This window comes from Dipodomys merriami, unplaced genomic scaffold (genome assembly GCF_024711535.1).
Source record: "Dipodomys merriami isolate MVZ:Mamm:240054 unplaced genomic scaffold, mDipMer1.0.p SCAF_27, whole genome shotgun sequence".
NCBI classification, from domain to species: Eukaryota; Metazoa; Chordata; class Mammalia; order Rodentia; family Heteromyidae; genus Dipodomys; species Dipodomys merriami.
The window spans coordinates 15,332,338-15,404,426 of NW_027204159.1; the positions used below are offsets into that span (position 1 = coordinate 15,332,338).

The 72,089-nt window shown below is 37.7% G+C and overlaps 3 protein-coding genes across 3 annotated transcripts in view; 2 read left to right on the forward strand and 1 right to left on the reverse strand.

The window, feature by feature from the left end:
• Positions 1-1,822, reverse strand: part of LOC138837480 (ovomucoid-like) — a 5,371-nt gene extending 3,549 nt beyond the window's left edge. The window contains exons 1-2 of the mRNA XM_070036341.1: positions 1,716-1,822; positions 1,245-1,322 (exon numbers count right to left, since the gene is read on the reverse strand). Coding sequence (XP_069892442.1) covers positions 1,245-1,311 — 67 coding nt within the window. The 5' untranslated portion in view covers positions 1,312-1,322; positions 1,716-1,822. The remainder of the gene's footprint in view (positions 1-1,244; positions 1,323-1,715) is intronic.
• A 22,664-nt stretch (positions 1,823-24,486) lies between these two features.
• On the forward strand, positions 24,487-40,884 carry Spink13 (serine peptidase inhibitor Kazal type 13). The gene is made up of 5 exons (XM_070035984.1): positions 24,487-24,591; positions 24,719-24,977; positions 32,882-32,919; positions 33,891-34,018; positions 40,122-40,884. The coding sequence occupies exons 1-5, from the start codon at positions 24,487-24,489 to the stop codon at positions 40,168-40,170; spliced, it is 579 nt and encodes a 192-aa protein (XP_069892085.1). The 3' UTR covers positions 40,171-40,884.
• A 19,599-nt stretch (positions 40,885-60,483) lies between these two features.
• Positions 60,484-64,330, forward strand: LOC138837320 (serine protease inhibitor Kazal-type 7-like). Its single transcript, XM_070036004.1, has 3 exons — positions 60,484-60,544; positions 62,782-62,932; positions 64,285-64,330. Exons 1-3 carry the CDS (start codon positions 60,484-60,486, stop codon positions 64,328-64,330), a joined length of 258 nt encoding a protein of 85 aa, XP_069892105.1.
• Positions 64,331-72,089: the final 7,759 nt, after the last annotated feature.

Sequence of the window (72,089 nt, forward strand, 5' to 3'; positions counted from 1 at the left end):
AACCAGTTACTTAATTCTTAACTTAGAGAAACATCTTGAACTTTAAGAAAGAGAACTTGTCAGGGGAAGAAGAATCAATGAGTTCTCTCTTTAAGCAAGTTATTGACAGAGGGCACTCAGAGATGGCAATCAGAGTGTAGAGGAATTCTAGAACTAGATGTTGTTACTTCTCATACCTTCCAATAACAATTGATTTGGAACTCTAAAATGCAAAAAAAAACCATTAAATTTCTTTATTCTATGATAAACAAAAATATATGATATACTATGTATTCCTTCTTAGTTTACTTTTTGGAGTTAGGTCTCACTATGGTGGCCACACTGAATTCCCCATCATCTCAAGCAATCCTCCTGCCTCAGCCTTCTGAGTAGTTGGACCTGCAGGTGTGTGTCATCATACAGAGCTTCTTCGACCTATTCTAACTCACCTCTTTGTCTCCAGGTCTCTCCAATAAAAAGTGAGCAAAAGACAATTCACTGTTATAATGTTTAAGGGACATTTAAAACATGTCCTAATTCATTCTACCAAATTAATGTGTAAAACCCAAGTTTAAAAGACATCTACCTCAGCTCAGTTGTCTCATGACTGTAATCCTAGCTACTCAGGAGGTTGAGATCTGAGTATAGTGATTCAAAGTCAGTCCGGTTAGGCAAGTCTGTGAGACTCTTCTATCCAATTTATTATAGAAAAGCTGGAAGTGGTTCTGTGGCTCAAGTGGTAGAATACTAGCCTTGAGCAAAAGGAGTTCCAGGAGGTTGCTCAGGCAGTAAAAGCCCAGGACAGGCAAAGATAGATAGATAGATAGATAGATAGATAGATAGATAGATAGATAGATAGATAGATAGATAGATAGATAGATAGACATTTCAGTGGGTGTTCTGGATGCAGTCTGAAATCCTAGCTACTTGGAGGTGAAAATTAGGTGATTTGAAATCAGCCATGTAGGGCATGGAGTTGAGTCAGGGCAATTCATGAGATATCAGTTTGGCCAATGGCTGGACATGGTGGTCTGCACCTGTGACTAAGGGAAACACAAATAGGAAGATTAACATCCAGGCTGAACTGGGAATTTAAGCAAGACCCTATCTTGAAAATAATAAACCCAAGATGGAGTGGCTCTAGTATGCACATACATAACTGAGTTCAAACCCCCAGTTCCCTTCCCTAAAAAAGCTCACCCATTTTGGATTATGTTAGATGTTTCCTACATTCCTCCTCTCCCAGGCCTGGAAAATTCACTCACCAGAATGAAGAGGAAACATCAAGGCAATGATGCAAACAAATTTCATCCATGACAAGGAGACAGTCATTTTTATCAAGTCTATGGAAGAAAGTTTTAGTAATGCTTAGGCCATTTTTCTCCATGTAAATTGTTACAGGTTGAAGAACTGGCTACCCCATAAAAAAGAGATTTTTAGTTATGCTGACCTCTTACCCCAATTTTCCAAATCAACAAATAAAACAACATATATGTAGAAGTCATCCTGGATATTTGAGAGAAACCCCATAAAAAGTCCTCATTGTACATGTAAGCATACAAGTGGCCTAACCACTAGACAGTATTTGAGAAAACATTCACATTAGAGTCCCAGGTTTTCCTTAATAATTAAAAAAAAAACATGTAGAAATCTCTTCTGGAAAGGAAGAATGTGGAGAAGTCTTTATACCAGTGTTATAGTCTAGAATTCCACTCTAGAGTTCCCATCTCACCTACCTGAATTGGAGAAGAGAGAAGAAAGAACAGCAGCTCTGGATAATAGTGCCTTTTGGCCTCCTCAGCTGCTTCCATTCAGCTGAGGAGCCTCTTTTATTAATCTTGGTAAGGAACTCGATGTGTGTAAGATTGATTGCCCATCAGAGATAAGACAGAGTGGTTTAACGTGTTCCCAGCACAGGATTTCAAGTACCTCAGTACTTATCTCTTCACAGGAGGCTTGGAACAATTTGATCTAACGTATCTAGACGTATGGGGAAAAGGAAAGCAGACAACCTGTACTTAGAGATTCTAAGATAGAGAAGAGATAGGAAAGCTTTCCAAACTACTGAGTTAGAAAGGGCAAAAGAATCATTTTTAAAAAATAAAACAATTTTAGAGAATTGTAATTTAATACAGGCTAGATCCTTAGTCATTAGTATCCTGTAACACCAGAAACAATAAAATTTAGTTGTAGATTTGACTTATTATGCTTTTTATTTTGGAGTAAATGTAGGTTCACATAAAGCTTTTAAGTAAGTACATAAAATTACTAAACATTTTCCCCAAATGAAAACATTTATGAACCAACAGCACCAATTTACTACTAGAAATATACATTAGCTAGAGATCTTTAACTAATGTCCAATTTCACTCACTTTCACAGTGAGTTTTCCCTGGAAAATGGTATTCTTGAAAAGCATCTGGATCAGTCTTAGGGAACACACTAAGACTGGAAGAATCTCATATAGAATGCAGGAGAGAGGATGAAAATGGTAGAAACAAGAGAAGAGGAAAACACAGGAGCGTAACTGCGACCGCATTGGGCAATGCCATTCATTCTATGTTACATAGTGTTATCTGCTCCATGGAGTTTTGCAGGATTTGAAGTAGGGATTTATTCAAGTTACTTAAATTTCTCCACTCTGATGTCTGGAAAGAGCTTTGGTATCTGAAAACCTTAAGTTCAAAATCACATCTACCACTGAATATCCTGATACCACATTTAGACTTCTAACCCACAACTCCCTAACTCTGTGTATAAGAATCAATTCCATATCATAGCTTTTAGTCATCATTACATAGAATGTTAGAAGGGTGTATATTTAAATTTTGTGTTATATTCCTTTAAGTAAAGCTTGATTTGCAGAATTGAAGTAGACTGCATCTATGTGCAGAAAGACAATATAAAGAATCCCACCCAAGTTTGTTTTCAAAAGGAAGGAGGAAGAAGAAGAAGGGAGGGTACAAAACAAATCACAAAGTATATTATAAGTACATTAAAATCAACAGCAGCAAAGATAAAACCTCTTGTGTCCCTATCTTGGGACCCCTATCTTAGGGTTCATTTCACTTAGTATTATCTTATATGGTCATATATACATAGCTTTTGACCTTTTCTGCTTGTCCTAGAATTATACTAGTTATTGCAAATAAGGGAAACCATAATACCTGTGTTTCTTTGTTAAGTGAGTATGTCATTTTTTCCAAGATGTATTTATGGAACCTTTGCCAAACATCCCATGGCTATAGGTATGTGGGTTTATTTCTAAGTCTTCTCTGTTTCACTGCAGTTGGGGCCATTTTTACTCCAGTACCAAGCTGTTTTTGTTTCTATAACTCTGTAGCAAAGTTTCAAGTCTGGAACTGTAATATCTCCAGCAGAAATGTGATATTGCTTTACAAATCCAAGATTACTTTTGTGATTCTAAGCCTTTTGCAATTTTATACCAAGTTTTGGATTGTTTTTCCTATCAGAGCCAAGATCATTGAGATTTTGATGGGCATTGAATTTGTAATATGACCATTTTCACAATATTAATTCTGCTGATTCGGGTACATGAGAGGTCTTTTCACTTCTTGTTCTCCTCTTCACTTTCCTTCTTTAAAATCTTATAGTTTTCATTGTAGAGATCTTTCACTTATTGATTCAGGTGATTCCTAGGTACTATTTTTTGAGAAATGATTTTTCTCTCTATTTTGTCTTTCTTATTTTACTAATACAATGTCCTCCCCCACTATTATCTATGTTGCTACAAATAACAGAATTCCATTATTCTTCTGGCTGAATAATATTCCATTATTTTTTACCATATTTTCTTTATCCTTTCATCTGTCAACTGATATTTTTATTGATTTCATATCTCACCATTGTAAATACTACCACAAGAAATCTGAAAATGTCAATACATCTTGGATATGATTCTAATTTATTTAGATATATTTCTAGTCTGGATTTTTACATTTTATTTTCAGTTTACTCAAATTATATCACATTAACAGCCCTAAGAATGTGTTGATCCAGCAGATTGGTAGCATTTGCCAGAATGAACAGAGCAACAATCTTTTTATCTGTAGAATGAATGAGGGAGAAAGGTAATTAATCATTAAAAGAACATGCTCCACTCTCTGGATAAATCCTGTTTCTAAATGAGGAATACTTGAACTGGGAGCATGATGGAGAGGTTGGGCTCTTTAAGCAACATATCTGAGACTCCTCAGGCCCATATATGTCCAACCTCCCACCTGCTCAGTCATAATGTAGGCTTCAAACCATACTTGAGAAAGAAGAGAATGAGGGAATGTCCTATTCCTGCCCTTCCAAGAGGCAGATGTAACTTTGTAAGCAAACAACAAAGATTACAAAAATACCTGTGTGAGACAATGGAGAATAAATTTCAGAAGGCCAGCAAACGCCTATGAACTCCTTCAGAGGGGAAAGAGGTGATGTCATGTAATCTCACAAAGGTTTGGAAAGGCATCACAGTTTTCAGGAGACAAGGTGGACGCAATAAGTTGTGCTCCTTTCTTTCTTTTAAGACCTCATTACCCATGATGGCTTGTGGAGTTCAACAATCATTTTGGTTCTTTTTTGTGTATGTATGCTGGTACTGGGGCTTGAACTCAGTACTTGAGCACCACCCCTGATATTTTTTTTCTCAAAGCTATACTTTTACCCCTTGAGCCATAGATCCACTTCCAGCTTTTTGGTAGTTCACCAGAGAAAAGAGTGTCACAGACTTTCCTGCCTAGGCTGGACTTGAACTAGAATCCTCAGATCTGAGACTCCTGAGTAGTTAGGATTACAGATGTAAGCCACTGGTGCCTGGCTCATGTTGGTTCTTGCTCAAATATGCTACTTATAGCTAGAAGCCTTCCAAACGGATTCTCGTGGCATCACAGAGGTATACATGTACTATCTGGCACCACAGCTTTGGAATTACACCATATGTACTACTAGTCTTCTCCTAATATTTCATAAGTAACTGACTGAAGTTAAATTACTTGTCTGGTACATTTTCATATTGTACAAAATGATTATCCTGATAGTTCAAATCTGCCTTCATAAATAACAATTCTAAGAGAAGGTAAAAGTATGTTTTCACAAAAGGAAAGAAATGTACAATCACTTGATTTGTAAAAAAAATAGATTTTTTGTTAAAGTTCATAAGCAATGCAGATTAAGATAATGATGACTTTTGTTATTTCCCTTCCCCTCACCAAATTAGAAAAATGTATATACAAGATGCAGGGCACCGACGTCAAATACAGTGAAAACAGGGAAGTACAAAATGCTGATATAGGTTGACCCATTGTAACAATGAGATGTACAAGACACTATGTAGAAAATGAACTTTACAACTTGGGGCAGGGAGGGAAGGAATGGTAGGAGAAAACCAAAAAGCTCCATAGGAAATGTATTCATTACCTTACTCATGTAACTGTAACCCCTCTGTACACTATTTTTACAATAAAAACATAAAAAAGATAATGATGATTATCATTGTGAAGGTTAAAAGGTGTTTGTGACTTTTAAAAATAAATAAGAAAAAAGTGTATCCATCTATTTTACAAGACTTTTAGTTACTTTAAAGGTATGCTTTGCCTAAGTTATTGTAAACGTGTATCTTACCACTGTTTTTATGATTTCTTTGACTTTGGAAGACAATAAATATTTAATATTCTGTTCATACTTCAGTGCAATGCAGAAAATGCATTTATTGAAATAAGGGGGAGGGCCTCTCGCCATTTTATCCAATGATAAAATGTATTCTATCCTTAGCTTTTAAAATCAAATATTATATACTCACAAGCCATCCCATAATAAAGCATGATCAGTATTTATTAACTTGCTCAATGTGCTTTGATAATGTTGTCAGTATCCTACACTCCTATGAACTTCTCTTTCCAGGTTCCTCTCCCCTATTCCTATGGCTCTAGGTCTGATCAATCACCCTCATCTGATTCCCTTTACAATTTCACACATAACCATACACATTCACTGAATTTATATATTTTTGTATGCTTTTAGACATCATAGTAGCTCACCCAATTTTATGTCCTCTAATATGGCTTTTTTAATACATCTCTGTGTCTTCTATACATAGTGACACAAAGTAACAGTTATTTATTGTTAACTTTATATGATATTATTATACATAATTGATCATTAGTTCAGATAATTTTACTCCAAATATCATTTTGTGTATCTTTGAGTTGTACACAACAGCAAATAACTTCCAGTGGTTTTAATTTGCTCATTTTACTTGGCCAATTAAAATTAGGAAAGAATTTAAATTACATTTTCAAATTCTAAATATGCCACTAGAGATTTACCCAATTCTTGAAATATGATGGGTTTGCAAAAGCATTCTGCAGCAACAACAACAACAAAACATTTTAAAAGGTATGCCACACAAAGGTAGCAGAGTTGTTTGCAAGTGACTTATGAAGGAATTGACACTCTTTAGGGAAAACCTTTGCTAATAATAATATAGAAATAAATAATAGAATAATAATAAATAATAGAAATTCTCAACGATATCCAGAGGAATTAGTTTATTTAAAAAATTAATCCAAAATCAAATAAAAGATAGTGTTTATATTATTTTAATTTAAGATAAATTTAATTTAAAGATACAGAATTACTGAAGAGATGCTTCTTGAGAATGGAAAAAATGTTCTGCATTAAGTTCTTTATCTATTAAAATATTTTGCTCTATATCATGGCTTTTCTCAACCTCTGACACTTACTTCAAAACTTCATTTTGGAATTCATGACCTGTCTTAAGCTTTAAGAAAAATGACAACATAGGAAGGGCAAATGCATTCTTTCCTCAGACGAAGCTTTACAGACTGACTGAATAATAAATATCAGCACTCTAGATAAAAGCATTCCTTCATTACACTTTGCATTTAACTTTTACATTTTGCCTATAGAATCAAATCTCTCAAAATTATTAACAACAAAAAGTAGTCAATTCCTATAACTTAGCAGTGGAGACAGTATTAAACGTTACCATTTATTGCAAGCCAACATTTTAGTTTTCTAATACAGTGAATAAAAGACACAGACAAAATATTTAGAAGACATTGATAGCATGTCATGTGTCATTTTACCCATTTAAGTACTGTAGAGTTGATAAAAACAATCACATCACTCCTAAGTGAAAACAGTTACCTGTACTTTAGAGGTATATATGTTATGTTCTATCCAGTACTGGAAAATTTACTCATCAGAGTAAAGGTACAATGTCAAGTTGATGAAACTACCTTTGATTCACAATGACAATGAAGACATTTGATGGAGTGTATAGAAGAAATCTGTCAGAATTTCTTGTTACAATGGTGCAGGGCACATTGCCTATTTCCAGTGAGTAGGCAAATAAATTATAGAATCTAATTTTAGAAATATCTTATGCGTACAGAACTTCTGAAAGGGGCGATCTGTAATAATACTCATTCGAATGGATTGCACTAAAGCTACCTTTTGATTGCCTTTCCCCTCTCCTGCCCTTCCTCCCACGGAGATGCTTGGTTAAAGCCTAACAGCTCGGAAACTCTGGTTACAGCTCGGAAACTCTGGTTATCTTTTGCTTTCCTTTCTCAGCCTTGGTCTTCCAACTGTATCTTTGTTTTAATCTTTGGGTGAAGAACTTGGTGGAATTAACACAATTGGAGCAAGCCTGATAAGAAATATCAGATAGTTTGTACCTTTCTTGTCATGGTAAAATAGGTAACAAGAGATGACTGCCACATACTTCTCATTAGATTTTTCCCTCAGCAGGAGGCACAGGAACAAGCTGATCTCATGTACCCAGAAGTATGAGACGTAGAGGTCACAAGTACGGTTATAGATCTTAAGGTAGATGAGATGTGTGAGCTTATTCCAATCAGATAAGTTGGAAAAGATCATGAGAGTTAAGCAAAAAAGACAAGAAATAGTAGCAACTTTAAAATATAACTATATATTAGAATTTGCTGAAGGAATATTAGAGTATATGAATGTGTCATCCCACTATCAACACTGAACAAGTTGTTAGTAGATGACTCCTGGTCTTTGGTATGTATTTTAAGTTCCTACATAAGATTTGAATTGTTTTGCTTAACATCATCTTATTTGGTCAAATGTACATAGCTTTTGACCATTTCGGCTTGTCCCAGACATATACTAGTTATTGTAAATAAGGGGAAACCCTGGGACCTATGTTTCTTTGGGCCTGGCTTACTTCACTTAATATAATTTTTTTCCAAGTCTTTCCATTTCCTAACAAATGGGGCAATGTCATTCTTTCTGATGGAGGCATAGAATTCCATTGTGTGTGTGTGTGTGTGTGTGTATGTATGTATGTATGTATGTATGTATGTATGTGTGTATGTATATACATACACACACACACACACACACACACATATATATATATATATATATATATATATATATATATATATATATATATATACCACAAGATAGGAATACAAGTGGTTTTTTTTCTTTCTTGCTATTGTTTCTAACGTATTTATAATGTACCATCAGATCTTTTTTGTTTCTTTGTATGTTCCTCCCCCATGGTATAACCCATGATTTCACTGTACTTGATGTCGGTGCCCTGCATCTTGTAGATACAGTTCTCTAATTTGGGGATGGGAAGGGAAAAAACAAAATGTTTAAATAGGGATACAGGTTGACCCATTGTAACAATGAGATGTACAAGACACTATGTTGAAAAACAAACTTTACAATTTAGGCGAGTTGGGGGAGAGAGATGTAGTTGTGGAGATGGGAGGGAAGGTATGGTAGGGGAAAAACAAAGGAGGAGGACAATGCTTGATAGGAAATGTACTCATTGCTCATGTAACTGTGACCCCTCTGTACAATATTTTTACAATAAAAATGTATTAAAATTTAAAAAAGGATTTGAATTGTAATCAGGTGTAAAAACATTAGAAAATAACACAGAATCTGAATTTCTTGAAAAGGAAATAAATGACCCTGGTGATTAAAGTGGAGACCAGGTGAAGGTATTACTTTAAATTATTGAATATAATTATTATGTAATTAGGAACTATATTATATAGAATTATATATGTATAATATTGTTGTATGTAATTAGACTTGTTTCAAAGGCAACTTAGAGAAACTGGAAGATTGTTGAGTAATGGAGAAATTTAAATATTTATTTTCTTTCTAACTAAATCAATTAGCCTCATAGCCCAACTGAATGAAGTGCTTTGAGTATTCAGTTCAAATCTCATCTACCATGCATAATCAAGACTCGATGTTATTTGACAAATCCATGAAAACTTATAAGACAAGCAAGAGATTGCAGCCATGGAATCATTAAGATCCCTCTCTCTTCTTCCCAAAGTACCAAAATGAAGACTCAATTTCAGATAATTTTTTAAAAAGCTATCTCTTTTTGTTAAGTTTCTAGAAGGAGAAGGACTTCAGCATTCTCATTTTTCCCCTAGCTACCTGTGGCTAAGTCTAAACCTTGTACAAGAAATTCTAAAGTAGGAGTCTTCCTTCTCCCACTCAGCTCCTGATGATGGAATAGGAGACATACATTAAATGTATTATACTGAGAATATTAAAATTTATAGAATCAAATGAAAGTGAAAACACTGATTACTAGAACTTCTGGGACACAGCTAAGACAATGCTATGAGAAAAGGTTATCACTATGAATGATGACATTAAAACATCAGTGAGATTTCAAATAAATAATCTCAAATAGATTAGGGCAAAATCAATGAAATATACACTGAAAAACAATACAAAGAGTCCAATGAACCAAATAACCTTGACATGATAAACATAATTGACAAATTTTAGCCAAACTAACCAATAGAAACAGATAGAAGACTTAGAGATGAAAAAGAGGATGTCAAAACATATGTCAATAAAATTCAGAAGTTCATGAAAGAATATTTTTAAATGTACGCTTCAGTAAAAATATCTAAATGAAATGGATAACTTGTTTGACACAGGTGACCTACCAAAATTGAACTAAAACAGATCTATAATGAGCAATGAGACTGAACTATTAAATAAAGTTTCCCAACTAAGAAAAGTCCAGGCACCAACAGATTCACTTCTGAGTTCTTCTAGACTCGAACTTGTTGATTTATAGTTCTGCTGATATTTTGGAGTAACTGGGCTTTGCTTGTTAGCCATTTGGTCTACTGCTTGAGCTATACCTCCAGCTGTCTTCCAGATTATTAAAATAGAACACCAATGCTCCTGAAACTCTTCCATTAAAAATGAGCATTTAACAAATTCATTCTACACAGCCTGTTTTACACAGGATGAATACACCTGCACCAAAAAGGAAACCACAGATCTAATTCCCAGAGAAACACAGAAGCAAAAATCCCCAGTAAAATATTTTCAATCCAGATCAGCATGGAGCATAATTTATAAATCATTTCATCATAGCCAGTTAGTTTCACTCTGGGGATGGAAAAATGGTATAATATACATAAGCCAATCAACATAATGCAACCCATAAAATTAAGAACAAAAATCACCTGATCATCTCAATAGATGAAGAGAAAGCCTTTGTCAAAATTCCAACATCTTTTCATGAAACTATCCCCAAAGAAACTAGGAATAAAAATAACATCCCTCAATGTAATAAAGGCACTATACAACAAATTTATGGCTAACTGTTAAAAATGCAGAAAATTTGAAAGCATTTACTGTAACTTAATTTATGTAGATATTCCAAAGAAGCACTGCTGGAGCATATGGTATTTCTATTTAATTTTCTTCTTCAGTAGCAAAATACATTGATTACACTATTGTATATTCTCATCAGTAGTATTCAAAGTTTCTGATAATCCTTCATTGCTGCCAATACTTATTTTCTAATAGTGGACATCTTAATAAGTGATAAGTTATATTATTTGGGAATACATCTTCCTGTTACCTAATGATGGTGAACATATTATCATATGCCTCTGAGCCATCTGTATGGTTCTCTGCAAATTTTTAATGGTTCATATTTTGTTTTATTTTTCAGTTTTTAAATGGTATGAGTTCCTTTAAATAATTTGGTTATTAATCCTTTATCACATAAATATAACAAAGAGCAAACTAAGTAATGCATGTTTGTTCTCAAACTTGCTACCGGAATAGCAGGCTCTAAAATGCTATCTGGTTTTAAAATCTCTTAAACTGCAATTAGAGTTCTTTTTTTAATACAACACTAGGGTCAGTGTGTGCTCTATAGTCTGTAGTGGAGCAGAACCTCTATGAGGAACTCAACTTCAGTGTCTCAGCTGGGGGGTGAAACCAGATACACAGATAAGAACTACCAGTACTGTGGTGATCTGTACAGTAGATTCAGACCACACTGAGAAACCTGGCTCTAGGTAATGGAGCTTGAATCTCTGCAAGTGGTCAAGAGTTCGATCGATCAATCCTGTGATGCTAGAAGCTACTAGCACCAGTGAAGGAGAGACCAGGGTGCTTTGAGAGTAGACCGAAGAGTTATTTGGAAGTTGTGGAAGTGGTTCCACACTTTGAGGAAGCTGGGTTCCCCCCTCTTATAATTACTCAGAGGAATGATCACATTAAGGTTATTCTGTCAGCAAGAGGTGTCTTCCATGTTACTCACGAATATGAAGCATTAAGAAGTTATACTTTACAAAGGGTATAATTTTGCAAGACATTAAAGATACTGATGAATTTTTCATTTTGCTTTTTAAAAATCAAATTCCCTATCATATCAGACTTCACTCAAAAGTTGGATATCCCAGGTAGAGTGAATAAAACTCACAGCTCGGGCTTCATAAGAGCATTCAGTCTTTCTGCATACATACTTTCTGTTTACCCAAGCTGAGGATGGTCCGGGCCACACTTTGACAGGTTATGATACTTGCTGAAATGGCAGTCATAATCTCACTAACTTAAGTACCATGAAACCAGTTGAGGAAGGCAAGTCTATTTTCCCTGACATATACTTATAAAAGATAAGTTTAGTCTTTAGCCTTATAATTACCATATTAGTAAAAATTACAGCAGGAATTATAGTAATTATGATGAAAGCTCTATAGTTACAGTAATCACTACATCTGTAAATGTTGAAGGCTCTACTATTTGTGGAGGTAGCTTCACAAATCAGAAAAATCACTTAGGGAAAAATAACAATAGTTACATCTTCTATGTGTATGCAATAGGACAGAGTCTGTAAATCTAGCTGAAAGGTTCCTCATTTTCTCACACAAAAAAAAATCTACATAGCACAAAGCCTTGTGAAATCCTGATTCTTAAATTAATGTGTCTCACTGTGTCATTTCAAAATCCTATGCATATCCTAATTTTGGCTGAATTAATTTTCAATACCATGATGATAGTAGAATACAAACTCTAAGTTCCAGCTATAACAACTTATGACTGAACTTATTAATGCTGTAAATGACTAAATGAATGGAACAAATGAGTATTTGTTGCTCAAATTCTCCAACTCTGATAAAGCAAACTTTCTAGAATGCTTTATAAAAGATCTGTGTTATTGAACAGGTATTCATGTTGGTAAGGCCACATCCCACCTACAGATGAACAAGATCTTAACTTTCCTGTCACAACAACTTTAATAATTTATTCAAAACATTCTGAAAGTTATTCTCCTTTTTTAATTATCATAACAGTGCTATGAAAACGTCTAAGCCCTAAGCTTCTCTAGCATATATTATGATTAAGTTGGACTAGGATAGAAAGCTAGAAAATTGTGTCAAATATTAGCTGCTTTCCTTACCTCCCATATATCTGATTTTATCTCTAGAATTACAAGTTCTTTATCTGAAACTTGCTAGGTCTGATTGCTAATATTCTTCTGGAAGCAGTGAGTCAACAGCCTGACAGATGCGTTTGTCTAAAATAGTAAGCTAATTTCACTGTACTCTACTCTCACTAGGAATTCCAGGTTTGCAAAAATGGCCTTTACATTTTAATCAGTGGGAGAGTCATCTGTAGAGAGATGACAGTGATTTAGATAACCCCAGTTTATCCCAGCTTGCCATAAGTCTCTGTCTGTGTTGCTTAGATCCTTACTTATTGCCCCACCCATATTTGAAACATAAACAGCCATAAGGCCATAGAGTTTTGCAATCATCTCTCAATAGCATCGAAATACTTCGGCTCCACTTCTACTTACAATTTATGGCTCTGAGCTACTCACTTGCTTCCTAACAAGCATCATCTGGTCAGGAAAGTAAGTCCATTACATGTTCATCCACTAATGTTGTGCTCTCTGGACAGACACACCATCATGGCTATGAACTTCAAAATTTAAACATCGTAGTATTGCCCAGTGTAGCTAGGCTCTTGCTTTCTCTTGGAGATGGAAAGGGGGACCTGATTTATAAGATTTTCCTGTCTGTATTTCATTTTGGTACATGTATACTCAGTACAAAATTTGCTACCTTACTTTTTCCTATACTGCATGATTTCTCAAGAAAATTTGGAGGCTAATGTTTCATGTGGAGTTGACTCTGCATGAACAGAGGAGATAATAGCAGTTACCAAAGTTGTGATCATGGGTCCTAGACTTGAAAAGTGTGCCTTGTATGTTTTCTGTCTGTTATACAACGGGAAACATTTGAGAAAATAGGAAACTTCTTAAGTTATCTCATAGAAAACTGAGAGCTGCTTTGAGAGGTTTTCTGATGCTTAAGATACCAGTAATCCAAAATGAATCACAAAGGGCAGAACAATGACATTTCAGAACATGATTTTATTGCCAAACCTGATGACACATATTTGATTTCAAAGTTAAACATTCCATTTTGAAAACAATGAAAAAATGTGTTTATTTTAGAAATATGCTTTATAAATCAACTGGAAGTTGTGATTCATTAAGTTTGACTGGACACTGGAGATTGCCTAACAAAATGGTTCCTGGTGCACAGTCCCAATTTGCTTAGTTAGTGTTGTCATGTCATTTAGGAAATTCCCTGAGTTAAAGATAACTTTAAGATCCTTATGAATTTTTTGGATTGCTTCTTCTATTTCATTGAAGAATGAGGTTGGAATATTGATAGGTATCACACTGAATCTGTAGATAGCCTTTGGCAGTATTGCCATTTTCACGATGTTAATCCTCCCAATCCAGGAGCATGGGAGGTTTTTCCACTTGCTTAGTTCTGTTTTAATTTCCTTTTTTCAGGTTTTTAAAGTTTTCGACATACAAGTCCTTCATCTCTTTTGTTAAGTTAACTCCTAGGTATTTTATTTTTGTGGGGCTATTACAAAAGGGGTTGCTTTCCTAATTTCAGTTGTGCTCTTCTCATTATTGGCATACAGGAAAGCCATTGATTTCTGAGGGTTAATTTATACCCTGCTACTTTGCCAAAGTTTCCAATCAGCTCAAGTAACTTGGGAGTGGAGTCCATGGGGTTCTTTAAATACAAGATCATGTCATCTGCAAAGAGAGAAAGTTTTACTTCATCTTTCCCTATTTGGATCCCCTCTATGTCTGCATCTTGTCTTATTGCACTAGCTAGGCATTCTAATACTAGGTTGAAGAGGAGAGGAAAGAGTGGACATCCTTGTCTCATTCCTGAATTTAGAAGAAATCACTTTAACTTTTTGCTGTATGTTTGTCATATACAGTCTTTATTATATTGAGGAATGTTCCATTGATTCCTATTTTTCCAGAACTTTCATCATAGAGGTGTTGGATCTTGTCAAATGCTTTTTCTGCATCTATTGAAATAATCACGTGGTTCTTCTCCTTGTTCTTGCTGATGTGATCAATTATATTAATAGTTTTGCATATTGGACGAGCTTTGTGTCCCTGAAATGAATCCTGTTTGATCGTGGTGTATGACTTTTTTGATGAGTTGTTGAAGTCGATTGGCCAAGCACAACAAGTCAAAGTTGGACAAACGGGATTCCATGAAACTGCAGAGCTTCTGCAAGGCAAAGGACATAGTTAGCAAGATCAATAGAAAGCCCACTGATTGGGAAATGATCTTCACTAGCGATACAACAGACAAGGGTCTCATATCTAAAATATACCTGGAACTCAAAAATTTAAATCCCCCAACAACAAATCCTCAAAGAAACAACTGCTTGATTAATAAATGGGCTAAAGACTTAAAGAGAGACTTCTCTGAAGAGGAAATAAGAATGGCCAATAGAAACATGAAAAAAATGCTCAACTTCTCTAGCCATAAAAGAAATGCAAATCAATATATGTCCCTCACCCACAGTATAACCCCTGCTTTCACTGTATTTGATGTCAGTATAATTTGTGGAGGAGAAGGGGAAAAACAAGTCGTTTAAATAGGGATACAGGTAGACCCATTGCAACAATGAGAAGTACAAGTCGTTATGTCGAAAATGAACTTTACAACTTTGGTGGCGGGGGAGGATTAGGTTGGGGGGCAGGGGAGAGGGAAGGGATGGGAAGGGGAAACAAAGAAGGAGGCTACAATGCTTGATAAGAAATGTAATCGTTATCTTGCCCATGTAAATGTAACCCCTCCTCTGTAGGGTATTTTCACAATAAAATAAATAAATAAATAAAAAGAAATGCAAATCAAAACAACATTGAGATACCACCTCACCCTTAGAATCAAGAATTCTAATAACAACAGATGCTGGAGGGGATGTGGACAGAAGGGAACCCTACTGCATTGTTGGTGGGAGTGTAAACTTGTTCAACCACATTGGAAAGCAGTATGGAGGCTCCCCAGAAGACTCCATATAGAGCTCCCTTATGAAGTAGCAATCCCACTTTTGGGCATTTACCCAAATGATCACAAACAAGGTGATACCAAAGCTACCAGCACAACCATGTTTATTGCATCATTATTTACCATAGCTAAGATATGGAACCAACCCAGATGCCCCTCATGAATGGATCCCTCATAAATGGAATCAAGAAAATGTTATATATATATATATATATATATATATATATATATATATATATATGTTTTATATATATATATATGTTTTGTATATATATATATGTTTTATATATATATATGTTTTGTATATATATATATATATATATATATATATATATGGTGGAATTCTATGCCTCCATCAGAAGAATGACATTGCCCCATTTGTTAGGAAATGGAGAGACTTGGAAAAAATTATATTAAATGAAGTAAGCCAGGACCAAAGAAACATAGGTGCTGTGCTTTCCCTTGTTTGCAATGACTAGTACATGTCTAGGACAAGCAGAGAAGGTCAAAGGCTATGTACATATGATCATCTGAGATAATGGTAAGCAAAATGTACCCCAAGACAGGGACAAAAGTGCTTTTTTTTCTTGCTAGTGTTTTTAATGTACTTATAATGCACTATGTGATTCTTTTGTTTCTTTTGTATGTTCTTCCCCCATGGTACAACCCCTGTTTTCACTGGATTTGATGCCAGTGTTGTGCATCTTGTATATACATTTTTATAATTTGAGTAGGGGAAGGAATATTGCGGAATGCTTAAATGGAGATGCAGGCTGACCCATGGTGACGATGAGTACAGGACACTATGTTGAAAATGAAATTTACAACGTCAGGGTTGGGGAGTGGGAGGAGTTGGGGAGGTGGGAAAGGAAGTAATGATGGGGGGAAACAAAGGAGGAGGTAACACTGCTCGCTATGAAATGTACTCATTACCTTACTCATGTAACTGTAACCCCTCTGTACAACATTTTTACAATAATATATATATTTTTTAAAAAGATCCTTAGATTTTTACTATACCTGATTTTTTAGAATAGCCTATTTTATGCTTCCCCTCATTGCCAGGGGATGGCAAGTCTATGGCACTCTATCCAGCTTCTTTCCACTGAAGTAAAGTTTCATGAAATTTTTTTTAATTTAATTTAATTTTATTTGTGAACATACTGTACAGAGGGGTTACAATTACATGGGCAGGATAATGCGTACATTTCTTACCAAGCATTGCAGCCTCCTCCAGTTTCATGAAATTTTGAGGCCAGGCTGGCTTGGAACTGTGGTATTCCCAATGTCAGCCCTCCACATTGTTTATGATGAAGAGCTTGTGCCATTGCATCCAGCCTCTAGGTTGAGATGGATCTTACTAATTTTTCTGACTAAGATATCCTCAAATGATGATCCTCTGATTCACAGACTCTTTCAGGCATCGGATTACAGGTGTGAGCCAAGGCTACTAGCTGAAAAAGCATACTTTCTGCTTCAGGAACACCTGAGTATATGAAAGCAGATAGAGAAAAATCTTATTTTTCATGTCATTGGGAAGTATGTGAATGTTAGCACATTCCTGTAAATCTCAGTCCTCTGGAACATAGAGCTAATAAATCTAACTTTTAAAATATATTTGAATACCTCCCTTTAAATTTGTGTTTACCTGAACTATGAATTTGAGTTCTAGACTATGCCCTGTGTCTGATTTACTCAAATACTACACATAACTGTGTGCAGTCTGTAAAGGGCTTTCAACATGAGAAAACTTGAAATGATCTGCCAGAAGTCTCCCCAATTTATCTATGGAAAATGTCAGTGGGAAAAGTATGCTATTATTGATCTAAAGGGACCTTTTCAAGTCATCCCCAACTGATATTTTTAGCTCACTTCCATCATGGAGACTATGACCAAAAATATGGTAACGACTAAGATGTAGCATAACAAATCATTTCATAATCTGGGGGAAAGCATACTTTTTTTTTGGTCGGTCATGGAGTTTGGTGGTTAATTAGACATCAGAGTCTCAGACTTTCCTGCTTGGGCTGGCTTTAAACTGTGATCCTCAGATCTCATCCTCCTGAGTAGCTAGGATTACAGATGTGAGCCACTAGCACCCAGCTAGGCAGGAATAGTTTTAAAAAGTTTTTCCTGGGATTTTCATATCTACATAGGTTTTCACAACCACAGAGGTTCTGACTGTATATGTATAGATGTATATGTGTAGATCTCTAATCTCTAGGCAAGAAAGACTGGAAAGATTTCATGCTTAGTCTATGTTAGGATGCATCAGTATACATACCGATCATTTCCTCCCCTCCTGAATCACTTGTGACTTCCTTGCCCCCCATGTTCTGCTGTAGCTATAGGTTTGATAGTGTTTACATGAGGTGATTTCCTAGTCATGGTTGGAATGCATGACCCCTCTCTGATTTATCTCTACTTCTCATTGATTTTCCTTATAAAACATGTTTAGAAACCATTCTTCACCATTGTGAAGGGAGATGAGGAGAGTATATAAAACTCTCTCTCTCTGCATACATTTGTTTTTACATGACTTCTAGAATGTCTCCAGATATGATCCTTTTAATGACTTTTCCAGCCTCTTGAAAAATACACAGAAAAGTCAAAAGATGCATGTATTCTTAAATATGCCACAGAAGACTGTCACCCTAAGCATTTTTACAATATGGAGTAGTTAACATGCCTACTTTTTGTTGATTTTAGGAGTTGAAGAGCAAAAGAATTAGCCTTCCTTAATGAGACGTGAGGAATATAGACACTTCGTAGCTGTTCAGGTTCAGGTTCATGCTCATGCCAAAAATGGCCCTCTCTCTAGTTCTGTCCATTAAGAGCTCAGGACTGCTATGGTTCAATAATATTCATCAGAAGTCAAATTCTCTTTGACAATAAAATCCTTTCTTTTTTTCATCAGGTTGACATTTTATCTTTCTTCTGGTGAGTCTGTTTCTGATTAGAGCATCTGGTATATCCTAAAAATGCAAATAGGATTTAGGGTTAAAATTGTTGTTTTCTTAAATTTAGTGTCCTTGACTTGATAAACTATAACATTCTGCAAATAACCCTTTAAAAATCATACTGCAGGCCTCCCAACCCCTGAGTCTCATACTATGAAATATGAGAAACAGAATGGCTATGTGTGGCCACTGAATTTTTTCCTCTTGTTTAATTGTCTTTAAGTAGGTTTCAATTCAAGATGTCATTTGATGATTGCAATATATCTTGATCATTGTAACCCCACTATCTTTCTATCTGTCCCAAATTCAGCCAGCCAGCCACTGAATTTAAAACAAGGAAATTTATTTTCTTTCCTTTCTCAAGAACTAAAGTACTTTGAGTCCTCTTCATATTTTGGGAAGGTCATACAGGATTAGTTAGAATGATCTCCATTATTCAAAATCTGTGAATCTTCTCATCAATACTAACACTATAGCATTATAAATCCTTATTAATAACTCTGAGAATAGCCTACCTTATAATAGATAATTACATGCATAGTGAACCAATCAATGTAGGTATTGAACATAGAGTAGAAAGCTTGATCTAGGTTATATTATCTAAGCTATGCAAAAATATTCAAGTAAGTTACTTTAGAAACTAAGAAAATAATTGTTAAAATATCTCACAATTAAGAAATATATAGATACCATTAAGAACCTCATAAATGATCTCCTTCACTGCCACCCCTTTTCTCTACAGAAAAAAACATAGTAACATTAAATTTGAGCATGATGGCTACTCTGACCTATGTCCTATGTACTGCACATCATTCTTTCAATCCTCATCTACTGTTGGGCTCTACAGAATATTCATCTCTATACTGCTCTAGGTAAGCTCTAGGTAGGAAGGGACATTCTGCTTTGAAAGCCAGCATAAACAAGAAGAATTAGCGAATCTATACAATTCTAAAGCCTTACAATTTCAAATTTTCAATCATTATATATTTAAGTATGTGTGTATATAATGCAGCAAAAAAGACATTTTTCAAGCATTTAATCTTTCATACATGTTGCTTAGTGTCTTTGTGACAGCACAGCAAGGCCACGTATGTGCATAGTAATGATCCGTGCTAATCATGGCAATCAATGTCTCCACAGTCTTACTGGTCATGACAAGTACACACATTTCAGACTCCCCTTGTTCTTGGGGAGCTATATTTTTAGGAGCAAAAACTGGTGTCTAAAGTTTACGTAAATGGCAAACTTTCAGAAACTTTCAGTACTAAGTTTGGCATCGAAAAAAATGCAGACTCTATGCAAAACTATGCAAGTTTTACTGTGTTTTTTAGGGTACAAAATGGGTCAATGTAACATACAAAAGAGCATACACCATAAGCACTTTGGAATTTTACCTCTTTTCCAGGGCTGGCAGCTTGGTTGAAAGAGTATCTGCAATGTACAACTCAAATCTTCTTCTTTTTAAGAAAATGTGTATTGCTAGGTGGCTCACACCTATAATCCTAGCTACTGAGGAAGCTGAGATATGAGGATCAGGGTTCGAAGCCAGCCCAGGCAGGAAAGTCCATGAGACTCTGATCTTCAGTTAACCACAAAAAAAGTTGGAAGTGGGGGCTGGGAAGGTGGCTCAGTGGTAGAGCGCTTGCCTTGCATATCTGAGGCCCTGGGTTTGATTCCTCAGCACCACATAAGCAAAAAAGAAAAAAGCCGGAAGTGGTTCTGTGGCACAAGTGGTAGAGCGCTAGCCTTGAGCTGAATTGCCGAGGGACAATGCCCAGGCCCAGAGTTCAGGCCCTACAACTGGACCCCCCCCAAAAATAGTTGGAAGTGGAGTTGTGCCTCAATGGTAAACCACTAAACCTTGAGCAAAACACCTTAGGGAGAAGTACTGAGTTCAAGCCCCAGGGCCAGCATAGAGAGAGTGGGGAGGAGAGAAAGATCAAAGAAAAATTATTTAAATGTCAAGAGCTGTCAGAGAAAGTTATTAGCAGAATAGATTAGATCAGGTACTTGTTCACTATTCACTGTTAAGTGGTTGGTTTCAATTTATTTTACTCTTGTAAAATCTGTGTAATATCCACCTCCAATCTGTGTGATCCCCACATAAAAATTCCCTTTCCTTTCAGCCAGGGGAAATGTATGGAGGATAATATATTACTAACCTACTAGTCTACATACAAGATGTGTCAAGGAAATTACAATGCCAAGGAAATTTCCAATGCCAAGGAAATTACAGAGTTCTCTCCACAGACTAATGATGACTGGATTTCATCTCTGAGAGTAATATATAAGAGCTTTCAAAGGTGAAAACACACCAGTCTTTCTTACCCAACCCTGCCTGTAGAGGAACAGTGTTTATCACAAATAGAAACACCAAGCTCAGGCACTGACAAAAACCCCAGATGCTTGATCCATATGATGTCTTCCATTGGGCTGGACCCATTTGGTTTATTCTATTGATCAAGTCACTCTTCACTTCTAGCTGCTGCCATTGCACTATCCAGAAAATTGCTTCCCTGGAGATCCACATAGGAAATTCCTGAAATGATTTTTCCCTCACAAAGCAAATTCTGTGTCCACTGGGGTCAGGCAGAATGATGGCTACACTGGTGATGGTTCTGGGGTATCTGTCCCACCAGGAGAGTCAGCATGGGAGATGCTAGTTCTTCCTTTGCATCAACTCTTGGGAGGGTAGGGGTAAGAAGAGGCAATTCTTCCACAGTCACTGCATAATTAAATCACCTGTGATGCCTTGTAGCTCAACTTACGCTGGTGATCAAGCAGTATTTTCATAACGAAAAAACATATCTTGCAACAGGAATAGTATGTTAAACAAATCTGGGTTCAAATGTATCATGGTCACTAGCACCCTAGTAAATATCTGAGATATATTTATTACCCCAGTGACAGTCTTTATCAGATTTTAATTTGATCAGTTTTACCTATTCATGTAGCAATATGAGCAATCGCATCCAGTGTTAATATAATTTTAGCTCTTCTCCTTACTGTTACCACTGTTACTTCCTTTTCTTGTGCCTAGCATGTGAAGGGAGAAGGGTGAGCTGACAAATGTCTGTGCACTGATGTGAGCACACCCACTGGAGAACCAGGTTCAGTGACCCCTGACACTCTGCTTCCTCGGCATTCATCTGTGAAGCCAAGCAAACTAACGCTAGCAGCAATTCTAAGTTCTGTGTGAAATGTCCAGATGAGTCCAAGAATGCTAAAAGCAGGCATTGCTGAACAGTGTCAGAGTAGATTAGGTAAGCCGGAGATGTTGCTCAATGGTAGAGTTACCTAGCTTGTGCATAGTACCACTGACTTCTTTGTACAATTCTTTGTACAAACACTTTTCTTTCTCTTTTCTCTTTGCCTACCTTTTTGTATTGTTATTTTGTAATCCTTTCTTTCTCCTATTAGATTATTAAAAATATATCTTTTTAAGCCAGGGACTGGTGGTTCATGTCTATAATCCTAGATAGTCCAGGGAATGAGAAGTGAGAATTGTGGTTCAAAGCCAGCCAGGGCAAGCAATTCTGTGAGACTCTTATCTCCAATTGACTACCAGAAAACCAGAAGTGGAACTGTGGCCCAAAGGGGTAGAGTGCTATCCTTGAGCAAAATAGCTCAGGAATAGTGTCCAGGATTGCAGAGGTGAGCCACTGCCTCCTGGGTAGAATATTCATCTTCTAATAGAAGAGAAAATGCAGAAAGAGCAAGTGAACATGGGTCTTTGAGTTAATCCCACTTTTGTCTTTGTTGCATTGCTAGTAGTTTAGAATTACCCCTCCTAAAAGGCCATTTTTTTCTTCTTGTATAGAATTCAGAATGATATACATCTTATAAAATTTGTGGGGTATACATGTAAGTCATAAAAACTACATAGCCAGTATAAGAGCAGATTCCTGTGTAAACTGATTTGAGTGGAGGCTAAAAGTGGGCTAAAATTTCTAGAATTTTAATGTCCCATTCAGGACAGAGTGCAGCTAATGAATTGTTCACTTGGAGTGTGTGCCAGTGGCTCATCCCTGTAATTCTAGTTACTTGGGAAACTGAGACCTGGGGTTCAAAGCCAGCTCAGGGCAGGAAAATCTGTGACCTCATCTCCAGTTAAACATCTAAAAACTGGAAGTGGAAGTATGGCTCAGGTGGTAGCCAGCCTTGAGCAAAATAGCAAAGCAAATACTCAAAGCCCTGAGTTCAGGTCCCAGTGTCAACACAAAATTTAAAAAAAGATTCAAACCCAGAAACACTTTGTTACTAGATGTAAGAGGTGAAATGTCCCACTGGAATAATGTGAATGGGATAGGGTCAGCCAGTTGTACAAAATAGATCAATGGGACTAGTCAGAGGGTGTGGTGGCAAGGTGATGTTAAGCAAGAAGCTTCCTAGGAATTTGAAGGCTTAGATAAATAGGAGTAAGAGAAAGATTGTAGCACTCAATGTGTGGGAGTTTTGTCCTTTACAACTAAGGTCTGGAACAGAAAAATTCTGGAAAAGGAATTTCTCCCAACTTGGAAGACAGAAAAAGAACTGATGGCAGGTTCTCAAAAGAGAAATGGACATATCAAGGAACTAACTATAAATGTCACTCTATGGGGTTGAGGCTGATTCAGAATACAAAGCAACCAAAAAATATAAATAAAAACACCACAATTTCCTCTAGTAAAAATAGAACTGCATAAAGTAGGATATTTCAAAATAATGGTCTGTTTTCTAGTATGCCTAAACTGAGATGTGGTAGAGGGTAACAAATGTTGGTGTTTTCTAGGCCAACAGGAAAAACAAAATCAAAGCCTTGAAATATGAAACAACAACTTCTGCGGACCTGGAAAGATTCGAAACAATCTTCAATCTGGCAGGTAGACTATCATCAATTTACTTTACAAAAGTCAGCTACTGCGCAACAGGGAAGCTCACGAACAGACCCTCCAGGTCTGTTTCTGCCTGTCCAAGCATGAAACTTCAGAGGGGGAGGATCAAAGGAGAGGTCTGACTCAGAAACGGACATTGGAGTAAACTCCTGCCAAGCCAGTGGTGGTCACCAGTGAAGCAATCAGCCTGGCCCCTGCTCCTCACACCTGACCATAGCCTTCCTCTGACTCCTCTCACAGCTGTCTGTGACGTCAAGGTGATTCAACTGGGCCACATTCAGCCTCCTCAGTCAGGTAATTTCTTGCCTCTTCTATCCTTTGTCCAATTCAGCAGTGAGATCATTTCAGCACCCTTATCTCTGATTTCCCCATTCTTGCTGTTGTAGTTGTTGCTGTTGTTTGTACATTTGTTTGGGGCAGTACTGGGGTTTGAACTCAGTGCTTGCTGGTGCCACATTTCTGACCATTTTTGCTCTGGTTATTTTTGACATAGTGTCTTGGATTTTTGCCCAAGTAGGCCTGAACTGCTATGTTCAAGTGTGTACTTTACACCAGAAGCTGGGGTGACAGTTGTGAATCACCACCCCCTAGTTTGGGTGAGTTGAGATGGGGCCCCCAGAACTTTTATACCAGGGCTGGCCTGGGACTTGAGTCCTTCTCATCTGTGCCTCAAAAATAGCTAGATTAAAATGACTTCATTCTCAATATGGTTCTCCCTCATTTTTCTCCACATTTTTATTAGCATTAATTAGTTGTAAATGGAAATCAATTTTGCTATGTCTATATATGCATACATACTATGCACCTTGATGAGTCTCACTTGTGTTACTCGTGGTCACATGCAGCACATTTATGCACTGGGCCATCACAAAGGACCAAGATATGACAACATAATAAACACCATGTAACATGTAGGGAAAAAAAAGCATTAAATGCAGGAGAAATGTCTTTCACTCTATTCTATACCCACACATGTATAGAATACATTGTGCTCAGGCTACAGTTTTGAAAAGAGACGGAACAAAAATAGAGAAAGCCACGTATGTGGAAGTTGAAGAAATAAATAGCCTTGGAAAGGTTTGAGCAGAGCTAATTTTTCTTCTAGAAGAAAAATAGGTTCTTGTTTTGCAAGAAACAAAAGTTACTGTGGGTGTTTGGTGATGGTGGTTTTTTCACTTGCTGCGATTTTATGTTTTTCTTAAAGCAGAAGGGCTCTCTGAGGCCTGAATCACTGAAGCTGAACCAATGTGAGGTCGTCACGGTCAACTCCAGCGCATGGCACCACTTCAGAATATTGGACTCTTTCATGTTAAGGAAGTCAGCTGTGCTAGGAAGAAACTACCCTGAGCTTCCTTTCAGGCCTCACAACAGAAGGATTATGAAGATGAGATCAAGAGGCTGCTTTCTCAACATGAGCATGGTTTTTCTGTTGTTCTCTACGCTGGTACATGCTGCTTTTGCAGGTGAGCGATCTCAGAGGCTTAAGGAAATACACGTACAATGTTCTTAAAGTTGTCAGAAAGAAAAAGAATCATTACTTTGAATGTGGAAAGGTGCTAAAATGTAAATCATAATTATAATAAAATGTAAATCATAATCACTCAAATGCAACAACTCAAAGTGGAAAAATCAGCCTTGTTCTCTATATTATAGATTCATGTCCTTATTTCTATGTTTTTGAACCAAAATAAATGCTCTTAACGCAGACAACATTATAATGTCCTCATTGTAAGAAATACATTGTATCAAGAGGACAGTTTTCTTGTAAAAACATTTGGATTTCAAAAGAAAATTTGAAATGTAATAATGTATAATAAAGAATAAGAAGCAGCCAGGTGCCGGTGATGGCTCACGCCTGTAATCCTAGCTACTTGGGAGGCTGAGGATTGCTGTTGAAAGCGAGGCAGGGCAGAAAAGTCCGTGAGACTCTGACTTCCACTTAACCACCAGAAAACTAGAAATCATGCTGTGACTCACAGTGGTAGACCACTAGACTTGAGCAAAAAAGCCCAGGGACAGCACCCCGGCCCTGAGTTCAAGCCCCATAACAACAACAACAACAAAAACAAAATAAGAACAAAACATAGGTTGCACTGTAGCTCAGTAGTAAAGTACCTACCTAACATGCAAGCAAAGACCTTGGGTTTCACCCAAAGCAATGAAGCAGAACTAAACCAAAAACAACATTAGATTGCATTTGTATGAATGGTGTTGGATTAACAAGTGTGTTTTGATGGCTGCGTCAGCATGCATTGTACTCATAAACTGATATGTTAAGGTAAAAGCCCTCTGTGCAAATACTTAAAGATAATAAAAGGAAATAGATTCTTCCTTCAGAACTTGAGGTGGAATGTAGCGCTGGTGACACCTTGATTATAGGCTTTCTCACCTCAAGAATTGTAAGATGATAAATTTGTGTTGCTTGAATTCACTGAATTTGTGATAATTCTCTATAGCAGCAATATAAAACTGGTTGGCCTGGAATCAGTTGCAAACTGGAAAAGGTCATTCTACTCCCTGTGCCTCAACTTTGAAATTTTCAGAACTAGTGAAAACAAATGACACTTAGTACATGCTCAACAAAGTATTAACAGTGTAGCTCTTGTCATTCAATCCATCAATCTGTTTTTTAGTAGATTGTCTGCAATATACTTTATAGCTAAAAAAGTTTGTTGGATAGAATTAGATGAATCAGAATACCTGACAATAAGCATCAGGGGGTGCAATTAATAAGCCTCATAAAGGCATTATTTCTGCAAATACCTAGACTAGAAATTCAAATTCTTAAATATAGTCTCATATATACACTTTCCATTTCTAGCTTCGTCCAAGGGAAATGATATTCTAAATCTCATGGACTGTTGTTTTATTTTAATAATTTTTCTTCTTTGTATATAGCATGAGAGTGTGTAGCTTTTTATAATCTGTACAAAATAATATAACTTGCAGAATTTTGCTTCTATATGGAAAGAATTGCTTTTCTTTAAAAATTTTATATTTTTATTGTTTGTAAGCAGTTGTACAAAGGATGTACCAGTCAACAAATCCATTTATGAGTGCAATGCATTTTGATCAACTCACCCCTTTCATCAAAGAATTGCATTATTAAGAGGCATACATCCTCCTCAATATTGTATTGCCTAATTCCTACACACTCTATGTGCTGCAATGATGTTTTTTTCTGTTCTTGGTTTGTTTTGTTTATTTGTTGGCAGTATTTGACTTTGAAATCAGGGGGTCACACTTGCCATTTGAGTACTATAAAACTTGAGCCATCCCACCAGCCTTCCTTTTTTGGGGGGAGGTCCGGTTGTGGGGCCTGAACTCTGGGCCTGGGCACTGTCCTTCAGCTCTTCAGCTCAAGGTTAGCACTCTACCACTTGAGCCACAGCACCATTTCTAGCTTTTTCTGCTTATGTAGTGCTGAGGAATCGAACCCAGGGCCTCTTGCATGCGAGGCAAGTGCTCTACCACTGAGCCACCTTCCCAACCCCCCACCAGCCTTTCTACTTTGGCTGTTTTTGAGATGGGATCGCACACACATTTTGCATAGGCTGACCTAGAACCCTGATTCTCCTGATCTCAGCCTTTCATATAACAAGCATATATCATCCCAGAGGTGCCTCAAGTGGTAGAGCACTAGCCTTGAGTAAGAGCCCTAAGGGCATACAGGCTCTGATTTTAAGCCCCAGTACTGCATACAAAAAAAAAAAAAAAAAAAAAACAGGTTCTTACAAATGTGTCCTGTATATACTCAGAGGATCCTGTGAAGTGCATATCTGTGAATAGGTCTTTTGCATCACAAATTATATGTATTTTCAGAATTATGCCAAATGGCCTTTTAAAACTGTTGCAGATGTAAATAATCACATTAGTAAAGTGTACAATGTCCTACTGATCCACACATCTGCTGCAATGTTCGATATTGTTTATCCTTTGTAAACATTTAGCCAAGCTAATTTTACTTTTGTCCTTATTTAAATGGTCCTAATCACTGAAGACACTCAGAATCTTTATATATCTTATGAGTCATATATATTTTTCTTTCACATCAGTTCTCATAAATTTTGACATTTTTACCCTAGATTATCTTATCTTACTGGTACTTAAGAATATACATCTGTGAATATATTTATGCATACAATCTAAAATCATTGAAGGCTTTCATTTTTATTAATAAGTTTTTTAATTATGAAAATTCCATACAGAGGGGTTACAATTATATGAGCAAGGTAATGAGTACATTTCATATCAAGCATTGCTGCCTCCTTCTTTGTTTCCCCTTACCATCCCTGTCCTCCCAGCTTTCCCCCACCGCCAAAGTTGTAAAGTTTTGTTTATTTTTTGACATAGCATGTTGTACATTTCATTGCTGCAATGGGTCCACCTGTATCCTTATTTAAACAATTTGTTTTTTCCCTTCCACTCCCCAAATTATACCAACAGCAAATACAGAGAAACAGGGGTTATACCGTGGGGGAGGGACATACAAAGCAACAAAAAAAATCACCTTATAAATATGTTAGAAACAATAGCAAGAAAAAAAAAACCACTTGAGTCCTTATCTTGGTGTTTCTTTTACAAATACCTTTCCTTAGTTATTAAATTACATTTTAGTGCCCTTAAACAATTCTTTTTGATGAGTGGCAATTCTTTTTTTGGGGGGGGGAGGGGGGGTCCGGTTGTGGGGCCTGAACTCTGGGCCTGGGCACTGTCCCTCAGCTCTTCAGCTCAAGGCTAGCGCTCTACCACTTGAGCCACAACACTACTTCCAGCTTTTTTCTTTTTGCTTATGTGGTGCTGAGGAATCGAACCCAGGGCCTCGAGCATGCAAGGCAAGCGCTCTACCATTGAGCCACCTTCCCAGCCCGACAATTCTTAATATTGAGTCAATTGTATCAAGCTTTTCATTTTTAAGCTATTTAATTGTTTTCAATGAAATCTAAGGTAATAAATCAGTTAATACATATTCCCAAGTATGAAACTTTTCCAAAAATAAAGATATAAGTGACAAGTAAGAAAAAAATATATAATATAAATTTGACATATTTATCCTCCTGTGACTACCACCACCAAGCAAATGAGTATAACATTCGTACAAAGTTCCTTCATTGCTCTGGCTTCTCTTTCTCTGTCCCTTACCCTCACTCCCCACACTCATACAAGCCATAACTTGCTTTTTATCATGAGTGTAGAGTAGCTGGGATTTTTTTTTTACAAAACTAGCAAAGTAGAATCCTTTAATATGTAATGTTTGTAGATCTGGATTCTTTTTTATGTTTTTTATTGTAAAAATAGTGTACAGAGGGGTTACAAGTACGTGAGTAAGGTTATGAATACATTGTTACCTCCTCCTTTGTTTTTCCTCTACCATCCCTTCCCTCCCCATCTCTCCAACTCCTCCCTTCTGTTCCAAGTCATAGTGTGGTATACATCTAATTGTTACAATGGGTCAACCTGTATCCTTATTTCAGCATTTTGTTATTTCCCTTCCTCTCCCCAAATTAGAAAAATGTATATACAAGATGCAAGGCACCGACATCATTTGCAATAATTAGATCTGGATTCTTAAACACATTTTTTTTCAGTCATCAACATTGTTACATGCATTGATAATTCATGTCACTTTTATATCTGAGAAACAATCCACTGTCTAGATGTCTCATATTTGGTAGGTTCATCCACCCATTGATAGATCTGTTTCCAGTATTGAATTATTTATCCATAATATAATTGACTTACTGTATAAGTTATATTTTTATTTCTCTTGGGTAAATAGCTAATAGGTGAATGGCTACATTGTCTGACTTGTGTGTATCTAAGTTTTTTAAAGGAGTTAAGCAGTTGTCTGCAGTGTGAGGCAGACCATTTTTCCTACCCATCACCAATGTGTGAACTCCACTACAGAGAGAGGGTAAGACAAAAGTCAAATGAGGGGGTAAATATAATCAAAGTACACTATATTCATATATGAACATGCCATGTCATACGTGCTTATATATTAATTTAAAACTAAAACATGACAAATCCTTTGTATTTTGCTGATGAAATCCTTTTCTACAATATAAAATATTTAATGCCTATTCTCAAATATAAACTTTTAATAAATAACTCATTTAAATTTTAAGTGACATTTTAGATATACCCCTCCAGTTTGTATCTCATTAGTGAATAAAGATAGTAAGCATTTATCTACATATGCTTATTGGCCATCCATATTTAATCCTTGATGGATATCCTATAGGGCTATTATTTGTTATGAAGTCTTAAAAGTACTTTAATCTAGATAAAAGTCTTTTATCTAGTCAGGCATTGGTGGCTCACACTTGTTATACTAGCTACTCAGGAGGCTGAGACCTGATGATCGCAGTTCAAAGCCAGCCCGGACAGAAAAGTCTCCATGAGACTTTTGTCTCAAATTAACCACTCAGGAACTGGAAGTGGCACTGTGGCTCAAGTGGTAGAGTGCTAGCCATGAACACAAGAGGCTCTCAGGAACAATGTCCAGGCCCTGAATTCAAGCCCCACACTGACAAAAAAAAGTCTTTCATTGAGAGAAGGGGTGACATTGTCCAAAACTGAATGTACTCTTTACCTGACTTACATAACTGTAAACCCTCTTTACATCACCTTTATCATAGCAATAAAAAGTGTCTTTTATCAGATATCTGACTTATAAATAAGAATCCAAGTCTCAGATTATTCTTTTTATTTGCTTAATTTTTATTACTTAAGATCACAAGCATGTTCACTTACGAGTTCCAGAAATTTTTATAGTATAAAATTATGCTTCAGATAAGACGATGTTAAGCGAAATGAACCCCAAGATAGGGACACAGTCGTTTCTTCTTTCTTGCTATTGTTTCTAACGTATTTATAAGGTACCATGTGATTTTTTTTGTTGCTTTGTATGTCCCTCCCCCATGATATAACCCCTGTATTCACTGTATTTGATATTGGTATAATTTGGGGAGGGGAAGGGAAAAAAAACAAATTGTTTAAATAGGGATACAGGTGGGCCCATTGCAACAATGAGATGTACACGATGCTATGTCAAAAAATGAACTTTACAATTTAGGCATGGGCAGGGGTGGGGGGTGGTATGTAGTTAAGGAGTTGGGAGGGAAGGGATGGTAGGGGAAAAACAAAGGAGGAGGCAAGAATGCTTGATAAGAAATGTACTCATTTCCTTGCTCATGTGATTGTAACCCCTCTGTACAGTATTTTCACAATAAAAACTTATAAAAATTATGCTTAGGTTTATGATGCATTAAGATTATTCATCCCTATAATACAACATATAGATTAAGATTCTTTTTTAAAAAATACATAATTATTTCTGCATCACTGAAAAAATAATCTTTTCATTGACCTGACCTCAAACCTTTATCAAAATCTGTTCACAAATAGATGTATGTCTCTGAACCTTTTCAGTCTGTTCTATTGCTCTATTCATGTGTCTTTCTAAAAATATGTTAAAAATTCATTTGTATTATTGTTAAATAGTTTTATAAAGGTGTTGCCATCCAACAAAGCAGTTCATGAATACAACGTGTATTGTACTGATCAGTGTTGCTCCTTTCAACTTCTCTCATCCCCCAACCCACTCCATCCCTCACTTTCTTAGTTTTTTAAGATGTGTATTGAATTGTTTGCCATTTTAAAAAGCAGTTTATATCTAAAGTGCATCTTGATCTGTTTTGTCCCTTCAACATTTTCACTCCCCCACCTTCAGCCCACCCCTTCCTTTATTATCCTTAATTTTGTGGTATATATAATGAATTCTTGGCTACATTCTCCTCCCTTGCCTCCCTCCCCCCACCACTTAATTCATCTACCCCTCTCTCCTTCTTGCAATTACATCTTTCCTACCATTTATTTTGTTGGGCTTTGGTTAGTCTTTGTAAAGAATTTATATTATTTGTGCTTTCCAGAAAATCTACTATGCTTCAGTTAATTTATTTGCAACATTTGTTTGTTTGTGTCAATAGTGGATCTTGAACTTAGGGTTATTCCTTGACTTGGCTTTTTCTTTCAAGATTAGCACTCTACCACTTGAGCCACACCCCTAATTTTTCTACTTATACATCTTTTTCTTTTTCTTTTTTTGGGGGGAGTCCAGTCATGGGGCCTGAACTCTGGGCCTGGGCACTGTCCCTCAGCTCTTCAGCTCAAAGCTAGCGCTCTACCACTTGAGCAACAGCACCACTTCCAGCTTTTTTCTTTTCGCTTATGTGGTGCTGAGGAATCGAACACAGGGCCTCATGCATGCAAGGCAAGCACTATACCACTGACTCACCTTCTCAGCCCCTCTACTTATACATCTTTAACCAAGTAAAATACCATGTAGTTTTGACTTTTGAAAACATGTCTGTCTCATAAGCAAAGGAATTAATAAAAATCCCTCAAATGGAGAAAATGCTATAGAAGTGATTACAAATAGAAGCAGGTGAAAATATATTTTTGAATAAAATTCAAAAGAATAAGTATGGCTATATTATTATAATTTCTTTGGCAGTACTAGGATTTGAACTCAGGACCTCATGATGGCCAAGGCAGGTGCTCTTCCACAGGGCCACACTCCATACACTTCTTTATGTTGCTTATTTTTGAGATAGTGTCTCATCTGGATGGTGACATACCTATTTTAAGCTTTTCATCGTAGCTAGAATGTTCAAACACAACCAACTTCTTCCATTATATTTAACTTTTATAGTGATATTAAAAGTACATGCAACTAGCTAGGGGCCAGTGGTTTATGCCTGTAATCCTAGCTACTCAGGAGGCCCAGTTCTGAGTTCACCATTCAAAGCCAGCCCAGACAGGAAAGTCCAAGAGACTCTTATCTCCAACTAACTGCCAGAGAGCCAGAAGTAGAGCTATGGCTCAAGTAGTAGAGTGATAGCCTTGAGCAAAAAAGCTCAGGGTGAGCCAGAGGCCCTGAGTTTAAGCCCCAGGACTAGCATAAACACACACACACACACACACACACACACACACACACACACACACACACACACACACACACACACACACACCACAATTTTCTTAACTGTAGTAAAAGAAAAGTAAAGCTAATAAAAGTCAAGTAACAAATTTACTGAAAATAAGATTGTAATATACATCGAACTCCTTAGTGACACAACAAATTTACAAATAATGTCAGAACTATGGGACAAGGTATAGAAGTTCAGAAAATGAATTAAAAAGGAATACCACCTACATATTCTGTTATCATTCACTTGTGTATTTTGTAAACTTAGTGATTAAATTATGTTTTTGTATTCAATCAGCTACTTCAGTGGATGAAATCATATCCCATGGAAAATTATTATTTTAACTTACCATGTTTGTACTTCATTTACAGGGTTTTCAAAACCACGAAACTATACTAGCTGGCTTAAAGTAAGTTTAAATTACCTTCTTTCATATTCTACTGCTAATCTAATCCATTTCTTGACAAGGAAGATCCAAAGCTTTCACAGAGGTCAAGTAGAACAGCAGATGTCTATGTGATCTGTGATATTTATCTTAACTTCTCCAGGCTTGAACTCTCCCCCTACAAAGTAGTATAATCAGTAGAATATAATAAAATAAACAGGGTACCTGTGCCTCACACCTGGAATCCTAGCTACTCAGGAGGCTGAGATATGAGGATCACAGTCTGAAGCTAGACTGGGAGGAAGGAAAGTTCTTGAGACTCTTATCTCAATAAACTACTCAGAAAAAGTCAGAAGTGGCACTGTGGCTCAAGTGGTCGAGGGGTAATCTTGAGCACAAAAAGACTCAGGGACAGCACTTAGTCCTTGAGTGCAGGCCCCAGGACTAGCAAAAATAAATGAATATAATAGTACTAATAATAAATAATTCAGTGAAACAAATCAATAAACTATAAAATATTTATAGTCAAACAAAATATATTAAGGAGGAACTACATCTCTGAACTCTAAGTGAAATAAGACTGGTCACTTGTTCACACAAACCTAAAGGCAGGTATATCCAGGATTTATACCATCTCAATACAGAACCTCCATTCATTCCAAGTACACCTGAACTCTGTCCTCTACAAATTCACAGATGAACTTCTCCCAGTGAGGCACTGGGTAACTGGGACACTGAAAGTGAAGAGAAAACTTTATACTTGAATGTCAGCAGGGATTTTATAATGGTCAGGACTTTAAAAGATTATGGGATGGATGAAGATATGACAGTCAGATAGGAAAACTGACCTACCTCCCAGATGGGAGGTCAGAATACAGAGACAAACTTGAGTAGCAAGATTCAATAGCATTTCTATGTCAGATGGAAGTGTCAGGCAGAACACAGATGGCAGACAATACTTACTGTGTTATTCTTTTGCTGTTTTGTATATGCAGCCCCCATGCTACATGTACCACCCAGTGGGCCCTCTTTATGAAATACTCTGTCCGAATATAACTGCATTTGTTTGTGCTACAAATGGCCTCACCTACCAGAATGAGTGTTTCTTTTGTGTTGATCAGTGGTAAGTCCAAAGTTAACTATCATTCCTCTATTTTTCTCCATAATCCACAGCAATTTCAAGAAACCACAACGAAGTAACTGGACTTCACTTTATATGGACTTTTTAAAAATACCTTTTATTTATCTTTTCTGAAAGATGTAGGGCAGACTATGTATTCAATGAAGAGAACAAGCTTCTGAGCTAACATTAGTTAATGTTAGCTAACTGAGCTAATATTCACTGTTGATTTAAAAACAAAAAAGAAGGAAAAGCTTACATGATATTTTGGAAGGATTGCTCAGAAATCATATTCATAAGAAGTTTAGAGATTATATTCAAGCAGTAAATTGAAATTCATTTTTAATAACTCAAATTTCCTTTTAAAATTCATATTAGTGACTGTGAATAGCACTCACCAGTGTTATTTAGTAGCAATAATTAGAGGACACAAACAAAGATGTAGCTATAGAAAGAAGCTTAGACATAAAAATGAAACACATCCAAAAGCAGTTGTGGAGGTCTTGTATGATGTTTTTTAAAGTAGATTTTAAGATATTTTACCTCTCAAATGAATTCAGTAAATAATTTAGATTTAAAGAATTAGGGGAAGCCGGGCGACGGTGGCTCACACCTGTAATCCTAGCTACTCAGGAGGCTGAAAACTGAGGATCATGGTTCAAAACCAGCCAGGGTGGGAAAGTCCATGAAACTCTTATCTCCAGTAAACCATTAGGAAACCTGAAGTGGCACTGTGGTTCAAGTGGTACAGCGCTAGCCTTGAGCTGAAGAGCTGAGGGACAGCGACCAAACCAAAATGAAAGAAAAGAAGGAACGAAAGAAAGAAAGAAAGAAAGGAAGGAAGGAAGGAAGGAAGAAAGGAAGGAAGGAAGGAAGGAAGGAAGGAAGGAAGGAAGGAAGGAAGGAAGGAAGGAAGGAAGGAAGGAAGGATACAGTCTCCAGACTTTCCTGCCTGGGCTGGCTTTGAACCGAGATCCTCAGATCTCAGTCTCCTGAGTAGCTAGGATTACAGGTGTAAACCACCAGCACCCAGCTTGAAACTCTGTTTTACAAATCAGTCTTGTGTTTTGTCAGTAATCGTGAGTGAGTGTGTATGTGGGGGGGTAGTGAGAGGAGTCTTCATGGTCTGTGAGATATTCTGTGCTGAGAAATCTCCAAGACTACCTCAGATGTAATGGTTTACAGGGGCTCAGAGTTGTTGTCTTCCTAGTAGCTATTTACTTTAATGAAAGGATACAAATTAAAATCAATGGAGACAATTTGTAACAGCCCCACAAAAAATAAAATACCTAGGAATTAACTTAACCAAAGAAATGAAGGACCTCTATGATGAAAACTTTAAAAACCTGAAAAAGGAAATCAAAATAGAACTCAGAAAGTGGAAAAACCTCCCATGCTCCTGGATGGAAAGATCAACATCAAGAAAATGGCAATACTTCCCAAGGCTATCTACAAATTCAATGCAATACCTATCAATATTCCAACCTCAACCCAAAAATTCATATGGAACAATAAAAGACCCCAAATAGCAAAAATTATCCCTAAAAGAAAGAACAGTGCTGGAGGAAGATCAATACCAAATTTCAAACTCTACTACAAAGCCATAGTAATCAAAACAGCTTGGTACTGGCACAAGAACAGACCTCAGGACCAATGAAATAGAATTGAAAACCCAGAAATGAACCCACAGACCTATAGCCACCTAATCTTCAATAAGAGAGCTAAAAAACATAGAATGGAAGAAAGATAGCCTTTTCAGTAAATGGTGCTGGCAAAATTGTTTATTCACCTGTAGAAAACTAAAGCTAGATCCTTATATATCACCTGCACCAGAATCAACTCCAAATGGATCAAAGACCTCAGAGTCAAAACAGACACTCTGAAAACACTACTGGAAGGAATAGAAGAAACTCTAGGGCTCCTAGGTACAGGCTGAAATTTTCTTAATAAAGACCCAGAAACAAAACTAATTAAAGAAAGGTTGAATAAATGGGATTGCATGAAATTTCAGAGCTTCTGAATGGCAAAGGACATAGCTAGCAAGATCAATAGAAAGCCCATGGATTGAGAGAATATCTTCACTAGCCATACAACGGACAAGGGTCTCATATCTAAAATATACCTGGAACTCAAAAAATTAAATCCCCCAACAACAAATCCTCAAAGAAACAACTTCCCAATAAATAAGTAGACTAAAGACTTAAAGAGAAACTTCTCTGAAGAGGAAAGAAGGATGGCCAATAGACACATGAAGAAATGCTCAACCTCCCTAGCCATAAAAGAAATGCAAATCAAAACAACATTGAGATACCACCTCACCCCAGTTAGAATGGCAAAAATCAAGAACTCTAATAACAACAGACACTGGAGGGGATGTGGACAGAAGGTAACCTTACTTCATTGTTGGTGGGAATGTAAACTTGTTCAACCACTTTGGAAAGCAGTATGGAGGTTCCTCAAAAGACTTCACATAGCGCTCCCCTATGACCCAGCAATCCCACTTTGGGGCATTTACCCAAAGGATCACAAACAAGACCATACTAAAGCTACCAGCACAACTATGTTTATTGCAGCATTATTTACCATAGCTAAGATCTGGAACCAACCCAGATGCACCTCAGTAGATGAATGGATCAAGAAAATGTGGTATATATACACAATGGAATTCTATGCCTCCATCAGAAAGAATGGCAAATGGAAAGACTTGGACAAAATTTTATTAAGTGAAGTAAGTCAGGCCCAAAGAAACATAGGTCCCATGGTTTCCCTTGTTTGTAATAACTAGTATATATCTCAGACAAGCATAAATGGTCAGATAAGTTGATATTAGGCGAAATAAACCCCAAGTAAGGATTCAAATGTTTTTCTCTTTCTTGCTATTGTTTCTAACATACATACAAGATGATTTCTTTGTTGCTTTGTATGTCCCTCCCTCACAGTATAACCCCTGCTTTCACTGTATTTTATGTTGATATAATTTGGGGAGGGGAAGGGCAAAAATAAATTGTTTAAATAGAGATACAGGTGGACCCATTGCAACAATGAAATGTACAAGACATTATGTCCAAAAACAAACTTTACAACTTTGGTGCGGTGGGGGGGCGGGGGGTGATGGGAAGGGATGAGAAACAAAGGAGGAGGCAAGAATGCTTGATAAGAAATGTACTCGTTACCTTACTCATGTAATTGCAACCCCTCTGTATGATATTTTTACAATAAAAAGAAAAGAAAGAAAAAGAAAAAAAGCAGTGGAGTCAAAATGCTCTGGAGTAAGGAACGAGCAGACACAAGTCCCTAGCTGCCCCATGCTACTGGAATCACATGACCAGTAGATAGTTCTCTTAATGAATTATCACCAAGCTGGGAAACTTGCCCACACACCTTGCTATCAGCACTTTTCATTGAAGGTCAGTGACATAGATACCATCTGCAGAGCTGACTTTAATCATTGTCTCCAGGCCTACCTATTGATAAAAAATGGCTTAGGACCCTAGGCAAGCAAGAGAGATATTCATTATAAATTATATAAGCAATGTCAATATCTGGCAGGCCCTGGTTCTTAGGTATACACCAAACTTCTTATTGATCAGGCTACTGCAATGTCTTATAAGGTTAACTCTCAGGACCTGAGCTGAGAATTGGAGACTGGCTAATCCAAGTCCCTTCTGCAAACGTTTGAGAATGGCTGCCTTGTGCTTCCAGCATTGTGGTCCCAGCCAATGGAGCCCTGAAGGAAGCAGGTATGTCAGCCAGTTCAATAAAAGGATTGAGTTCATCTCTAAGCAAGAATTAATCTACGAGGATGGCTGCAACTATCTTCTAAAGGATACAAATAGTTGAAGAAATGTGTGTTAGCTAAGTTACCACCAATGGCTCCAAAAGCAGACATTATGAATGTTACCAAACTATAAAGGACAATTAAACTAGCCTTCTTTTTTCATACCTGTTCATTTCTTAGGAAGGAGTTAATTACATGAAAGACTTGGAAATATCTTTAGTTTTGATTTTTCCCTCTCTAGTATTTGGGCCAGAATTATTTTGAAAAGGGAGTTTAAGAGGGGTATTTGCCAATGAGAATCATTAGTTTGAGGCCAGGGTGGGCAAAGATGATAGCAAGACCCTGTCCCAAGAAAGAGTAAAAGTGGTGTAACTCAAGTAGAGCCCTTCCTAGCATGCACAAAGCCCAAAGTTCTATCCTAGAATCAAAAAGGGGAAGGATGCCAGGCACCAGTAGCTCATACCTATAATCCTGGCTACTCAGGGGGTTAAGATCTGAGGATCATGCCTCAAAGCCAGGAAAATTTGTGAGACTCTTATATCCAATCAACTATCCCCAAACTGGAAGTGGAACTGTGGCCCAAAGTGGTCGAGCACTAGCCTTGAGCAAAAAAGGCTCTCAGGACAGAGCGCAGCCCTGAGTTCAAACCCTGGGACCGACCAAAAGGAAAAGACAAAGGAAAAGGAAAAAAAAAAAGAAGAGAAGGAGGAGGAGGAAGAGATAAAGGAGGAAAAGAAGATTTCAGCTTCAACTAGGAGTTTTGAGGAAGTGACAATCCACAGAACACTCTAGCAGCTCACAGTGCGTAGTTCAGGTCCCTTCTGATAGAAATGGAAGAAGCAATTTCCTTCATCCATCTCTCCCTGCTTTCCTACTTTCCTTACTTGTTACTCTGACAGATGAAAGGTGGTATCTCTGGCTGTTATTTCTCAAAGAATAAATGAAGGAACCCTAGTTGATTAAAATTCAAAATGTAGCATGGTGACTTTGTAGCCAATATAAGCAAAGTTCCTGTCTCATGTATCTTCTTCTGGAAAAGAAAATTGATGCCAGTATGGAAACAGCCCAGTGACTTAAGTGTTTGTTCTAATTCTTCATGTGACTCGCGTACCTAAACGGAACTTTCCTACCCTTTCTATATCTATATATAAAAGTCTTGATAATATGTGAGTGATAGAAATCAAAGAGGAATTGCCTGCTCTTGGCATTGTATTGAAGAAAAAAAGCCTAGCAAATTTGACCCACTGCTCTGAGGGAATGCCATCACAGTGAATAAAACCCCTTCAAAAACAATTGAAAACTGAAGAGTGCAATCCTTAGCTAAACCTGATCATTATGACCTTTAAAGGGGTGCCTCACACCTACTTGGTGTATTGATACCTGACGTTGATCATCAATACCTGGAATACAGTTGTCTCTCTCAGAGACAGAAAGGAAAATACATACAGAGCAAAGTTGATGACACCTATTATCTTCAGTATTTTTGGAGCCAAATAGCATTGTAATAAGTTTTTGAAATAATTGAAAATTGTTCCAAAATCAATTTTTACCAAAAAATCTGTAATTTGAACTCATATAGGTATATATACATATGTATATATGTATATGTAGAATTTGAACTCATACAATCTAGAATTCAATAAGTCTAGTTGAACTAATGTAAATCAAGAATTTGAACGTGTATGTATATATACCATAAGAAAGAGAAGAGAGTGATGAATGTGATCCAAGTATATTAAATGCATGTGTGGAAAGAGAGCAATGAAACCTCTTTGTTAATATAGTCTTTTCTGGGTTTTTTGTTTGTTTGTTTGTTTGTTTGGCCAGTCCTGGGGCTAGAACTCAGGGCCTGGGCACTGTCCCTGAGCCCCTTTGTGCTCAAGGCTACCACACTACCACTTGAGCCACAGCACCACTTCTGGCTTTTTCTGTTTAGATGATACTGAGGAATTGAACCCAGGGCTTCATTGCATGCTAGGAAAGCACTCTACCACTAAGCCACATTCCCAGACCTATAGTCTTAATTTTTAAGTTTGGAGCAGAAAGTGAATTGTATGTACCATCATTGCTGTGATTTTCTTATCTCTTGATAGAAAAAAATATATGGTACTGCTGTGTTACTACAGAGTATTGAAACAAAAATGGGTTGAGGGTTGAAATCTATGTTGAAGAACTTCCTAGGGCAATCTCCTCCTTCTATCAGTCTGTGATGGTTATAAAGAAACTCTTTCAAAAGAAATCAAACATCATTGACAGTAAGGAAAAACATACTCAATAGCAATGCTCAATTTTCCTATGATATTAACTTTTTTCTTCTCTTCTCTTTAGGGATTTTGGACGCCGTATTAAATTTTCTAAATATGGAAGATGTGATTAATAGGTAACAGGGTACTTTCAATTTATTTATTCTTTTTATATCTCAGTTTTGAAAATTATTTCTTTTGAAATTTGAGAAATACAATTAGCAGATTAAATAAACACTTCACTCTGTATATAAACTCACGGGGGAAAATAAAGAACCAAACCAATTGAGAAACAAATATCACATCTATTATAAATAAACACAATAACAAAAAAGATAATAGATATTCATTTTAGTTGGCTTATTTTTTTTAAAGACAGCTTCCAGGGGAAGGGGAAAGGGAAAGGCACGTCCATACACTGAACTTACCAGAAGCTTCCTGAATCCAACTTAACTACACACTACAAGTGTCTGTACCTGGACCCACCAGTCTCGCTTAACAACAGTAAGCAAGAGAGAAAATGTGCTTCTTGTGAAATGTGCACTCCAGTGAGAGATGACTGAGCTATCCTGCTCTAGAGATACTTTTCAGATTCTCCAAATATATGTTATGTCTTCCATCATTGGAAGTAGGGGAAAACTGCAGCAATGACATCAGCTTATCATCTTTGGTCATGCCTCATTACTTACCCTTTGACTCTCTCTCTCTCTCTCTCTCTCTCTCTCTCTCTCTCTCTCTCTCTCTCTCTCTCTCTCTCTATATATATATATATATATATATATATATATATATATATATATATATATATATATCTTTTCTGTTCTCTTACAAAATTTTTCTCTTGCCTTTTGTTTTTTGAGACAAGCCAAATGATACACAAAACAACAAATGATCCCAATTCCAGGATTTCCAGATAAAACAAAGTGTACATTGAACCAAATCCTGAAAGCCAGTATGGACAGCTTCACCTGCAACCTCACCTGAAGTGCAAAAAGCAGTTTGCTCTTTTCTTGCCCTCAACTGACAGCACAGGGCCTAGAATGTTCTAAAGGTTGTTCAAGTGGTGTGATCACTTCTCCTGGGTGTAAATAAAAGCCTGGTCCTTCCATTCACCAGTGTAACACTTGCGTTTATCCACCTTGGTTGTAAAATCGTACGTGTCACACCTCATCCCAAGTGTATGCTATCTTGGTTCGCTTCATTCTCACAACAAAAGCATGCCATGAGTATATCCCTCTCCAGTTTGCACATTCAAAATACATTCATTCATTTACTTCCCTATTAGTTGGCTTATAGAGTCTGGTCTCTGCTGAAGAACCAGGGAAGAAATTATGGATAGTATTGTTGCCTATGTGGAATAGAAAACCTAAGAGCCAAAATAAGAATCTAAGGAGTAACATTTTCTATTTGGAGTTTTTTTTTGAGTCTACAAATGTGCTCTTATTTGTTTTATTTTTATTATTATCTTTAGTAGTTGTATAAAACAAATGCCATTGAAAAGAGCCATTTATGAATACAATATATCAGCCATAGTCATTCCTTTACGGCAGAATGACTTACAAAACATCTAGGCAAACCACCCTCCAAGTGTGGGCCTAAGGAATGGAGTAGTGACAGGGTTGACCATAATGTCTAGAAGCATAAGTGTGTAAGTATTGCAGCAGAAAAACAAGCCCTTATCTCCACTGCCCAGCCAGCATACACACAGCTGTTTGTGGCCTTCCCAGCAGTATAATCTATGACACATGTGGTTCTGAAGTAGAAGGTATCGATAGAGAGAGTGACAGTCACATGATAACAGAACCTGAGGAGAGCAATTTTTCAATGAGGAGAGGGAAGTGCACTTATTTGACCTTAGTTCCAGGACAACTAATAATGATTCTGTCTCATTCTCCTCATTACATCCATAAATGAACTTTTTAAATTCTGTTTAATCTGATTCATAATCTTGCATTCTTTTTTGTTCCATAAATCATATTTTAATGAAGTGTAAAATGTCAAAGTCTAGAAGAATCAAGAATATGGTGTCCATAGCAAGGGTGAATCATTGATCTGCCTATGACATAACACTTCTAACAGGTTGAAATAGTAAGAAGTACATATCAAGAAATAACCAAAATGGAAAAGGTTTCAATCATTATACAAACTCAGGGAAAAAAAAGTAGGGAGATGTTTTTCTTGTAATTAGGTATATTTTGAGAGTAAGAATAAGTACAAGGACCAAAAGAAGTTAATTGAAAGGTTTCCTGTTTAAAAAACAAAACAAAACACAAAATGAACAAACAAAACAAAGTGAAGTAAAAATTGCTTGGGCAATTGCCCCTCTATATACCTCATTCTTAAATCCAATATATGTAGTGGTTTTGTCACTGATGGTTCTCAAAAGACAGACGTTACAGCTCTGTTTTCAGAAACATAATTCTTAAAGGAAATAAAGTTTTGCTTTCAGAGTTACTTCATCTCATTTTATTTTTATATATTTTTATTGTAAAAATAATATAGAGAGGGGTTACAGTTACATGAGCAGGAGGAGGCAGCAAAGCTTGATTGCCTTGCTCATAATCTTAAATTCTAAACAAACAATCTTGGCCAAGAAACAGGTTGTGAGGACATGTAAATGTTTGAAAAGCTGACTACATTAGGCTCAGTGTACTCTGGGACATTACCTACTATAACCACTAGATGGTAGGCTCACTCCTCTAATTCAATTTCCCAGGAGAGTTCTGAGACCAGCCTGTTTTCTTCTAATTGTCCAGTCTTCTGCTAGCAACCAGAACCTCCGTCCTACCACACCTTCCTTCCTTCTTCTCTCTGTGTACCTTGGTCCATCAGCATCATCCAGTGGCTCTTTGGAATTTAGGAGATAGAGACTTAGGTTCTTCAAGTTCCCCAGAGTAGAGCACCCCTGAGCTCTTCAGTTCAAGGCTAGCGCTCTATCACTTGAGCCACAGCACCACTTCCTGCTTTTTGCTTATGTGGTGCTGAGGAATTGAACCCAAGGCCTCATGCATGCAAGACAAGCACTCTACCACTGAGCCACCTTCCCAGACCCTCAAATATAGTCTTTATCTTACTAATATTTTGACTCACCCTTACTAATGTCTTACTAATATTGTCTACCTCTTATAGCTAAGCAAATCAATCTTCAAGCTCTCCTTTTTTTTCTTAACAAAAATAGGAAAGAAAAGAAACAAAGAAACAAACACAATTGAAGAGAGTCACCCTGTCCTATCACAGAATTAAAAGATGCAATTAAGGAAACTTCTATTGTGTGTACAAAAATATTGAGAGCCACAAATATTCTATTTTGGTAGAACAGACAGGGTACAGTCTAAACATCCTTGATTTACATGTTGTGTAAAAATCCTGTGCTGGTTGGGAAGCAGGCTAGAACACTCCCGAGCCCGGGCGGGGGAAGGGGGGGCACAATGGAAACACTGAGCAGCTGTGATAGAAATGATCACGAGATTCCAAATGGCAACATGGTGCTCCAGGACTTCAGTGTGACACCTGAACAGGGCCCTGGCTGGAGAAGGATTCTCACCACCACCAGTCCAGCTCCATTAGCACGTGCCCACACCAGTGTCAATTCATGGTCTTCACAGTCCTTTGAGCCTGATACCATCAGGATCCACTTCTTCTATATGATGAAACTTAGCTCACAAGTTTGTACAGAAGAATTGAGATCTGAACTCAAATTACGCTGTTCCTGACCACCAACTCTGATACAAATGGGACTAGAAAAAAAAATTTTAAGGAGAGGCAGAGGTCATTCATTCTAAGACATTTTCTACAAGGTACACAGATGCACATCTTTAAAATATCAGTCTCCTTCATGAGAAAACATTCTGTTTAGAAGCACTAGTGAACTAATTAAGTATCAAGATATGAAAAGTTTTCAGAATTACAAAGCAGTCCTCAAATAGAAGCATAGTTTTTGCTTTCTCTTGAGATGCTTAAGAATAAGGTAGCATTCCTTTTATGGCCAGAGATGTTTAGCAGTTCTTCATGTGTTTACTGGCCATTCTTATGTCCTCTTCAGAGAAGTTTCTCTTTTAAGTCTTTAGCCCTCTTATCAATGGGGTAGTTGTTTCTGTGAAGATTTATTTTGGGGGGACTTAAATTTTGAATTCTAGGTATATTTTTTATATGAGGCCCTTTGTATGGCTAGTGAAGATCATCCAATCTATGGGCTTTCTATTGAAATGGTGAGACAAAGGACAATGAAACAGTGATAGTTATAAGACAATATGTTACAAATGATCTGTACAGTGGGGGTGTGGTTGAGGGGGGAGAGTGGGAAAAAATGAGGGAGGGGGTAACAAGTTTGACAAGAACTGTCCTCACTTCCTTACTTATGTAACTGTAGTCCTACGTATGTCACCTTCACAATAAAATTAAAGTTTAAATTTTAAAAAAGAATTAAAAAAGAATAAATTAGCAATACTTGGTTCCAACCTTTTAGATTTGACCTATTTTGCTTTTTAATTGCCAAGTCTATTTATTCCATAAGAAGTAGTAATCAAACATTGGCTAAGGCGGGAATAACATATGTTTGAGGCCAGTCTGAGCCACAGTAAAATGTCAAGTTCAAGGCCTACTTATGTGACGTAACAAGAGCCTATCTCAGGGGAGAAAATAGAAAAAATAAGGACTGGAGTTGTAGCTCTGTGGTAGAACACAAAGAGGCTGCCTTTCTTCCAACCTGTGTTTTGGGCTCCCTTATCAAATATTAGGTGGCTATTGGTTTGTGCATTCATTGCTGGGTCTTCTATTCTATTCCATTGGTCTTCAAACCTATTCTAATGCCAGTACCAATCCATTTTTATTACTATGGCTTTGTAAGAGTTTGAAGTTTGGTATTGATATTCCTCCAACACTGTTCTTCCTGGGAAGGATTGTTTTTACTATTCAGGGCTTTCTGCTATTCCATATGAAATTTTAGATTGCTTCCTCTCGCTCTTTGAAGAATGTTGTTGGGATTTTGATGGGTATTACATTGAATTTGTAAATTGCTTTGGGGAGTATTGCCATTTTCATGATGTTACTCCTTCCCAGCCCTTTCCACAGCTTTTAAATCTCTAATTTAAATCTCTTATTATTCGTTTCCATCTACTGGTTTGGCGTTTGGCTTTGCCTATTTCTTAAGAAGCCTGAGGAGTATCATTGAGGTATTGAGTTGAGATTTCTGCAATGTGTTGATGTAGGCACTCAGAGCTACAAATTTTCCCAGAGTACTTTCTTTGTTATGTCCCGGAGAGGTGGGTATTTTGTGTCTTCATTTTTGTTGAATTCAATAAACACGTGAATTTCCATTCTAATCTTTTCAATGACCAACTGGTCATTCAACAATATGGTTTTTAGTCTCCAAGACTAACACTTGATGATGATGATGATGATGATGATGATGATGATGTGTGTGTGTGTGTGTGTGTGTGTGTGTGTGTGTGTGTGTGTGTGTGTGTGTGTGTGTGTGTGATTTACAGTCACAGTCTGGGTTTTGTCCACTAGCTTTTTCATTCATGGCTGACGCTCTATGACTTCAGCCACAGTTCCACTTCTAGCTTTTTGATGATTAATTGAGATAAGAGTCATAGACTTTCCTGCATGGGTTGGCCTAAATTTGCAATCTTCAGCTATCAGCCACTCACACAGTGTGAAGATTTTAAGAGAAAGAAATTAATATCAGTAAATTGACAGACATGTAAGATTGAATGGCCAATAGATAAAACATCCAGCATTTTAAAGTGAAAACTAACCTTCATGGTAGCTTATCATAACTAATGAATTTCTACAGTCAAGAGAATCTGACATATTATTCTGAAAATAAAAGAATGCGAGAGAAATTGGAAAAAAGACAATTATGAATAAACACAAGCTAAACATAATACACAGGAGACCATCACTGAGATTACCTTAGCATAGAGCAACTGAAGACAGATAACCACCAAAGCTAGATGAACCACAGAAGGGAACCAGTGGTATTTTTGCAATCAACTCTAGGAAGATTAAAAAAAAATTATAAAGAGAATAAGTTGATGTAATGTCAGCAGCAAGCCTAAGTATCTTGAAACACAGGAAGCACTAGAAGGCAAAGCAGAGAAGGCAATGTAGCCAAGAAGATTTTAAATGATAAAAATCCTGCAAAAATGTGGTGACTCAGATCAAGGAAGAAAATTATATGATTACATAGAAGTCCCAATTTTTGTTGAATTTCTCCAGATCAGTTCCAAAGACTGGATATTGGAAATGGGTAAAGAAAATATATTCCATTTGGAGTAAAAAGGAAGTGGTCCGAAGGTCAATTAAGAGTGATATAGGGACTGGGAAGGTGGCTCATTGGTAGAGTGCTTGCTTTGCATGCATGAAGCCCTGGATTTGATTCCTCAGCACCACATAAGCAAAAAAGGCCGGAAGTGGCACTGTGGCTCAAGTGGTAGAGTGCTCACTTTGAGCTGAAGAGCTGAGGGACAGCGCCCAGACCCAGAAGTCAGGCCCACAACTGACAAAAAAAAAAAAAAGAGTGATACAGTAGTACATTCTGGCAAGATAATGAATGAGACCCAGGTAGAAGAGGGGAAGGTATTGAGCATGGGGGGAGTTGTTGAAGATGCGCAGTCCTGGGTGATGATGAAATCTGAGTTATAATCCTGCTACCATGAGATGGAAATGAGGGTTGTTGTAAGGAAAGCAATAGAAAAACTTTGCAGTAGAGTTATTGATCATTTGACAGATGCCCAACTTCCTGAAAAGATAACAGAAATTGATAGTCTTTCACCACAGATCAAAGTGAGCTTTTGTAAGCAAAAGGAGCTTACCAAATCTTATTTAATGAAGAACCAGACAGAGACTGAATTTCAAAAGGCGTTCAGCTGAAGAGACTGGAATGTAGTAGATTAGAGAGCTGCTTGGGGAATGTCCTCATCTTACTGTACATAATCATGTACATCACCAGAACCCTCCAGTATGTCCCTTCCTAATGGAGGAAGGAACCCCAGAGATGCCTGGGAAATCCTGTAGGCAGCCCCACTCCAAGATAGATAACTGATGGTAAGATAACACAAAATGAACAAAGAAGGAAATGAGAAGGAAGTAACATGAGGAAGTCAGCCTCTCTTAAGAGCTATGCTATTTTACTTCTTCAATGAAAATTCTAATCCAGGGGATTAAAAATAACAGACTATGAGATCTACTTCACTCCCTTTTTCGAGGATTCAGCCTTCTGCTTTCCTGTGAACTAATCCTGACTCTCAAACATCTTTCAGCTTCTGAGCTATGACCTAAATTTTAAGCTCCCATGTTCCTAAAGATTTACCCTCTGCAGCCCCCTCCATTTACTGTGGCCATGTTGGCCTATGTTCTCTTTATCCATTTGTCCCTGTTGATTTAATACTTCCATCATTTGGTTTTTGGGCTGGCTTTATGCAGCGTAGCAACTCCTTCACTTCAACTGCTCTTATATTTCCCATTTGTCCTAATTGTACTATGGGTAGAGATCAGAACAGCTGCAATGGAATTCTTGGGAATCTCATGAACCATACCTGTTCGCAAGCTCCTCCCATCCACCTGGCTTCTCTGCTTTGCCTTCTAGCGCTTCCTGTGTTTCAGGATACTTAGGCTTGCTGCTGACATCACATCAACTTATTCTTTTTGTAAATATTGTTCATCTTCCTAGAGCTGATTGCAAAAATGCTACTGGTTCCCCTCGGTGGTTTGGTGGTTATCTGTCTTCAGTTGCTCTATGCTAAGGTAATCTCAGTGACCAGCTCAACATCTCCAGAACATGCTTGTTTTTTTTCTCAGCTACCATTTACTCCTCAATTTCTCACTGATGCTGGTTGCATCAATGAATGGAAGGACAGCCATCATTTCAATTTGTTCTGTCTCCTCCTTATTTAATCCACCTCTGCATTCCATAATTTCCATCCTATTCATTACTTTCTTTATGCCTTCTAAAATGTACCGCAACTATTATAGCCTGCCCTTTCCCACCCAAATAAGTTGTTCTGACCCTTCCCTCCAATCATCAGTACTTCTGTTAGTCGGAATATAAGCTTAAATCTTATGATCCAGCAATTCCACTCCTTGACATTTATCCAGTAGACCACAAACAAGGCCAAATTAAAGCTCCCAGCACAAGCATGGTCATTGCAGCATCATTTACTATAGACAAGATATAAAATCAACCCATATGTCCCTCAGTGGATGATTGGATCAAGAAAACTATACACACACACACACACACACACACACACACACACACACACAAACACACACAATGGAATTCCACTCACCTATCAAAATGATATTGTAGTATTCATAAGGAAATGGAAAGACTTGGGGAAAGATAGAGTAAGTGAAATCAGCCAGACCCAGAGAAACACGGATTATACGGTTTTCCTCATTTGTCGTACTGGAATGTACCATAAATCTATAAGTAAACACACTGGGTAGTATGCGAGCAGTTGTAAATGAGTTAACTGAAGTATAGGGGACCCTATGAAGAGTTCAAATAATATAATTCTTTAGTAAATCTAATTCAAACCTCACAAGCTACCTACTAGGAAATGGGTATTTGAAAGGTAGAGGGGTAGAAGACTGAAGCGTGGAAGGTGGGAGAATGCAGGCAAAAAAAAATGCATTGTATAGCTACTCAGGAGGCTGAGATCTGAGGATCGCGGTTCAAAGCCAGCCCGGGCAAGAAAGTCTATGAGACTCTTATCTCCAATAAACCACTAGAAAACCAGAAGTGGTACTGTGGCTCAAGTGGTAGAGCACCCACCTTGAGCTGAAGAACGCAGGGACAGCGATCAAGCCCACAGTTCAAGCCCCACGAACAACCAAAAAAAAAAAAAATGCATGGTATATATCACAGAATTGAGAAACATACCAGAAGGGGTGGGTAGAAGGGGAATGAAGGTGTTGACACAGGGGTGACACAGATCAAGATGCAGTAGATACATAAACAACTTTGTTAAATGGCAAAAAAATTCAATACATATCCTAAAATTTAAGAAAAGTGAGGGAAGGAATGGGCTGAGAGGGGTAGGTGAGAATATTGAGAGCAATGACATTGGTTAAGACTCACTCTAGCCCGGCTTGAATAGCTAGGCTATTTTAGCCTGGCCTGTACTCCTAGCTACTCAGGAGGCTGAGGATCTGAGGATCACAGTTCAAAGCTAGGTCAGGCAGGAAAGTCCAGGAGACTGTTATCTCCAATTAGCTACCAGAAAACTGGAAGTGGTGCTTGCTATAGCTTGGAGTAGAGGGTTATCTAGCCTTGAGCAAAAACTGCTGAGAGACAACATCTAGGCCCAGAGTTCAAGCCCTACAACCATCCAAAAAAAAACCCCAAATCTCACTATATTCATAAACTTATTTGTTGAATGGCAAACAAGTCAATATATAACCTAAAAAACCTACTTTTCAGAGAATGGGGGAAATGTGGTTTGGTTGTTAAGTCTGGTTGTCTTCTTCATATCACAGGCTGAGTAGCTGAGGAAATAAATTAGGTTATTTTTCAGAATCAGAATTGGTGCCAGAGAAAGGACCTGTATTTAATGTCAGTTCCATGAAGTAAGGAGGGACTGACCATCCTCAGAAGACTTAAGACAGACTTTACCCAAATCAAAATAATTTTGTGGAGCACATTGTTAATCAGGAAGCCTAGGGAGAGACATATAAAATATTACTTCCAACCTTGGTGACAAAGATCTAACTGGGACCTTGAGGTTGTATTCTACCTCCATTCACAATGGAGTTTACATGACAATGACTGGTCTTCCCTCTTCTTTGTTTTAGGTACACACGCCAGCATTCCTCTTTAAATAGAAGCATGTTGAGGATGGAAACAAGAGTCTAGTTTATTGATGTGTCATGTCTTATTCATTAATACTTATAGTATCTTTAACCAATTTATGGGTGACCAAATTAACTGGTGACAAAACAATTAAACAGGCATTTCTTAAATTCATCTTCTCTTAAATTTGCCTTCCTCTCATCTGCTCAGGGTATCTGGAATGTTTGGAGGTACTCATTAGATGATATTGATCCCATGAATTAATGAAACCTTGTAGGTAAATACTATACCATCTCAGAGACCCACTGTAGCTCAGATAAATAATTGCAAATGAATGAAAGTGCTTTACTGCATATTTACATCAAGTTCTTGACATAAGGAAGTAATCTGGTCTGAATGTGGTTAGTTAAAGGGAAGATGATCATGAGAAAACATGATCATTAAAAATAGTATTGCCAGGCAAAGTTGCATTTGTCTATAATCACAGTACTCATGAGGCTGAGAAAGAAGGATTGAGTATTCAAAACAAGGCTGAGATACATAGTGATTTCCATACCAGCCTGGCTCGGTAGACAGAACCTAGCTTAGAGCAGCTTAGTACTCTGAAGAAATTTTGGCCTAAATTCTGAGATGTGTAAGGTCTCCTTGGTTGTGAAGGCAAACTGATAGTGTGAAACACAAGAAAGAGATGGAGTTTGCTCTGGCTTCTTTTTGCTGTTGTATCTATCTGAAAGACTCCAGCCAGTGTACAGAAAATAAAAAAATAAAGGAAAGGAACCTGCAGAACAATATAAAACAGCAGCTAATAATTTGCTTGAAAAGCAAAAATGTAATGTTAGGATAGCAAACAAAATTAATGAAAACTGCAGATGGAGCTGAGTTCAAACTGAGAACTCTGTTCTTCACGAACAAAATGTCTGGGAACCAACGACAACTCTAAAGAGGATGCCATGGTCAGATCTGTTTCCTAGACTGCTTTTGGAAAATGAATTGGAAAATTTGACCATCAGTCAAATCTAAGGGAGCCTGGAAATGGTTGTGAGTCTGGGAAGCAGATGGGCATTGGGCTGGGAACTGACAGGAGATCAGAGTTTCTTATGGTTTCTAGTCTACTTGCTTGGTTTATTACATGTTAATTTTCTTACTCTGCACTTAGAAGAGTTTTGTGTATTGTTTTGCCTAATATATATATATACATTTTTTTGATCGAGTCGTGGGGCCTGAACTCTGGGCCTGGGCACTGTCCCTCAGCTCTTCAGCTCAAGGCGGGCACTCTACCACTTGAGCCACAGTGCCACTTCCGGCTTTTTTCTTTTTGCTTATGTGGTGCTAAGGAATCAAACCCAAGGTCTCAGGCATGCAACGCAAACGCTCTACCACTGAGCCACCTTCCAAGCCCCATGCCTAATATTTTTAATTGATTTATTTCTATATGGAAAAGCAGAAGGAAAATAAAAACTAGCCCATGTTGTATATCTAAATAAGCCTTATTGTTTTTGTTTTTTACAGAGTGTGCTATGGTTGGTTATACTTTGAATTTTTTCTATTTGTGCCAAGACTGAGACTTGAACTCAGGGCCTAGGCACTGTCCCATAGTTGTATTTTTTTTTTACTCAAGGGTGGGTCTCTACCACTTGAGCCATATTTGTACTTCTGGATTTGGGGTGGTTAATTAGAGATTAAAGTCTCTCAGATTAGTCTGTAAGGGCTAACTTTGAACCACCATTCTCAGATCTCAGCCTCCCAAGTAGCTAGGATCATAGGTATGAAACACCAGCAGTAGACTCACATGAACCGAGGATTCATGTATTAAGACTAAGGTGAAGTGATTTTTTTAAGAAGTGGGACTTCAGAAGACTCCTCCCTGGGAGCTGATATCCTGTCTCACTAACTGATCAATCACTCTCTCCTTTGCATTCTCTCCCACATAAAATGCCATCTACCTTGAACTGGTACAGCCATGAGCATTCACATACAAGGAAACCATACTCTATGGACTTTCAACCTCCCAGACTGTGAGCTGAGTAGATTTCTTCCATTTTTTTATTATACCCAGCCTCAGTTATTTTGACATAGTAAGAGAAAACAAACTAGTATGGGAATAAACACTGTAATTCCTTCATGACCACTGTTTCCCTTCCAGTAGTTTAAGTTATTCAGTCAACCATGATATAACCAAAAATACTAAATGGAAAATTCCTGGAAGAAACACTTAGTAAGATTTAAATTACATGCCATTGAGTAGTCAGGAAATCTCCCACCATTTTGCTCTAACTCAGCCAGGACATGACTCATCCCATTGTCCCCCACACAGATCCCTACAGAGTACTGCTACTCTCTCCTGAGTCACCCAAGAATCATTAGTCACCTTGTTATCAGATGGACTATGGTAGTATCACCGTGTTTCTGTTCAAGTAATTGTTACGTAAGAGCTGAACTTAACATTTTGATATCTACAGGATTACTTCATCTCCTCTCATCAGAAAGGCATTTTATCATCACACAACATCTAAAAACAAATAAATAAACAGAAGAGTAGCTAGAGTCTCAAAAGAAATCTTGTGAGAGAGATCACCTTCCTCCAACTTCTCTTACAGTATACTCTCATAATCCTTCTATGTTATGGTCAGTTATTGCTAATCTCTTACTATACCTAGTTCATAAAATGTTATCATAGGCATTTATATATAAAATGTATGGAAGTTGGTGTTCATCACAGTTCTAGGCACAGAATATAGGTTCAGGGCTTTAGACACTGAGAAAATGAATTTCTTCCGTTTAAGATCTCCTAATGTGTATTTTATTACAGTCATAATAGACTAATACATTTTCTAATGCTGACTAACTCTGGAGGTATACGTACCTTTTAGCTCTGAGCACAGTAGACATTATTTTATCCACTGGTTCTGGGAGCGATGCGTGTGTGTGTGTGTGTGTGTGTGTGTGTGTGTGTGTGTGTGTGTGTGTGTGTGTGTAAAAATTTATATTCAGAGCTGGGAAGGTGGCTCAGTGGTAGAGCACTTGCCTTGCATGCCTGAGGCCCTGGGTTCGATTCCTCAGCACCACATAAGCAAAAAAGAAAAAAAGCTGGAAGTGGCTCTGTGGCTCACGTGATAGAGCACTAGCCTTGAGCTGAAGAGCTGAGGGACAGCGCCCAGGCCCAGAGTAGAGGCCCCACGACCGGACCCAAAAAAAAAAATTATATCCACTAAATTATTAGGTGCATGTCTCTAATCTCAGCACATGGGAGGCTGAGGCAGGAAGATTCCAAGTTTGAAGATATCTTGGGCTATGTAGGTAATTCCAGGTCATTCAGTATTACAGAACCAGACCCCATCTCAACGTACACACATACACACCCATTTTTGCATCCAAATAAGTCAGATCATTTAGGATCAATGTTAATCAACAGTAAAAATTGCTATTGCTCATTCTCATCTTCTTGTCCCATAATTGAGGCTATTTACCCTCAGTCAGCAGCTCTGAGGAAATTGGCTGTAACCAAAATACATAGGATCCTGCACTGTGCTGACTCCCTAATCCCACAAGGAGCAAGCAACATGGTCCTGCCATATACCAATTCAAAATGCAAATGTCCAGACTATTCTCTCCCTGCCCCCAGTGCACATGATGGCATAACACTGAGGGCTGGATTAGAAGAAACAAAAATGGAAAAGAAACAAACTGGAGTAAGAAAGGGCCCCACAGTGAAGGAAGACAAGGAAAAAACAAAAGACTAGAGCCTGCCGGCTCAGGCTTGTAATCCAACCACTCAAGAGGCTGAGAACTAAAGATCTTAGTTTGAAAGCAGCATGGGCAGAAAAGTCTGTGAGACTCTTATTGCCACTAACACAATCAAAAAAGCTGGAAGTGGAGCTGTGGCCCAAGTGTAGAGCACTAGTCTTAAGCAAAAGAAGCTCTGAGTTCAAGTTCCAGGACTGGCAAAAAAAATAGAAAAAGAACACATTGCTACTGTAGCCAGATCTACACTGGTAATTTTAAAGCTGTTTACAAGAAAAGTCTTAAGGGTTTGGATGGTGTGTTTGTTGGGTTTCAAGAAGGAAGGCGTGGCTGGGCGTGGTGGCACAAATTTATAATCCCAGCTGCCTGGAATTGGAGACAGGTGGTTCAAGAGTTTGAAGCCTGCCTAGGCAAAATTCGTAAGGCTCTCGAAAATAAATCAGGAAGGAAGAGAACCTGGAGCTGGAGGAAGAGGTGCTGATACAGCAATGAAAACAAAAAGCAGAAATCAAGCAGCAGAGCTGCACCTAGCTTCCAGTCTCCTTCTATCTAACCTCAACCCTCAGGCTTCTTTACATTGTAGTGTTCCGAAGATGGATTCCTTTCTTTGGCAAGGCTGGGGATTAAGCCTAGAGCCTAGTACAAGGTAGGTAAGCACTCAGTTACTGAGCTACAACCCCAGTCGCTAAGGATGGATCTTTACCTTGAAAATACAAAGTGCCAAGCTTCCTCAATTTTACTAGATCTGACAGAAGTAGGAAGCTCAAGAAAAAAAATACATGATTGTTCCTTACATGGATGGGCTTAGAGAACAGGACAGGAACTCGTGGATCTCTGCTCTTAGTTACTCCTCTCCCTATTAGGGCCCTTCCTCTTTCCAGGTGACCATTACATGTAAAGATACCGTATACTCTGTCTCAGGGTGCTACCACTTCTGCCCTATCCAGTTTAACTCCAAGTTAACTGGAACCCACTACCTCTAATCCTCTAATAAGTCATTCCATTTTCTTGAGACACTCCAAATCGACTAGGTAAAATAGTCTCAGATTTTTGTCTTTCTTCATTTTTATGGGTTTTTTTGGTATTAATTTTACCTTTCTATTCCCAGGATGGTCCCACAGCCATAGTGACCTTAGAAGGTTCAAAATCCCTTGGCCTAAATATGCAGAGGAATAAGCAAATGGCTTTCTGCCTGAAATGGATGGCTGTTCGTCTCCAATGGATTTGTTTCTTTTCTTTTCTTTTCTTTTCTTTCCTTTCTTTGTGTGTGTGTGTGTGTGTGTGTGTGTGTGTGTGTGTGTGTGTGTGTGCGCGCGCCACGGGAGCCACAACTCCATTTCAGGCTTTTTTGGCAGTTACTTGAAGAATCTTCAGGAATTTCCTTCCCAGGCTGACTTTGAATTGCCATCTTCAGATCTCAGCCTCTTGAGTAGCTAAGATGGCAAGTATGAGCATTGGTGCCTGCCTGGCTAAAAGTCTTTCTTCTTATCTCCCAAAGATCTTCAGTAATCTAGGCCTCAGTGGTCGGCACCAAAACTTCTTCTACCTATAAATAGCTTCCAAAACCCAAAGCTGCTACGCACCTGATCCTTTTCTTGACCTCACTTCTTTCTCAACCTTTTAAATGCAGAGAACTTAATATCCACCCATCTTTCATCAACTTTATCTATAATACACCCAGAGGATCATTAACTCAACCTCACCCTTAAAAAATTACATATGACACTTTGCCTTCTGGCAACAGCCTCTATAAACAATTGTTCATATTTTCCACACCTACTAGCTCAGGTTTTGCCTAAACTTTGACCTCTAAACACATAGATGCTTGCACCTTGAGTAGTCAATCAGAATTTTCTAGAATACTTGACTGTCTTCCAAGACTTGTTATTTCCTAACAGCCTTTACTTATGGTCTGAAATTTGTTGTTGTTGTTGGTGGTGGTGGTGGTGGTGGTGGTGGTGGTCAAGGGGCTTGAACACAGAGTTCAGGCACTGTCCCTGAGCTTTTCTGCTCAAGGCTAGTGCTCTACTACTTTGAGCCACAGCACAACTTCTAGTTATCTGGTGATAAGAGTCTACTGGACTTTCCTGTCTGGGCTGGCTTTGAACAACAGTCCCTAGATCTCAGTCTCCTGAGTAGCTAGGAATACAGAAATGAGCCACCAGTGCCCCGCTAAAATCTTTTATGTATTCATCTCTTATTTATAAAAATCACTGTTCTTTCATGTGCATTCTGTAAAATAATAAGCTCTGAGAGAAATATATGGAAAGGTACGAATCTACTGCTAACTTTAATATTCATTATTGACTATCTGCCATGCTCCCATCAATGAATGCTCTAGGATTTATGCATTCTTCTAAAGCTGCCAGATCCACTCAATCTTCCACTATAACAAGCAACCCTAGCACCTAACCATCATGGCCTACCTTGCAGTATGTCCCTTCATCTCTCCTCCCTTCCTTCCAAATCCCCAGCCTCATATTTATCAGCTCATCTCAGTCTCCTGTGTCAAAGGGAATGGTGTTTTGTCTTTGCTCTTCATCTTTCATTATTTTCTTTTTTATTATCTTTAAGCAGTACAAAAGGGGTTTCAGTTCTACCTATCAGTTCATGAGTACAATGCATCTTGAGCAGCGTCACCCCTTCCATTGTTACCCCTATCACTCCCATCCTCACCCATTCCCCTTTCCCTAGCTCCATTTTCACATATTCATTTCCAAAGAGTATCACTATATTTGCCCATCCTTCCTCTCTCCATTGGTCTACCCCACACCACCTGACCTACCCACTTCCCAACAACACAAGTTTCAGCTGTTTTTCTGTTTTGTTTTGTTTTTTCTTTTTTGTCAGTTGTGGGGCTTTGGGCACTATCCCTGAGCCCCTTGCACTCAAAGCTAGCACTCTACCACTTGAGCCACAGCACCACTTCCAGTTTTTGAAGGGTTAATTGGAGATAAAGCTTTCCATCCAGGCTGGCTTTGAACGGTGATCCTCAGACCTCAGTCCCCTGAGTAGCTAGGATTACAAGTGTGAGCCACCGGCATCTGGCTCAGCTCTTTTATATTCAATTTGTTACACTGTTAGTTGTCCAAAGGAATTACACCATTGCAATCCTCCCTTGTGTATAGACAATATGTTTCTGTATATACACATATGACTCTGTATGCTTTTATGTGTTTATGCTTTAAATCTTACTTCTGCATATGAGAGAAAACATATACCCTTTGTCTCTCTGAGCCTGACTTGCTTGTTAACATCTTATTTCCAACACTCTACAGGCATCTTATTAGCCACTCTACACCATGAATCTTACTTTTCTTCTTCCCTGCCTCTCAGATACTCATTCTATTCAAGAACCCACTGGAGCCTCACCTGGTGCCATCCTCTCTTCTCCTTGAAAATCAAACATCCAAAAAAGAGGGTATAACTCTATATTTCTGCATCATTCCCATAACCCTTTGATTCCATCTCTACTCCTCTTTGCCAAGAAGTTTTCATTTTCAAACTGCAATAAATACATCTCATCTTGAAACGTAATGGTCTTTTTCTCAATATCCATTATCTTCAAAATTTACAGCAAACAATTAAACTTACAATTGCTTTCCTTAACTAGAAGTTACCTCATTTCTTTTCTGTGACTAAATCTCAGCCTTCTCCAATAATTGATATGATGTGAAGATCACTTAAATCTTGAGTTTCAGTTTACTCCTTGGTAAAATTAGGGTAAAAACAATTTCTTCTAGGGTGGGCATGGGGATTTATACCCACATAACACCCACTTACAAGGGAGTTTGAAACCAGACTGAGGAGAAAGTTGGCCCATCTCAAAAGCTATACCTAGTGGACTCTAGTGGCTCATGCCAATAATCTGAGCAACTCAGGAGGCTGAGATCTGAGGATCAGAGTTTAAAGCCATCCAGAGCAATAAAGCTTGTCTGACTCCAATCTCCAATTAACAAGCAAAAAAAAAAATGATGCAAGTAGAGTTCTGGCTAGAGTAGTAGAGTGCTGGCTTTGAGCAAAAAAACTCGGTGACAGTGTCCAGGCCCTGAGTTCAAGGCCCAGTACAGGTACATTTAAAAAAAAAAAAAGATTCTGTTTCAAAACATGAGTGCACAAGAACGCATACCAGTACTTCCCAGCTACTCAAGAGGCAGAGGCAGAAGATCATAGTTCGAGACCAGCCAAGTGAAAAATATTAGCCAGACCTTATCTCAAAATATAAGCTAAGTGAAGTGGCACTTGCCTGTGGTCCCACTACTTAGAAAGCAGAAGTAGGAGAATCAGGGTTCCAGGCCAATCCAGGCAAAGCTAATGAAAGACTCTATCTGAAAAATTAACTAAAAGCAAAAAGAATTAGGAGAGTGGTTCAAGTGTAGAACACTTGCACAGCAAGCAAATGCCAGGCCCTGAATCCAAGCCCTACTAGTGCAAAAGAAAAAAAAGTAAAAGATGAAACATAATAATTACTTCTTCATCAAATTGTCAGGAATGACATTATCATTAGCTAACATAAATCAAGATCTGACCATGAGATTGGAGCTCTCACATACACATACACACACACATTCTCTCTCTCTCTCTCGCTCTCACACACACACACATTTATACCACACTACCATAATGAACTTATATATCCAATCATATGCTACAGAATGTTTTGGTGGAGCACATACTGCATTTAGGAGAGTGGTCCCATTAAATTATAACAGAGCTGAGAAATCCTGTCACCTAGTGACATTCCAGCCCTCATGATGTTGTAATGCAACACATTCTTCACATGCTTGTGTTGATGCTGGTGTAAACAACCCTAAGCCCCTGACAGTCATGGCCAAGGATAGACTATATCACTCCATGCAGTATGTTAATAACTCTGAAAGAAAATCAACGGCTGCATTGCTGGTTTATGTATTCCCTGTACTGTATACTTTTCATCATCTCAGCATTTACTCCTACTCATGAAAGCTAGCTGTACAATTGTATGCTGTGTTATACAGAGGCAGGCTCATACTGTGGCTCTTAACTGTGTTATTTTCTCTTATGCTTCATTTAATATTACAATGTTTTATTTGGATACCCTTAGGAGCAATAAACTACACCATATATACACACATGCATATGGCGTATGTATACACACATGCCTAAGTGTACATATATATATGAGGATATATATATAGAGAGAGTATTTATAGATACACAAAATGTGTCTATAGTCATATATGTATACTCTCACATATATACATTCATATATTTATATATTATATATGAATTTATAGTGTAGGTAGGCTGTTCTATATAGGTTTGGGTATACTCTCACAAAATTTCAGTATGACACATTTCTTAGAACACATCCTTATTGTTAAATGTGTATGTGTATATAAAATTTCACTTAATAGTAAAAACATAATGTTAATTAAATACTATGTATGGTTTAGAGATGAGGAAATAATGCATGCAGAGATTAAGTTATATAGCCTAAGGAGGTCACATCTTTTACAAGAAAATTTTCAATGAGCTTCATTGGACTCAGTGCTCACAGAAGATGATGTCACCTCCCCAAAACATGTTGAGTCCAAATTTTAGGGAGTCATGCCATGCCCTTTATACTTTGCTTAATATTGTTTGTAAGTGCAGAGTTTCAGAATGTAATTAATAAATCTACTAAGCAACGACCTAAATGAACAGAGTACTGCCTTCTCTAGGGTTTTCATACACATGTCTGTAGACAAGGAGCAGCCATTTGAACAACTGCTTGAACCATGTAGTTTACAATCTAACATCAGTAACCTACAGTGCTGGCTCTTCATTGATAACACCAAGAATTCCAGTAGCTGGGTTATAAGACAGGGTTTTCATGTACTTGATTATACTGCACATTTGTAACTCTCCTGATGATTACAATAGATCCCACTGGGACTGAGCACATGGGTATGGTTGCTGTTTTCCAGCTCCATCCATTTCATCCCTTTCTGGGTTTCAAGGGCCTGGCTGAGAAAGGTTGCATTCATTTTCTAACCTCAGTAACTGGTGAGGCCACAGGGCAGTCATAGAAGAGTGAGGGAGAGTGACAGTAGGGTCAATTTTGGTCTGGAACATTCATTTCATTGCTCAAAAGGAAATCCTCAGAAAAACATCTTCACTTCACCTAGTCATAATATCCCCAACATTGGTTGTTCTGTTCCTATGACTGCCACAGTGAAGGCCATGTGGTTCCATTAACTAACCATCATTAATTCAGATGTAGTTTGTGTGAGAAACAAACCTGCCTTGTTAATATCACAGAAATCTTGCGCTTCTGTGTTTCCACCATGATTCCCAAGTCTTGCAATTGGTACAGGCCCACAGCTTGAAATGGCATACTCAAGATCATACAGGTAGAACATTTCAATACCTTTCTCCAAGCCTCATAAATACTTCCCTTTACCAAGTCCCAGCTTGCTTCCTAAGCTCATTGCTGCAAAACTAAAGTCTTACTTTCCCAAAAGTCAAAAATATAAGCATAGCATACAATCAAGCAAACTGGTTTAAAAATCTTCCATTTGGGTAAAAAATAAGGATGTTTGAAATGTCTTCTTATTTCACAACTTGCCCAAGAAACCAGCACTTAGTCTCTTCAATGTGAAGGTTACAGTTCCAAGAGTCCCCACCTATAGGACATGCAGAAATGTATTTCTTACCTCAGTCAACCTGTTTGTCATAAAGGAACTAGCAATTAAGTGACAGGGACTGCAATACCACCTGGGGTGTGACATGCTTTGGGATCCTTTCAGAGCCAGCACTGACTCTGGCTGACCTCACAGGAAAGGTGGAGAAACCAAGGGTTGTGTATAAACATGATCCCTAGGGCATGGCACATTCAGCCCTGTGACCATCGTGGAGCAGCCCCTGCCTTGCTGTCATCTCCACCATGAAGATCTTTGGGGGTGTCCTTCTGCTCTGTGCAGTTACCCATTTCTGCAGCAGCTCAGGTGAGTCAGAGGACAGTGCTCACCCCGCCATTGATTGTTGTTCCAAGCAGTCTCTCATGGGACGTATGGATTTAAAATGTGCTAATCTGTAAGAGAAATGGCTCTAGTCTGGAAAAAGAGATGCTTAAGCTCCAGTTCTTAGTTAAGAGATTTTGGCCTAATGTCTTCTTATTTATGTATTTGCATCCCATGGCCCAAAAAGAAACCCTTTATTTTATCCACAAGTTGTACATGGCAGGCACTGGAAGTTGTTAGCATTACTAGATACTATTCTTCAGTGCAAAAATGCAACAAAAAAAAAGAACTTTCCCAAATCAGTATAAGGGGATCAAAATAAAATACACTTTTCCAGGAACCAGAATTCAGCAGTTCAACTTTTTTTTTTTTTTTTTTTTTTTTTTTTTTTTTGCCAGTCATGGGGCCTGAACTCTGGGCCTGGGCGCTGTCCCTCAGCTCTTCAGCTCAAGGCTAGCGCTCTACTACTTGAGCCACAGCGCCACTTCTGGCTTTTTCTGCTTATGTGGTGCTGAGGAATCGAACCCAGGGCCTCATGCATGCAAGGCAAGCACTCTACCACTGAGCCACCTTCCCAGCCCATCTGCAGTTCAACTTTTATATGGTACCAAGTGCATAATTGAAACTTTTCTAACACACTTGTTTGTTTATTATTTGTCAGTATTAGGAATTAAACTCGAAGCCTCATGTTCTTACTTAGCTTTTATGCTCCAGGCTGGCACTAGGCCACTTGAACCACACCTCTGTTTCCTGTTTTTTAATGTTTAGGTGGAGATCAAAGTCTCTCAGATTCATCTGGTCAGATTGGCTGGGATCCTTGATCTTCAGATCTCAGCCTCTTGAGTAGCTAAGCTCCCAAACATAAACCATCAGTGCCTGGCTTTTAACAACTTGTATACTCTTGAATTCCTTCATGTCAATATGGAAGCAGAGGCTATGAAAAACAATACGAGGCTCCACACTCTTATTATTATTGTTACTGGTTTTGAACCATTACCAAAAGTACAATAAACTCCAGAAATAATTATCATTTCATCAACAAAATGAGAACAGTTAAAAACTTCCCTTGCCTAAATCAAGAGATCCTACCCCATTAGCTATTCAACTTTTTTAGCAAATATCTGAGATTTTTTACAAGGATAGGGATACACTGAGACTTGTTGCCAGAACAGATGCAGTCTTTTATAAGAGTAGAAAAATCACATTGCTTAATGAAATCCCAGCCTTTAATTTATTTTAACATTTCCATCTATACTTGTATTTCAGAAGTTACCAGTCAGCCTTCAATAATGGTGAGTATGTTGATTGACATTTCAATTTCTATTGGCTGTCGTTTAAATCAACATGGTTAACCCAGTGTGCTTATGGAGGAGAAAGGGGGAAACAACCCAGATAAAAAAATGTTCTCATCTCCACAAAGAATTTTGGCATAAACATTTTTAAAAATCTTTAAAAAAATATTTTTATCTAGAATTAAAGGAGAAAGTCAGCTTCCAGCTAAAAGATAGATTACATTTTCACGGAAAGGGCAGCACAAGACAGGCAGGACAGAGGTCCATCAGTCATTTGTACAGACTCTAGAATTAGATCCCAACTGTACTACTTATCAGAACTGACTGTATATGAGTTTCAGCATCATTCTAAGCCTTACTTTCCCTGTTTCCCTGTTTACTTTGTAAACAGAGACTAGTAGTATTTATGATATTTAATTGTTATCAATATTAAAGAAATTTTATGTAAGGTTTAAGTGGCTTGTCTGGTACTTTTTAACTGCAATTTTAACTGAATGTACAAGTGACAATAGAAATTTTTCCACTAGTACTGGTATTGATCACAGTGGTGATATTATTTCTTCTAAAAGTAGTCTTACTGGGTGCTAGTGGCTCCTGATTATAACCCTAGGCTGAGATCTGAGGATCACAGATCCAAGGCAGTGGAGGAAGAAAAGTCCATGAGACTATTATCTCCAATGACCTTCCAAAATGCTGGAAGTGGAACTGTGGCTCATGTGGTACAGTGCTAGATTTGGGCTCAGGAACAGAGGCCTTGAGGACCTGCACACACATACACACACACACACACACACACACACACACACACACACACACACACACACACACACACACAGAGCATTGCAACAGTATCAGAACCTGTGAGATGAGAATTCCAGCTGTTATAGCCTGTACAAGAGAGCTAGTGAAATGTGAGATCTGAGAAAAAAGAAGGATATTTTCTTGTGTCTGACCAGGTGGACTGCAGCATTTACAAAAAGTACCCAGTGGTAGCCATCCCTTGCCCCATCACATACCTGCCAGTTTGTGGTACTAACTACATCACCTACGGGAATTCCTGCTTGCTGTGTGCTGAGATCTTGTAAGTATCTCATGAGAAGAAAAGGTGATCTGGGCTGAGTTTTCTCCTTACATATTTCTCCTCTTTCTAAGATTCAGCTTAACATTCCGCAAACTGCACTTATCGCCACCCAGAATGTCTGGTGAGGGACAGAGAACTGACTGCAAGGTGGTCAAACCAGGGCTGGGCAGCTGCACTGCCCACTCAGATTACTCCCATGCCCATCATAGATGCTCAGATTGCTGTTAATTGTGGAAATATAAAACCATGAATTCCCAGACTGCTTTCTCTGTGGCCCAGAGCTTATACAGTGTCAATATAAACTTTGTTTTCAGTAGCAGAGTTACATACCTTTATAATGTGTGTGTGTGTGTGTGTGTGTCTGTCTGTCTGTCTCTGTCTGTCAGTCTGTCTGTCTTTCTGGTACTGGAATTTATGTCCTGGGAACTCTTCCTACCATTTTTTCCCCAACCAAGGCTGGCACTCCACCACTTGAGCCATACTTCAACTTCTGACATTTTTGCTCATCCATTGGAGATAAGTGTCTCATGACCTTTTCTGTCCAGGCTGACTTCAAATTACAATTCTCTTATCTCAGCCTCCTGAATAGCTAGGGTTAGAGGTGTAAGCTACCAGCTCTACTTTCATATGTCTTATTTAAAGAAATGGTCTTGAAATTTACACCTCCTCATCACTCAAAAAGGAGACTACTGTTCTACTTCACTTTTAAGATAATTAACAGCTTGATTCTTAGACAAACTGCAGTTCCAGCTTCTATATACTGAATTTCCCATATGTAGCCTTAAGGAGAATAAGTAAAAATAATCGAAAATAGATTCTGGTCATTGGACCAGAATTCCATGCACAGGTTTTGTTAAGTATTTTGTTTGGCTTGCACATTGTTTTTGAATAAATGTATGCAGCCAAGCAGATGTCATATTTTTGATGCAAGAGATGCATGTAATTTAGTACTTACTGTCATATACCAAGTCAGCTTTGTATCAGTGTTAATCCTACTTTTAACCCCTGGATTTTAACTACTTAATTTAAATTTTGTGTTTTCATTTTTTGTATAATTTTGGCAGAAACCACTAAGCTAGGGCTAATCCCAGAAGGCCAAGTCTACACACTTTTGTTCTATTTGAGACATTGTATTTCACATAAGGAAAGATTCTCTAACAGACACATACAGGGACCTTGATTATGTCCGTGGGCCATTGGGAGGGCAGTGAAGGTTCCGGCTCCATCCCAGGAGAATCTGAGGGACCAACGAAAGTGAGATTATAATTCATCATTTTTATAGCTCTTGACAGTTTTTATATTACACAGTTCTTCTTGTGTTCATGAATCTTGTTAATTATGTTTTCCCTTAGGAAAAGTGGTGGAAAAGTTCAGTTGCTTCATGAAGGACAATGCTAACTTCTCCATAGACACGGATAGATAGCACTGATTTCTTCGTTATCGTCTTTATTCCTGGAATCTGACTGACTTCTATTCATTTTTGCTGATGCTCTGGATGGGATCAGAACACGATTCAGAGCCATCTTTATGGCATGCTATTGGCCTCTTTCCTAATGTCTCATTGACAGACCAGCTGTGTTTTATACTTCAATAAAGAAATCTCCCTTCATTCCTGTTTGTATTTTTTTCTTGGGTCTTGTATAGTATCTCACTGGTAAAAGAAAATTGGAAAGGATACATTTCTTGCAACACACACACATATACACACACAATGCCAGTGAACTTTCTCTTATACCCTCTTTTAGTGTCTTTATCTACTAAGACCTACTTCTATGGACCATACTAGATCTTTATGTTGGTCTCTTTTCCAAAGTTCTCTTTTATTCCAAGGTAGAATTTGGGAATTTTAGAATTTCTTCCTAGAATTATGACATAACATCTTTACACACAGATGGAAAAGTAACTTCTAAGAGAGCATACTCATTGTTGTAGGGGTCTTATTGTTAGCACACTGTACTTGTTTAGAATTAAAATATATATATTCCAAGATCACCAACCTTCACACCCAGTGAGGCCATAGTACAAAGAAGTACATCTTTTCTTCCAATTAAGAGAATTTCAAATTAAAATCTATTTTCTCTACCACAAAAACCTGCAATTAATTTCAACTGCTTCTCAAGTCTCGTTTCCATGTCTTTTTATCCCGAGTCATCTTATCTGAATCCATTTTAATTAGGTATTTCCCTATTGAGATGCATTACAACATTTTCCAGAAACTGAATAGTCACCATTTTTGTCTGACAGATGCAGAGGAATTAAAACTCTTACCTGTGTACAAATCCTTTTTTATAACCACAGCCTAAAATTCCAAAGACCATAATTACAATATAGAAGCATTATTAGAATGAAACTTATGTGTTTGTGAGTGCTACACTGCTGACTAAGAGTAATGAATATAATGAATATTTTCATTATAAGAATAATGAGAAAATACTTAACACACAGTTACCAAGACCTCCTCCCTATTCTTATACTCCAGTAAAATCAGGACAGTCCCCTACAACTCTCAATTGCTATACAATCAGAATTAGAAAGTTTAAAAATAATTCCATATATAAAGGAAATACATGAGATTAACAGGAAATATCTATGGAGAAGGTGAAATTTGATCTGAACTCAATGTGGCAGAACTATGGCTCCCTCCTAGAGCCTCTTTAGCTCACAGAAACTGTACCTGGATTCTTATATTCTATTCTTCTATCAACTCATACCATCATCCACCTCATTCAAGCACACATCACCCAATAAGTCTCTATGAAGATGTGTGTCCATAGGTCCTTTAGAAGAGTATAGCCAGAACATCCACTTGCCAGTTTGCCCACAGTAAAGTAAGAACCTCCCCACAATGATAATAACACCTTGCTTGAGTCTCTAAACTCAGAGGTTGCTTTTCCTGTAGGAGAAAGTCACAAGCTATGATTTGCATTTCCTTCATGGCCAGAGATGCCTAGCATTTCTTCATGTGTCTATTGGCCATTTTTACTTCTTTTCCTGAGAAGTTTCTCTTTAGCTCATTAGTCTACTTATTAATTGGGTTGTTAGTTTTCTTGAGGGTTGAATTTGTCATTTTCTGTATATTATGGATATTAGACCACTGTCTGATGAGTAGCTGGCAAAAACCTTCTGCCATTCTATAGGCTTTCTTTTTTAGATTATTGGCTATGTCCTTTGTCGTGCAGAAACTTTTTAGTCTGATGTAGTTCCATTTATCAAGTCTTTCTTTGATTTGCTGTGCTTCAGAAAGTTTCTACCTGCTCCCAGGAGCCACGGTATTTCTCTTATTCTTTCTGTAATAGTTTCATGGTTTCACCCAGTTAGAATGGCCATTATCAAGAAAACAACTGATCGCAGATGCTGGTGAGGATGCAGACAAAGTGGAACCATAATACACTGTTGGTGGGAATACAAACTTATTCAACCACTCTGGAAACTGGTGTGGAATTCACCAAAAATGTAAGCATAGAACCATCCTATGATCTAGCATTTTCACTCCTAGGCATTTACCTAAAAGACTACAAATCAGGATATAGTAAATCCACAACACTACCACGTTTATTGCATCACTATAAGCATAGCCAAGGTATTATGAAGATTTACAGTTCAGTTTTCTTCTAGGAGTTCTCATCCAAGCACAAGATTTTGTAAAGACTATTCTCCAAAAACCTATAATACCATCATTGTTAAAAATCAATAAGCCCTATAGCCAATATCTCATTAGATATTTACGTACATACATATACTGTTATCAGATGTACCCCCTCTAGTACTATTTCTTGTTTTCTTTCCCCCCTTTTAAAGCAATTTTAATGGGCTTCATTATAAGGTATCCATTTTAAAGTAATCAACACAAATTATAAATTTTTGAGTTAATAGATAAATTAACTAGCCTAATGTAAACATTTTGCAATATGTACATGCAACAAAGTATTACATTGTATTCCCTTCATTTGTCTAATTATATTTTGTTAAATAAAGTAGAGCTTTCAAAATAAATTCACAGAAATATGACTTTAATTTCACTCTCATTTCTATTACATTGACCTACAGGTAATCCTTATGCCACACTGTTTTATTTACCATAACTTTAACTAACAATGAGAAGTGAATCCTTCCTCTTTCTTTCTTTTCTTTCTTTTCTTTCCTTTCTTCCCTCCTTTCTTTCTTTCTTATTTACTTGTTTGCTTGCTTGCTTTTTCCTTTCCTTTCTTTCTTTCTTTCTTCCTTCCTTCTTTCCTGTCCTCCCTCCCTCCATTCCTTCCTTCTTTTTTTTCTCTTTTCTTTTTGCCAGTCCTGGAGCTTGAACTTTGGGGGTGGGCACTGTCCCTGATCTTTTGTGCTCAAAGCTAGCACTCTACCACTTGAGCCACAACTCCATTTCTGGCTTTTTTGGGTTAACTGGAGATGGGTCTCACAGACTTTTCTGCTGCCCTAGCTGGCTTTGAACGTCAATCCTCAGATTTCATACCCCTGAGAAGCTAAGAGTACAGGGGTGAGCCACTAGCACTTCAAGATACTTTTACCTATGTGGACAAAATGTATTTCTGTAAGTTTTAGAAATAACGTGTCCATTTTTCCAACAATGGCAGCTGAGATTTTGATAGGGCTTATATTGATCTTTGGATCCATTTGGAGAATATTGCCATCTTAACATTGTCTTCCTAGATTGGATCATTTTGCTAGAAAAGCACTGGCGCAGAGGGCAAAATTTGAATGGGATGTTGAGGTAAAGAGTATGTGAAATTTATTGATTTGTTCGTATAACAGTAATTTCAAATTAAGAAACTGTGAAAATGCAGCCCTACTGATTGTCCTGCAAACCTGGTAAATCTGTTCTTCGGAAGAAGACCGTCTCCCAACCCCAGGGCAAATTGGAGGCCCAGCAGTGAATGCAGAACATTAATATCTATAAAGATATGGAAAAGATATGCCAAATAGGCTGAGATTTTCTGTAAAATCGTAAATAAACCACAAGGTTCTTACTAGTTTCCTCATATACAACACACATTGAAAATATTTCAAGATATCTTAGGAAAGGTTAGCTCCGTTTCATAGTGACAAAAGCTTTTGCTTCAGTTTATTTTTCAGTATAAACTGTAAGCTGCTTACAAGGTGTGCCTTACATAGAAAGAAGAGTGCATTGTGTTAAAAGACATTTCACATAATTCAGTGTCAATTCCAAGTACAAAGTCAAATGGGAATTAATAGTCAAGGAGAAAAAGGGGTGGGTTTGTGAGTGGAAAATTTCTTGAGAGATTATAAAGAATGGAGCATTGCTGCTAAAATGACCTGTCATAGTCTTATCAAAGCAGAGCAACCAAGAAGAGCTTTGTCAGATATCAAGAATAATCAGATATTAATTAAGCCAGGTTACTTGGCAGCATGAGATTAGAATTGTAGTTTGAGACCAGCCTGGGAAAATGGTTTGCAAGATGCCTTCTGAACCAACAGCTAGTGTGATATTAACAGTGTGGCATGATAATCATCTCTGCCAGTGTAAGGCTAAGATCAGGAGAAGCAAGGTTCTAGGACAGGGCAGAAAGGGAAGTATACTAAATTCCATCTCAGCGGAAAGAAGCTGAGGCTGGGAGAAAGAGGCTGAGACTGGAGATATGCATATCTGTTCTGGTAGGAAATGTAAAATAAGAGAACCATAATTGAGGTGTAAGCCCAGGGAGCAGGTAAGTGATTGAATACTTACCATCACCTCCACAAATGTGGAGTCTTGTGAAAGTTACTCTCTTGTTTAAAAACCAAAGCAAAATATGGCTCATTGGTGGCTTCTGCTAAAGGATAGCTCTGGACTCTGTTCAGTCTGAAGGCTTACGACATTAGCATCTCTCAATTGATAATAGAATGAAAAGGAAGAGTGGTTCTGGTAGGAAAATGTTAAAAATATTAGGATCAGCTGTGTTGAGCACTTTTCCTAAAAAAAAAGTTTAGCAAAGGATATGCAGTAATTTCAGTGCAAATGTGAGATTCCGTTTCCTTACCTGTAAATCAAATTTTTTAAAAATGAAGATAATGATGCTGGACAGATTGATTGTGAAGACCAAACTTCATAAAAGAAAGGAAAGTACCTATATAAATTTTAGTCTCCTATAGAGGTTAAAAAAACAATTCGTGGACGTAATTCAGGATTCATTAGGTTCTGGTCACTTGGAAATGGGATTTTCAGTTACCTGTCTTTTACAAGAAAAGAGTTCCAGTACCCATCTGACATCTTTGCAATATTCTGACACTGGAAACAGTTCATAATTCAGAAAGGATCTAAATGGCTGAGCATCACTAGATGTGAGTACTTTGAACTTCATTTGACACTTTGTTCCATTGAGGATTTCAGCTTTCATACTACTCTTGGCTCTGGCACTTACAACTATATTCAATGAGTATCTTTCATACCAATGCTTCTTTCCTGATACCAACAGTTGAACTCAACCCTAGCCACATAATATTGAGATATGCTCATTATATATCAATAGTAATGATCATCTGATGTGATTAAATATCAAGGGTTGGGTGGATGTAAATAGACAATGCATGTCAAATGCTAATCTGTACAAATACTTTGTAATTTGTTAGGGAGACCCTTATTTGGACTCTGTGCAGACTTGATTATATGTATTATATGTAATATATATTATATTATGTATAATAATTATATAAAATATATTATATAATTATATAATAATTACATATATTTTTATTATATTATATTATATATGTATGTTCAGTTGTGGAGTGTGCCTGGGCTTCTTGTGTTCACTTAGGGCTCTACTACTTTGAGCCACAGCTCCACTTCTGGTTTTCTGGTGGTTAATTGGAGATAAGAGTCTCAAGACCTTTCCTGTCCAGGCTGGCTTTGAACTGTGGTCCTCAGATCTCAGCCTCAGTAGCTAGGAGTATAGGCATGGGCCAGCAGTGCGTTGAGAAAGGTATACTTATATAGTGAGCTGAGAATTGTCACAGATTATCTCTTTGATAAAATTAGACTTTTCCTGAGTTTAATATTACAGTGTCTTTTTTTTCCCTTTTAGCCATAGGTTATGCTGCACTGAAAAGAGGGTCAGTACATCCATCCTGATATAAAAGTCCTGCTGCTAGCCAGTATCAAGAAGGAAACATTTAATGATCTATATTAATTAATTATCTATGTTTGAAGGCTTACTTTTTCAGTATAAAAACTTGGTTTTCAAAACTGCAGATAGCTGAGGATAAAATTGTCCTAAGGTTCTGAAGTTCATCTGATGTGTTTACAGTCCACAACCTTCAGTATGCTTGTAGAAAACAAATGTGGAAGTCTTTCCCAGGAATTTATCTGATTCCACAGGTAGCTCATTGTGGGTCCTTCATCCGCCCCGAGAAAGAGGATTGGGGTCCGAGGGTCAAGCACACAGCAAACACCTTTTAAAGCGGGGTGCGGGGGTGGAGGGGTGGGAACCACGCAGCATAAAAGGGAAGGAAAAGGAACCAAACAATCACTGTAAACCTATCATGCACCTAAGCTTCATCCAATCAGATTTTAACTTAAACAACTCGGGCTCTACCCACTCAACTTCCTTTCAACGTCATCTTTGCTGCCCATGTGCCCCACAGCTCATTATCTTGACTCTACTATAGGAATTTAAAACTCTAATTTTTAAAAAATTATATTTCTATTACCATTAAGTACTTGTCCAAAGGTATAACCAACCAACAAAGCAATTTATAAATACAATGCATCTTGATCATTGTCACTCATTTCATCATTCTCCTCAATTCCATTTGTCTGTGTAATGGAATGTGTAACAAGTTGTTATAATTATGGAAAAATTACTAATGATGTCATGAAAATTAGAACAGTTATCCCTGTTACTTTTCACACTTGTGTTTATATTGAAGTTTTGAGTAAAAGAAACAGCAGGAAATTTTATCCAGAAATTGAGCCACACTTTTGTGTGAGCCAATAAAGTAGTACTGCATTTTATTTTAAATTTTATTGTATTTTATTTTGTTGTGAAGGTGCTATACAGAGGGGCTACAGTTACATAAGTAAGGTAATGAGTACATTTCTTGTTGAACATTGTTACCTACTCCTTAGTTTTTCTACCACTATTCCTTCCTCCCCCATTTCTCCCCTACCTCCCCGAAGTTGTAAAGTTCATTTTCAGCATAGTGTCTTGTGAATATTATTGTTGCATTGGGTCACCTGTGTCCTTATTTCACCATTTTGTTATGCCCTTCTCTTCCCCAAATCAGACATTCTAGCTATGCAGAAGTCTGAGATAGGTGTTTTGGAGCTTGCCCTGGAAGCAAAGTCTGTGAAACTATTACCTCCAATGAACCACCAAAAAAAGCTGGGAGTGGAGATGTGGCTCAAGTGATAGAGTGCTAATTCTGAGCAAAATATAAAATCTCAGGGACAGCACCCAGGCTCCGAGTTCAAGCCTAGGACCAGCACAAACAACAACTAAAAAAAAAAAACAAAAAGCAAACAAACAGAGCCCTCCAATTTGTAGGAGTGGGGAGTCCCTGATGCCTTCATATCACACACATTCTGTCAGTAAGAGTGAATTACCCTAGAACTTTTAAGAAAACATAAAGTCATCCAGCTTCAGTTTCAGCTTGGTAATCTGTTGCTTAAACTCCATGTACAAAGAAATCACCAAGCATCATGGTCCATGTTAGATTACCTCCAAGGGCAAGACTTATTATGCATGCCCATCCACAAATTTTATAATAAGCTATGCTTATTATTCAGCTTCAGTAAGAAACTTTGCCAGTCTTAAGATCTCCTAATTATTGATACCAAAAAGGAAAATATGTGAAAAGTCTATAGAACTTGTTCGGTGTCAGAGTATTGGTTCAAGAAATTATGTGTTGAAACTGCAGTTTTAAAAAATCTTATCTTATGTAGGTATAATTTGTGGAGGGGAAGGGGAAAAACAAGTCGTTTAAATAAGGATACAAGTGGACCTGTTGCAACAATGAGAAGTACAAGTTGTCATGTCGAAAACGAACTTTACAACTTGGGGGGGGGGGAGTTTTGGTGGCAGGGGAGAGAGGATGGGAAGGGATGGGAAGGGTAAACAAAGGAGGAGGTTACAATGCTTGATAAGAAATGTACTCATTATCTTGCCCATGTAATTGTAACCCCTCTGTACAGTATTTTCACAATAAA

Excerpts from the sequence above, each read along its gene's own strand:
- Spink13 (XM_070035984.1), top strand. The coding sequence starts at position 24,487 with ATGTATAGAATACATTGTGCTCAGGCTACAGTTTTGAAAAGAGACGGA. Across the intron at positions 24,978-32,881 it reads GGTACATGCTGCTTTTGCAG|GGTTTTCAAAACCACGAAAC; the intron begins GTGAGCGATCTC and ends CTTCATTTACAG. Across the intron at positions 34,019-40,121 it reads TTCTTTTGTGTTGATCAGTG|GGATTTTGGACGCCGTATTA; the intron begins GTAAGTCCAAAG and ends TCTTCTCTTTAG.
- LOC138837320 (XM_070036004.1), top strand. The coding sequence starts at position 60,484 with ATGAAGATCTTTGGGGGTGTCCTTCTGCTCTGTGCAGTTACCCATTTC. Across the intron at positions 60,545-62,781 it reads CCATTTCTGCAGCAGCTCAG|AAGGATATTTTCTTGTGTCT; the intron begins GTGAGTCAGAGG and ends CTGAGAAAAAAG. Across the intron at positions 62,933-64,284 it reads TTGCTGTGTGCTGAGATCTT|GAAAAGTGGTGGAAAAGTTC; the intron begins GTAAGTATCTCA and ends GTTTTCCCTTAG.